Raw genomic sequence first — 72089 nt, 5'->3', positions numbered from 1 at the left:
TCTGAACCGTCGCAGCTACAGCCACAAAATTTTGCACAGTCACACGTCTGGACCCTGAGAGCGTCATAGGCCAGGGTGGATAAAAATCAATGTTTTTTTAAAAAAATCAAAAACACCAAGGTTACTTACGGGTAGCCGGTTTTTCCGGAGCCCATGACGGCACACCTGAGAGAGGGGATCCGCCCAGTCAGGACAGGAACCCTACTGAAAATAAAAGGGCGGTACCTCTCCCTCGCTTCAGTTGGTTTTCAGAGCATGAGAGGCCCCCCTGGTTAGTATACATGGCAATCCAACACCACATTATATTAACTAAACACACCCAAAACAATAGTGCACACCGAAAGGGTGAAAAAAAGGGGGGGAATATACGGGTGCCGTCATGGGCTCCGGAAAAACCGGCTACCCGTAAGTAACCTTGGTGTTTTCCCTTCCCCCATGACGGCACACCTGAGAGAATTTTGTAGAATGAAACCTTAGGGAGGGACCACCGCTTGGAGCACCCTTCTACCAAAGGTTAGGTCAGCAGAGGAGGAAAGGTCTAGCCGGTAGTGTTTGAAAAAAGTTGAGGGTGAGGACCAGGTAGCGGCCTTGCAAATTTGGTCAATTGATACCTCAGCTTTCTCTGCCCAGGAGGTAGCCACGGCTCTGGTGGAGTGAGCCTTGATGCCGTCAGGAACCGGAGTGCCACTTGCAGAATAGGATAAACTAATGGCCTCCCTGATCCATCTAGCAATGGTACTTTTAGCTACCCCGCACCCTCTTTTGCTACCCTGAAAGGCTACGAATAGGGTTTGGTCTTTCCTCCACTGATTAGTCACAGACATGTATTGTAACATAGATCTTCTCACATCTAACATGTGGAACCTTTGTTCCCCTGGATTTTTAGGATTACTACAGAAAGATGGTAAAGTAATCTCCTGACTCCTATGGAACTTTTGAACCACCTTGGGGAGATAAGCCGGGTCTGGTCTTAGAACAATCCTGTCATCAAAAACCTGAGTATAAGGAGGGCATATTGACAGGGCCTGTAAATCACTTACCCTACGTGCCGATGTTAAGGCTACTAGTAAAACTGTTTTAAGGGTAAGTAACTTAGGTGATAACTCCTGCAAAGGCTCGAAGGGCTGTTTAGTCAGGGCTTCTAAGACCAAATTTAGATCCCAAGGAGGGATTTTTGGGATAATAACTGGCCGAGATCTACTACAAGATTTTATGAATCGTGAGACCCATTTATTTGAGGCAAGATTACGATTATATAGGGCCCCCAAGGCAGAAACCTGAACTTTAAGGGTGCTGGTTGCTAACCCAAGATGTAATCCTGCTTGCAGAAACTCTAGGATAGGACCTATTGGAGCCACCTCCCCCAATGGTTCCCCCAGGAAGTCGAGAAATTTTTTCCATGTCCTACCATAGATTCTAGAGGTTATGGGTTTTCTGCTTTTCAACAGGGTGGAGACTAACCCTGGAGAGAATCCTTGGCGACTTAGTAACGCCCTCTCAAATTCCAGGCTGCGAGATGGAAGCCCTTCACCTGAGAGTGGGTCACTGGGCCCTGGGTTAGCAGGTCCGGAACCTCTAGCAGGATCCATGGGTCTGTTACCGACATCTGCCTTAGAAGGGAGAACCAAGGTCTCCTTGGCCAAAAAGGAGCTATGAAGATGATATTCGCCTGATCCTCTCTGATCTTCCGGATCACAGCTGGAATCATCACTATCGGGGGGAATGCGTAGGCCAGAGAAAACTTCCAAGGTATCAGTAGGGCATCTACTGCGAAGGGATGTTCTCTCGGATTCAAGGAGCAGAACCTCCTGACTTTTCTGTTGTGGGAGTTGGCGAACAAGTCTATCTCTGGTGTGCCCCAGGCTTGGACTATTTGTTGAAATATCTGGGGGTTTAATGACCATTCCCCCTGCCTTAAGCCTCTGCGACTCAGGAAGTCCGCTTGAGTGTTTTCTGTGCCTTTGATGTGCAATGCCGACAGAGATGACAGGTGTTGTTCTGCTAGTTGAAAGAGTATGTTTGATGCCTGCATGAGGCCTTCGGACCTTGTTCCCCCCTGATGATTGACATACGCCACCACTGCTCGATTGTCCGTCAGGATTCGAGTATGGCGACCCCGGAGTAAAGGAAGAAAATGTCTTAGGGATTTCTCCACTGCCCACAGCTCTTTTTCGTTTGATCCATAGTTCTTTTCTCGTATGGACCAGGTCCCTTGTACAGAGTGAGACCTCAGGTGAGCCCCCCAACCTGTACCGCTTGCGTCGGTCGTGATAATATCTATGACCGGATTTTGCCACCGGACCCCCATTGTCAGGTGGTTTCTCACAGTCCACCAAACTAGGGAATCCCTTACGCCCAGGGAGAGACATAGATTTCCTTCTAAATGCCCTTTTAGCAGTCTTTGGGCTGAGAGAACTTCCCACTGTAGTTGTCTTAGGTGGAATTGTGCCCATTCTACTGCCGGAATACACGATGTTAACGAGCCTAGAAGGGACATTGCCTTTCTCAGAGTCATTGTCGGCTGGCGTATTGCTGTACCGGTCAGATTTATTATTTTGTCTACCTTGTTTTCTGGAAGAAGGCAGAGCTGACGTTCGGAGTCCAGTATTAACCCCAGGAAGGACTGTAATTTTACTGGCAGCAGTCTGGACTTGGGGATATTTATTATCCAACCCAGCTCCCTTAGAGTTGATGTTACCACTGATACTTGATGAGTGCAGTGGGACTCTGATCTTCCTATTACCAGGAAATCGTCCAGATATGGGACAATGACTACATCCCGGGACCGGAGGTATGACATTACTTCCACCATCACCTTGGTGAACACCCTGGGAGCTGTAGACAGACCGAACGGAAGGGCTGTGTATTGATAATGTTTCATCTGGTTCTGGACATAGAGAGCTACTCTCAAGTATTTCTGATATTCCGGATGCATTGGTATATGATAATACGCATCTTTCAAGTCTATTACTGCCATGAAGCAGTGTTGGAAAAGGAGTTTTATGGTCGTATTTATAGACTCCATCTTGAAAGAGTAGTTCTCTATGGATTGGTTGAGTTTTTTTAAGTTTATAATAGTTCTCCAAGAACCATCCGGTTTTTGGATTAAGAAGAGGGGGGAGTAAAACCCGTCTCCCTCCTCCTGAACCGGAACCTCCAGAAGAACCTTTTTGTGGATAAGTCCCAGGACTTCGGCTTCTAGGGCAGATTGTTCCTGCTGGGACTTTCTTCGGGGAGTTATAATAAAGTTTCGTCTGGGTGGACAGGTGAATTTTATTTTGAGGCCGTCTCTGATTATATTTATGACCCAGGTACTGGGGGAGATGTTTACCCAGGCCGGAAAGAAGAGGGAGAGTCTTCCTCCCACTTCTGGTGTAATGTCATTGGGGGGATTTCTTTGCCGATGTAGAGGGCCCTTTGAACATGTAGCCTGAGCCTCTCTTATCCCTAAAGTCCCAGTTTTTTCTTTCTCCTGGGGGGCGACCTCTATTAAATCTTCTCCTCCGAAAAAAGGGTTTTTTGGACTCTTTAGGGATATTGGGAAAGCCTTTCTTTTTATCTCCTGCATGTTCCAGGATTTCTTCAAGTTTTTTCCCAAAGAGGAGTTGGCCATCACATGGGATGGAGCACAGCTTGTGTTTAGATGGTAAATCCCCCGGACAACCTTTGAGCCAGAGGGCTCTTCTTGCCGCATTAGACAAGCTCGCTGCTCTGGCCGTTAGTCTTGCGGAATCCGCAGAAGAGTCTGCTAGAAAGGCTGCTGCCCCTTGCACCAAGGATATATTGGCAAGGATGTCGGATCTGGGTACCTTGTCCCTTAGCTGATCCGCTATCTGCTGTAGCCAGACCATCAGAGCGCGGGCCGTACAAGTTCCAGCGATTGCTGGCTTCAGGCCCCCCGCTGAGGCTTCCCAGATATGTCTGAGAAAACCATCTGCTTTTTTGTCAAGCGGGTCTTTAAGAACACCCGAGTCTTCTAATGGAAGGGATGATTTTTTTAAGCATTTGGCTACCGCTCCGTCAATTTTGGGGATCTTTTCCCAAGGTTCAGAGTCTTTATTTTCAAAGGGATATCTCCTTTTGGATGAAGAGGGCAAAGAACCCATTTTTTCAGGTCTTTTCCACTCTTTCTCAATTAATGCTTTTATTTTTGCATTAACTGGAAACGTGCGTTTCCTCCTCTCTTCTAAGCCACCAAACATGACATCCTCTAGTGACCTAGGTGTCTTCTCCTCTTTAAGGCCCATTGCAGACCTAACTGCTTTGACTAATTTGTCCACGTCCTCCGTGGGAAGGCACGGACGACCTCCTGAATCACTGTCCGAGGAGGAATCTGAAGAGTGGACCGAGGCTGGGGAAGTAGAGGGAGATCGGGATGTTTTATGACTCCCTTGTCTCTGAGAGGTATCCGACTCTGTAGACGCCCTACGGCTTCCCCCTCTTGGTTCGCTAAGGGCCAATTTTAAGGAGTCTTTTATTTCAGCCTGTATTATGGCTTTAAGGCTAGTGGTGAAATTAGGGGTTTCTTCTTGAATAGTCTTATTTATGCAGTCAGCACAGAGATCCTTCCGATACTGCACTGCGAGCGGGTTTTTACAAAGGGCACACTCTCGGTTCTTTGTTTTACCGGTAGCTTTCCTGGACCCCGATTTTTGAGGCTGGACAGATGCACGTGAAGCGTCCCTCCTGGACGTTGACGAATCTTGCCGGACGGAACGACCACTGTTTTTACCACTTGAGCGGCTGCTCCTGGTATGTTGGTGGCTCGGCAAGGCATCTGGTGAGAGCTCCGGCTGCTGCTGCTGTGAAGAAGACTGCTGCAGCTGCTCTTGTTGTCCTACCTCCATGGCGAAGTTTTTGGACATGAGCGCGTCTTCTGTGGTCCAGCACCCTTTTATGGGGCGACCACTGCACTCCCCGCCTCTCCGGTGCCCAATAGTGATCCCTCCCCCTCTCTGCCATGCCGCCGGAGTCTTCATTCACCGGCCGGCGTTTTCTTCATGGGCGCCGCCATCTTGGATCCGGCGCCTGCCTCCGACGTCACACGGGCACGCCCATTCACAGCGGGCCTGACGTGCGACGTCAGAAGAGCGACCCGGAAGCGGCCGCCGCGCCGGCAGAGAGGGGTGGGCGGCGTGGCAGCCATGGAAGGAACCCGGTCCTCCAACCATGCTGCACAACGCCCGCACGGACGCAGTGACCCGGGGGGACCTGCGGACGGCGCCTCCAGGACCCGAACCTCCGACGCACAGGCGCTGCCTGTTCTTCCACGCCGGGACGGGACCTGGGTAAGTCGAACCGCCGTGTTCAGCACAAGGGTCCCTGTCAGGACAGGAAACCCAACTGAAGCGAGGGAGAGGTACCGCCCTTTTATTTTCAGTAGGGTTCCTGTCCTGACTGGGCGGATCCCCTCTCTCAGGTGTGCCGTCATGGGGGAAGGGAAAAAATCGGATTTTTTTGATTTAAATCGGATTTTTTTGATTTAAATCGGATTTTTTTCAATAAACTGCTTTTTGAGGAAAATATTTTACCATCCAAAGGTTCTTCCATCATGAGATAAAGCTGAGTTGTTTAACTCAGTAGAATAAAGGCTGTATATGTGTAACATTCACAATGCCATGCTCTTCCAGAGGTTTCTGTAGGATGCTGACTATCCAACAAGTTTGGGCATGTCAACTGAATGGAAAAAGAAACTAAACCAAAAGTGAAACCAAGCTAGAAGTGTGGAATTAAAGGGGCAGTATGAACAAAATGTGGAGGCTATTAATAGTTTATACAATTAAGACATGCTGCTTTTAAACACCTACCTATTGCCATATAGTAAAACAAAAAAGATTTTTACTTACTTTGGGGTCCCCCCCTCACCCTGGCGTTAGATCGTTGCCCCTAGTTTCGTCCGTGTAACTATGGGCGCACATGCGCACTGCTCTCACTTCTCATTTTAATCGTGATTTATATTAAAAAAAACCTTTTGATTTAAATCAGTGATTTAAATCATGATTAAAATCATGATTTAAATCGATCCGATTTAAATAGAAAAAAATCTTTTGATTTAAATCGTGATTTAAATCATGATTTAAATCGGCGTGATTTAAATCAATCCACCCTGTCATAGGCTATGTTGTGAGGTGAAATTTTAACCCCGCGCTTTCCAATTCACCAAACAATTTTGCCCCTATCTACATAATGGGGAAAAAAATGAAAGGAAAAGTGTTGGAGGCAAATTAACAGCTGCCAGATGTGAACAAGGGGGACTTAAAGAATGACAGCGATGGCGCCAAAGAGTATATACTGTACAGTTACTAAGGTGGGGCCCCGACATGGGATAATCACCACACCACCACGGGGATATGAACACACACACACACAAAATGCGCCACACACTACTACGTGCTCGAACACATATACCACCCTCAGCGCACATTTCACCACACATACACCAACCTCGCCACATAAAAGTCGAAACACAAAAGTCGCCGCTAAAAACTCGCCACGCGCAAAACTCTCCACATGCAAAACTCGCCACACGTGCAAAACTCACCTCATGGAAAACTCGCCACATGGAAAACTCGCCACATGGAAAACTTGCACACGCGGAAAAATTGCCACATGCACAAAAGTTGCAACACATGCAAAAGTTGCCTCACACAAAACTTGCACATACTCAAAAGGCACCACACATAAAACTCGCCACGCGCAAAACTCGCCATGCGCAAAACTTACTGCACACAACTTGCTACACTAACCTGTCACATGCAACTCGACACACAAAAAGTTGCTACACGCATGTCACCACACAAAACTCATCTCACAAAAGTCGCTACATGCATGTCGCCATACGCAACTCAACACACACAACTTGACACACGAAACTCGCCCTAAAACACTCACAAGTCTGGTATTATCCTTCAAAAATAAAAATCTGATTAATAAGCAGACAAACTACAAGAGCAACAAATGTACCATATAGGAATCCGGCAGCTGTCAGTCACATGACCAGTCTATTATGTGTATGTGTGAGCTAATATATACTGCCAGGGGGTGGGCTTCCTGTAGGCTGGGGATTTATCAGGCTGCCAATTTAGCTTACAAATACTGAGGTAAAAATACTGACCAAATAACGTGTGAACGAGGTCTAATACAGGAGATGACATACAGATATATACTATATACAGGAGAGATGACACACAGGTATATACTATATAGAGGAGGAGATGACATACAGGTATATACTATATACAGGAGGAGATGACACACAGGTATATACTATATACAGGAGGAGATGACACACAGGTATATACTATATACAGGAGGAGATGACACAGGTATATACTATATACAGGAGATGACACAGGTATATACTATATACAGGAGGAGATGACACACAGGTATATACTATATACAGGAGCAGATTACCTACAGGTATATAGTATATACAGGAGGAGATGACATACAGGTATATGCTATGTATAGGAGGAGATGACATACAGGTATATACTATATACAGGAGGAGATGACACACAGATATATACTATATATAGGTGAGATGACACACAGGTATATACTATATACAGGAGATTACATACAGGTATATCTAATATATAAAGCTAAATGTGTGTATGTATGTATGTGTGTATGTCCGGGATTGGCATCTGCACCGTCGCAGCTACAGCCACAAAATTTTGCACAGTCACACGTCTGGACCCCGAGAGCGTCATAGGCTATGTTGTGAGGTGAAATTTTAACCCCGCACGTTCCAATTCACCAAACAATTTTGCCCCCATCTACATAATGGGGAAAAAGTGAAGGGAAAAGTGTTGGAGGAAAATTGACAGCTGCCAAATGTGAACAATGAGGACTTAAAGAATGAGAGCGATGGCGCCAAAGAGTATATACCGTACAGTTGCTAAGGTGGGGCCCCGACATGGGATACTCACCACACACGGGGATATGAACACACACAAAATGCGCCACACACTACCACGTGCTTGAACACATATACGACCCTCAGCACACATTTCACCACACATACACCAACCTCGCCACATAAAAGTCGAAACACAAAAGTCACCACTCAAAACTCGCCACGCGCAAAACTCGCTACATGCAAAACTCGCCATATGCAAAACTAGGCTCACGCAAAACTCGCCACACGTGCAAAACTCACCTCATGGAAAACTCACCTCATGCAAAACTTGCACACAGAAAAATTGCCACATGTACAAAAGTTGCACCACATGCAAAAGTTGCCTCACACAAAACTTGCACATACTCAAAACGCACCACACATAAAACTCGCCACGCGCAAAACTCGCCATGCACAAATCTTGCTGCACACAACTTGCGACACTAACCTGTCACATGCAACTCGACACACAAAATGTTGCTACACGCATATCGCCACACAAAACTCATCTCACAAAAGTCGCTACATGCATGTCGCCACACGCAACTCAACACACACAACTTGACACATGAAACTCGCCCTAAAACACACAGAAGTCTGGTATTGTCCTTCAAAAATAAAAATCTGATTAATAAGCAGACAAACTATAAGAGCAACAAATGTACCATATAGGAATCCGGCAGCTGTCAGTCACATGACCAGTCTATTATGTGTATGTGTGAGCTAATATATACTGCCAGGGGGGAGGGCTTCCTGTTGGCTGGGGATTTATCAGGCTGCCAATAGCAACCAATCACAGCTCAGCTTCTATTTTGCTACAGTTAATTAATCTGAGCTCTGATTGGTTAATATAGGCAACAAAGACATTCTCAGTATAACAAAGCTAATATATGTTAAGAAATGCTTCTATTAGCTTAGTTTTTGCCTTTTCATAATTACATTTCTATCTATTTGTTTTGTGGTTTTTGTGTGCAGAATAAATTTTTGTTAACACATTCTATTTTGCTAACAGCAGTCATTAACCCGGGCGAAGCCGGGTAGTACAGCTAGTTTTTAAATAAAAATGGAAAAGTGTGTTTTTATTTTGATCTCAAATAAAGGACTTTAATCTGGCTGTGTCTTTATTTACCATACAACTATAGACTTAGCAATGTACTAAGTACAGGACAGTACAAAGGTGACATCAACCCCACAAATATGAACCCCTCTTGCCATCGCTACAGGGCAAGTGAGAAGAGGCAGGCAAAACACCAGAACTGGCGCATCTAATAGATGGTTTCAGCCCGCAGCTGTCAGTTTTGCCTGGCTGGTTATCAAAAATACAATGGAACCGACGCAGTTCTTTAAAAATGTAATCACTTATAGCACAGGTAGCGGCTGATAAACACTTCCATGAACAGGCGCCTGCTCTCACTTATTAGCGGCAGCAGGTGTAGGCTGATGGAAGTAGTAGTCCCATCAGCCGAAGCCTGCTCTTGCTGTTATCAGTTGAATACAACTCTCAACGTTCTCCCCTGTTCACGCTGATCGCCGGAAGAGCAGGGGAGAATGATGAGGGCTGTCTTCAGCACCCGGCATCGGGGAACAGCGCTAACAGTACTGCTGCTTCCTAGGCGCCTGTACGTGTCACACTGATGACACACGGATGTACATGAACTTATGCAAACCCTCAAAAACCCCACAGTTAAATTCCAAGTTGTAAAGGAAAAAAAACAAGGGGGGAAATACTTTCGCAAGCCACTGTAACTGTTGTATGCAGTAGCGACCCATACGTGATGATGATGGAGGGGTGTTATGCTGCCAATGCACTAATGTGATAGAGCATTTTGGAGACTAGATCTTCCTTTAAAAGAAGCAGTGCTGACCGGTTGTTTCATCAAGACAAAACATGACCTTGAATCTGTGTCAGTCGCCTGAACACTTCCCTGTGCCGGGCACATCCTGGACTGGGCTTCCAGGAATTCCTATATATGCAGCCCCCTAACATAGCAGGGTATCGTCGCTGTGAATGAGGAGACAACAGATTATAGAGAAATAAGACTTATAATTACTGTACAGCTACGTCGTGCAGTCAAGAGATCTGCTGCTGCGTGTAGGATGCCATGTGATGGTGGCAGCAGAACGGGCAGCCCGTGGCAGCACTGCCCCTGGGTTACACTCCTCTAACAGCCGGGCCAGGGGTCGGTGCGGGACGTGCGGCTCACAAACGCTATTTTCCTCGCCATCTCGGAGTTGTAGATCCGCCGACAGGTCTCATACTTTATCCTCCGCCTCTTGTTACACGGCTTCTCGTAGTAACGTCTGCGCTTCACCTCGTCCACGAGACCCTCTGTGGTCAGGATCCTGGGGGGAGACAGGGTCAGAGCATCCGCAGAGACAGGACATCTGCCACATACTGCCCACTCATAAGTAGTGCTGCGAGGTAAAGAGGTTCTGCAGCAGCTGTGGTATGCGCACCTCTGCAGAACCTCCTAACACACCTGAGATACCTGATAATACAACTCAGCTGCTGAAGAACCTCCTAACACGCACCTGAGCTATTGCAGAACCTAGCACCCACCTCAGCTGCTGCAGAACCTCCTAGCACCCACCTCAGCTGCTGCAGAACCTCCTAGCACCCACATCAGCAGCTGAGGAACCTCCTAGCACCCACCTCAACTGCTGCAGAACCTTCTAGCACCCACCTCAACTGCTGCAGAACCTTCTAGCACCCACCTCAACTACTGCAGAACCTCCTAGCACCCACCTCAGCTGCTGCAGAACCTCCTAGCACCCACCAACAGCTGCAGCAGAACCCCCTAGCACCCACCTCAGCTGCTGCAGAACCCCCTAGCACCCACCTCAGCTGCTGCAGAACCTCCTAGCACCCACCTCAGCTGCTGCAGAACCCTCTAGCACCCACCTCAGCTGCTGCAGAACCTCCTAGCACCCACCTAAGCTTCTGCAGAACCTCCTAGCGCCTACCTCAGCTGCTGCAGAACCCTCTAGCACCCACCTCAGCTGCTGCAGAACCTCCTAGCACCCACCTCAGCTTCTGCAGAACCTCATAACACGCACCTCAGCCGCTGCAGAACCTCATAACACGCAGCTCAGCCGCTGCAGAACCTCATAACACGCACCTCAGCTGCTGCAGAACCTCATAATACACCTCAGCTACTGAAGAACCTCCTAACACGCACCTGAGCTGTTGCAGAACCTCCTAGCACCCACCTCAGCTGCTGCAGAACCCCCTAGCACCCACCTCAGCTGCTGCAGAACCCTCTAGCACCCACCTCAGCTGCTGCAGGACCTCCTAGCACCCACCTCAGCTGCTGCAGGACCTCCTAGCACCCACCTCAGCTGCTGCAGGACCTCCTAGCACCCACCTCAGCTGCTGCAGGACCTCCTAGCACCCACCTCAGCTGCTGCAGGACCTCCTAGCACCCACCTCAGCTGCTGCAGGACCTCCTAGCACCCACCTCAGCTGCTGCAGGACCTCCTAGCACCCACCTCAGCTGCTGCAGGACCTCCTAGCACCCACCTCAGCTGCTGCAGGACCTCCTAGCACCCACCTCAGCTGCTGCAGGACCTCCTAGCACCCACCTCAGCTGCTGCAGGACCTCCTAGCACCCACCTCAGCTGCTGCAGGACCTCCTAGCACCCACCTCAGCTGCTGCAGGACCTCCTAGCACCCACCTCAGCTGCTGCAGGACCCCCTAACACCCACCTCAGCTACTGCAGAACCTCCTAGCACCCACCTCAGCTGCTGCAGAACCTCCTAGCACCCACCTCAGCTGCTGCAGAACCTCATAACACGCACTTCAGCTGCTGCAGAAGCTCCCAGCTCACACCTCAGCCGCTGCAGAACCTTCTAGAACACACCTTAGCTGCTGCAGAACCTCACCACCACTCACCGGTTCAGGTTCTTGTACGCAGCGTCCACGTTCCCGTTCTGCACCATCACCGTGCGGGCGATGAACCGCAGATGATTCGCCATCTCGTCCTGTGGGAGATAAAACGCCGCAGTTATTCGCACCGCTCTGTAACTACAGAACACAGCGCACAAGTCCCAGCACGCCTCGCGCCCCGAGGACTAGCATTCCATACACTAACAGTAAAGTGGTCTTCTGGGACTCGTAGTTCTACACGTGGATAGCTTACTGATTTATCTGCACAAGGTGACAGTCGCCGGCCGACTGTAACAGCAAAGCACGCCGGGAGATGTAGTCACAGTCAGCGCTAGGCATGTCGGGTAATGTAGTTTTCTGACTGAGGCTACGCACTATTACATACACCGGCTCTCGCTTGGCCGCCTCTCATACGACGCATGCGCCGCTCCGCCCCTAGATCCCAATAAACCCCAAACGTAGATTATTTGAATATCCACGTCCATTTTAAGTGAAATACATGGTCACGTGATCCGCCCACTAGGGAAGCGTTTGCTTTAAGGCTACTTTCACACGTCAGGTTTTCAGTGTCAGGCTAAACGTTGGAAAAACTGGATCCGGCGCAGATTTTGAAAAACTGATGCGAAGGATCCGTTTTTTTTTACGGATCCGGCTAGCCTAGCTAGAGTATTGGATAAAAAAAAAAATTTGGAGCATGCTCAGTTTAAAAAACCGGATCAGGCCGCCGGATCCGCCTTTTTCCGGATCCAGCACCTTCCGGCCCCCATAGGCTTTCACGCTTCAGGCTTTTTTGCCGGAGACAAAAAACGTTGCAGTAGACGTTTTTTTCAGACGCTGGAATCGGAATTTAAGCCGGATCCGGAAAAAAACGTAAGGAACGCTGGGCCATGTGACGCGATCCGGCGCTAATACAAGTCAATGGGGGGAAAAACCGGTTCCGGTTTTTATTTTTTCCGGTTCCGTTTTTTCTCTAAAGAGCCGGATTTAGCCTGAAACAAAAAGACGGATGTGTGAAAGTAGCCTTATGCTCTATGTGCCTGTCCTGCCGGGCCCAGTCACGTGTGCTCCGGCCCTCAGCCTCCTTATAAGCTCGCTGGCAGTCAGAGCCCTCACGTTGGAGGAGGCTGCCTGGCACAGCTGAACTCTTCGCCAGAGGAGCCATTGTCGGTTTTGCGCTTTTGTTTTCTTGTGAAAACCATTTTTTTTCCCACTTATAAGGCTGTGTGCCCACGTTGCGTTTTTATGCATCTCTGCCTCTTTTTTTGCCGCAGCGGAAACGCTTAAAATCTGCATTCTCATGCAATCCTATGGGATTCCGCAGTTGCTGTGCCCATGCTGCGGATTTTCCCGCTGCGGAATCGCATAGCTGTAAAATCCACAGCATGTTCATTATTTCCGTAGAATCGCGGCGATGCCGCAGCCATAGGATTGCATTGAAACGCTCACTTTACGCATGTGGCTATGCCCACCATGTGTAAAGTGAGCGCTTCATGTGCGGATGGTACCCGGGTCTGGAGGAGAGCAGACTCTCCTCCAGGCCCTTGGGAACCATATTCCTGTAAAAAAAAAGAATAAAAATAAAAAATATTGATATACATACCTTCCGATGGCCCCAGAGTCCTCCCGCCTCTCAGCGGTGCACGCGGCGGCTTCCGGGGTCACGCGACCGTGACATCACAAAGGTCCTTCGCGCAAAGCATCCCTGGGAGCGGATTGTAGCGGGAACGCCGCTGAGATCAGGGGCCGTCGGAAGGTGAGAATAACCATATATTTAATTTTTTTTATTTTTAACATTCTATCTTTTACTATTGATGCTGCATAGGCAGCATCAATAGTAAAAAGTTGGTCACACTTGTCAAGCTATGCTTGACAAATGTGACCAACCTGTCAATCACTTGGAAAACGCAAGCATTCTGCAAGCTAAAAAGGCTTGTGTTTTGCAGGAAAACGCCTGCGAATTCTGCATGCGTTTTACCCGCGGCAGGGAGTTTCGAAAATGCTGCGGACATTTCCACAGCATTTCTGCAACGTGGGCACATAGCCTAAAGGTTTCGAGCTTTGGCTGTGATGACAAAAAGTCATTTTACCATACAATGGCCTGAGAAATGAGAAAAACTTCTAAGGGCTGTGAAATGAAATCTGCAATCCCACCATTGTTTTTTTTTTTTTCATTTTTAAAGGGTTTCACGTGTAGAGGAGCTGGGAATTCAACACTGGGAATGGCGGATTGGAGAAGGGGGCCAAACAGGACCCCCTGACCTAGGTAACCATAGTCACAGCAACGGAGGAGCACCCTAATCATACTGGGGCTGGGGAAATAAGTCAATATAAAAACAAACACTGGTATTACCGCCATATGGTCAGTGGTAGATATCAGTCCTACAGAATTTATAAGAGATCACAGAAGTTATAGATGGTGACTTACCGCTGACGTTCTTTCTGATGGAATCATTCACTCGTCTTTTCCATCTGGCCCTGACAGACATGACAACTTCTTCCACCCAGCACTCGTCTGCAGAAATTATAACAAAGACACATTTCACTTCTCACATTTCCAGCACAAGGGTCGGACACAGCTTGGGGCCCCTGTGCAGGAAATGTGTCTGGGCCCCCCTCCTTTTAAGGCGACAAAGCTACATATATACACTGCTCAAAAAAATAAAGGGAACACTAAAATCCCACACCCTAGATATCACTGAATAAAATATTCCAGTTGTAAATCTTTATTCATTACATAGTGGAATATGTTGAGAACAATAAAACCTAAAAATGATCAACGTAAATCGCAACTAATATCCCATGGAGGTCTGGAGTTGGAATGATGCTCAAAATCAAAGTGGAAAATGAAATAACAGGCTGATCCAGCTTCAGTGGAAATGCCTCAAGACAAGGAAATGATGCTCAGTAGTATGTGTGGCCTCCACGTGCCTGTATAATCTCCCTACAATGCCTGGGCATGCTCCTGATCAGGTGGCAGATGATCTCCTGAGGGATCTCCTCCCAGACCTGGACTAAAGCATCCGCCAACTCCTGGACAGTCTGTGGTGCAATGTGACGTTGGTGGATGGTGCGAGACATGTTGTCCCAGATGTGTTCAATCGGATTCAGGTCTGGGGAACGGGCAGGCCAGTCCATAGCTTCAATGCCTTCATCTTGCAGGAACTGCTGACACACTTCAACCTCATGAGGTCTGGCATTGTCCTGCATTAGGAGGAACCCAGGGCCAACCGCACCAGCATATGGTCTCACAAGGGGTCTGAGGATCTCATCTCGGTACCTAATGGCAGTCAGGCTACCTCTGGCGAGCACATGGAGGGCTGTGCGGCCCTCCAAAGAAATGCCACCCCACGCCATTACTGACCCACTGCCAAACCGGTCATGCTGAAGGATGTTGCAGGCAGCAGATCGCTCTCCACGGCGTCTCCAGACTCTGTCGAGTCTGTCACATGAGCTCAGTGTAAACCACCTTTCATCTGTGAAGAGCGAGTGGCGGATTTGCCAATCCCGGTGTTCTGTGGCAAATGCCAAGCATCCTGCACGGTGCTGGGCTGTGAACACAACCCCCATCTGTGGATGTTGGGCACTCAGACCATCCTCATGGAGTTGGTTTCTAACCGTTTGTGCAGACACATGCACATTTGTGGCCTGCTGGAGGTCATTTTGCAGGGCTCTGGCAGTGCTCCTCCTGTTCCTCTTTGCACAAAGGCTGAGGTAGCGGTCCTGCTACTGGGTTGTTGCCCTCCTACGGCCCCCTCCATGTCTCCTGTTGTACTGGCCTGTCTCTTGGTAGCGCCTCCAGCCTCTGGACACTATGCTGACAGACACAGCAAACCTTGCCACAGCTCGCATTGATGTGCCATCCTGGATGAGCTGCACTACTTGAGCCACTTGTGTGGGTTGTAGAGTCCGTCTCATGCTACCACGAGTTTGAAAGCACAAATAACATTCAAAAGTGACCAAAACATCAGCCTGAAAGCATTGGTACTGAGATATGGTCCCCACCTGCAGAACCACTGCCTTATTGAGTGGGTCTTGATAGTTGCCAATAATTTCCATCTGTTGTCTATTCCATTTACACAACAACATGTGAAGTTGATTGTCTAACAGTGTTGCTCCCTTTATTTTTTTGAGCAGTGTATATATATATATATATATATATATATATATATATATATATATATACGGTACATACGGTACAGGGCAAAAGTTTGGACACACCTCATTTAAAGATTTTTCTGTATTTTCATGTTCGATGAAAATTGCAAATTCACACTGAAGGCATCAAAACTATGAATTAACACATGTGGAATTATATACTTAACGAAAAAGTGTGAAACAACTGAAAATATGTCTTATATTCTAGATTCTTCAAAGTAGCCACCTTTTGCTTTGATGACTTCTTTGCACACTCTTGGCATTCGCTTGATCCACAATGAACTTCTGGAGTGATTTTGCTGCATTGAAAGTAAAGGGGCCGAATAATATTGCACGCCCCACTTTTCAGTTTTTGAATTTCCACAAAAATTTAAAATAACCAATAAATTTCGTTCAACTTCACAATTGTGTTCCACTTGTTGTTGATTCTTCACCAAAAATTTACATTTGGTATCTTTATGTTTGAAGCATGATATGTGGGAAAAGGTTGAAAAGTTCCAGGGGGCCGAAAACTTTCGCAAGGCACTGTATATATAGCCACACACACACACATACATGTATATATTACATAGTCTCCTTTATTATGTATATTGCCGTCCCTTATTATACAGTGCTCTCTTGTTATGTACAGCACCGTTCCTTACATATTCGATTTTATAGAGCCCTTTTATTTATTACATACCCTCCTGTCTTGTTAGCTGTATGATGCAATGATGGCTGATGGAGCATGGGAAAGCTTCTTTTCTAAAGAAGGAGCTGATGGACTGGTAGTCTGGTCACCGGCTCCTCCATCAGTAGTCATTTTATATCTAACAAGAGAGGGGACTATGTAATAAAAGAGGGCGCTGTGAATAACAAAAATAACAAGAACACACTATGTAAGAGACAGCATTGTACATAACGGCAGAGGAAGCTATATAATAAGGGAGGGCATCATATATAACTAGAGAGGATGGGGACTCCGTTAGACATAATAATAATAATAACATCTTACTCCACCTCCCCCTGTTCCTAAATCCATTATAAATGCCCCATCCTCCCATCCCAATCCCCCACACCCCTAATTGTCCTCCTACCCCCGCATCCTATTATTGCCCTCTCCCCCACTCCATGATTGCCCAGTTCACCACCTCCATCATTGCTTTCACCCCACCAACCCATAATTGCCCATTCCACCACCTCCATCATTGCCTCCTCCCCACCACCCCCACCATTGTCCTTTCCACTGCCACCATCATTGCCTTCTCCCCCCACCCCATCATTACCCATGTCACCACCTCCATCATTTCCTCCTCCCCCACCACCCCATCATTGTCCTTTCCACTGCCATCATCATTGTCTTCTCTCCCACTACCTCATCATTACCCATTCCACATCCTCCATCATTTCCTCCTCCCCACCACCCCATCATTACCCATTCCACCACCTCCATTATTGCCTCCTGCCCACTACCCCATCATTGTCCTTTCCACTGCCATCATCATTGTCTTCTCCCCCATCATTACCCATTCCACGACCTCAATCATTTCCTCTTCCCCCACCATCCCCATCATTGCCCTTTCCACCACCACCATCATTGTCTTTCCCCCCACCACCCCCATCATTGCCCATTACAAGAGAAAGCAAAATACCTGGGGTACAGAATTGTGCGGGGTATTATGAAGCCTCAAATAAACAAGATTGAGGCCATCCGGAAGCAAGCTCTGTGTACCCAGCTGGTGTTAATAACACCAGATGTCGGAAAAGAGTTTGTTGTACAAATTTACGCCTCTGATGTTGGTATGGGGGTGATACTATAAAAAATGAGAGGAGTGAAAGAGCATCCTGTGGTCTACCTCATTAAAAAAAATTGAATAACCATGAGAAAAATTAGGCCAATGTAGAGAAGGAGTGTTTGGCAATTAAAAGAAGCATTGGAGTAATATCTGATAGGAAAACAGCAAAACTGATTATGGACCATACCCCGGTCAAATGGATGAATCAGAACTTGGAGAAAAAAGAAGGGTGGTGGTTCATATCAATGCAACATTTTGGCTTTACAATAGAGCATAGACCTGGACGTCAGCTTGCAAATGCAAATGCCTGGTTCAGAGTTTATTGTTTAGGAACAAAGAGTATTCTAGCCCCAAGTTGAAAAAAATGGTAAGGGGATTTGGACTAGGGAAACAGTGTTTGATGTACATTTCCGCTAGGTTCCTGTCTTATATGTCTTGTACTGTGTAGATGGCAGTTTGCTACGGGTTAACTGTGTATTTCCTCTTATCTACTGGTGTTTGTGATGATGGTGACCAATCACCTGTAATGTCCAAGTACGGTATAAAGGGGCATAGAGTCCACAAGGTGATGACTCTCGGGCTCCTGGACAATCTGCTGTGAGTGAAGCAGCAGTTTGTTTGGGAATGCTGTGCATTAGGCCCAGCTCTGGAGAGGCAGGAGTGTCATGTATAGTTAGCGGCCAGCAAGCATGGGATTTTATTTTTGTACCATTTATGTTTTCCATTGCTGATTTATGGAAATGCCTGAAGCGTTTCTCTGACCCAGGAGATGGTGATCACGTGAGCTAATGCCCTAACCTGTCACAATATATATATACAGTATATTGTATATAGTGTATACAGTTTTCATTTTTTTAATTAAATTTTAATTCAGTTCCTTTTGTAATAAAATATTATAGGAGAAATAAAATGAAAAGGCGGAAACTTTAATTGCTGAAATCACAAGATAATTTTATTCATATGCTTTGGAACTAGATCTATTTAGGAGTAAAGTGGGACAGTAGGTATTATTAGGTATACATAGATAGTGGACTGTTAACTACAGGCCTATTACTTCTCTTTTCCTTGTTTAAAGTTGTAAGAGGTATCCTTGCCTTGTTTATGTCCTTGTCCCTGACTCTGTCCTCCCTGCTGACTTCCAGAAGTTTGTTGACCTCCAGCTTGGCCTTGTTGACTGCTGCTGCTACCCTGGCTCTGTCCACTGGTTTGTTGCCCGCCGCTCTGACTCTGTCCCCCTGCTTGGCTTTGCCCTCCACTGCTGCTACCCTGGCTCTGTCCACTGGTTTGTTGCCCGCCGCTCTGACTCTGCCCCCCTGCTTGGCTTTGCCCTCCACTGCTGCTACCCTGGCTCTGTCCACTGGTTTGTTGCCCGCTGCTCTGACTCTGCCCCCCAGCTTGGCTTTGCCCTCCACTGCTGCTACCCTGGCTCTGCCCACTGGTTTGTTGCCCGCTGCTCTGACTCTGCCCCCCAGCTTGACTTTGCCCTCCACTGCTGCTACCCTGGCTCTGTCCACTGGTTTGTTGCCCGCTGCTCTGACTCTGCCCCCCAGCTTGGCTTTGTCCTCCACTGCTGCTACCCTGGCTCTGTCCACTGGTTTGTTGCCCGCTGCTCTGACTCTGCCCCCCAGCTGGGCCTTGTTGACCACTGCTGCTACCCTGGCTTTGTCCACTGCTTTGGTCCTTTCCTTGGTGGTATCCAGAACCGCTCTGCCCACTACCTTGTTGAGCACTGCCCTGATTCTGTCTCCCAGCCTGTCCTTGCTGACCACTGCTGCTACCATGGCACTGTCCAATGCTTTGATCTTTTCCTTGCTTGTATCCAGAACCACTCTGTCCACTACCTTGTTGTGCACTGCCCTGATTCTGTCCTAGTTGGCATTCCCCCCCCTGTTGGCTACTGCTCTGATCCTGTCCTTGTTGCTGTCCGCTTTGTTGTTGGCGCCCGCTGGTGGTTTGTCCATGATCTTGTCCTTGTTGGCTTCCGCTGACTTGTCCGCTTCCCTGGTTTTGTGGTTTATTGCTTTGGCTCTGTTGACTGCCGGCCTGGCTTTGACTCTGTCCTTGGCTTCCCTGATCTGATGTGCCCTTTAGAAAAGAAATAGACATAAAATATATATAATATATGTTGTAGACTCAAAGTTGTCATCAAGAATATAATAGAAAACTGACATGCAAAACTAATATTACAATGCACACAGCATAAGTTCATCCTAATAGTTTTCCATATACAATACAAGTTTAACAAGTTTCACTTACTGAGCTTTGATGTTGGCCAGAGGGCTAGAAAAAATAATAAGATATTAAGTTCAGAGATGAAACGATTAATCATTGCCTCCAATATCATGTAATCATTCTCATGTTCAAACTCACATCGTAACTCTATATCTTATATGTTGCTATATCTAAGATTTGTATTGGTTCAAAGGCGTCATGGATTACAAATATAGTCTGCTTCTTTCACAACAGTGCCATCCCTGTCTATAGGCTGTGCCTGGTATTGCAGCTGATGCTGAGCTGCATTGCCAGGCATGAATAGAAGCACTGCCTGTAAAAAAAAAAGTCAGAGGCTCGGCACAACTGATTGCCAGGGGTGCTGTGATTGGGCCTAATATTCATAACCTTAGGCCAATAATGGTTAAAGGGTTTGTCTGGCCTTGGGATTCGATTCTTCAGTCACCCTAGATGACTGCAGACTTGTGAATCCTCACTGCATGCTGTCAGGATCGTTCAGTTCCAGTGTAAGGAGCGTGCATGTGACAACAAATATACAGTCACATGTCGACTAGATGTGCACGGTCCTGCTCAGTACAACTGAATTCAGCAAGACCAGACATATCTAGTTGGAATGTGGCCGGAAGTATGCACTTGTGAATTCTGACAGCAAGAAGTGTGCGCTCTGTGGGGAGTCACCAGTGTGCAGTCACATAGAGTGACAGAATAAAGTTATAGTGAGGTCTACCAGGTAAAGCTGGTGGGGACATGTGCCTTAGTTCCTGGATGTAAGCGAGGAGTACCAATAAGCCCTCTACTTTGGCCAGGAATTAAACTGATTGAAGGAAATCATAGCTACGCTGCTGATAATGGACTCATTTTTCTCCATTTCTTATGTATCCTGCGCACATCATTTATATAATGTCTCATCTAAATCATTTTAAACATTTCAATTCATAATAAACATCTGAAGTAATCCAGTTTTTTAGCTGGTTAGTATTCAAAATCTTCTCTTACCTTCTTGGCGGAGTTTGGTGCTGAAAATAAATAAAAACAGGGTGAATAATACTGACTGAGGTCACATTTTTGGAGCAAATTTTTCATCTTATTTTGGCTAGAAGCCATTTGGAAATCTATAGGTCTTATTTACCTCCTTCCATTTCTGTGGTTGGGGTTTTTGGGGCTCCTGGGGAGGATGTGCAAGAATAAATACTGTTGAGAAATGAATAAATAATTAAAAATCAGTGTAAAATGTCATGAATATCCTTCTCATTGAGAGATTTGTATAAATGAATGATTGTTGCTCGTTAAGCTAGACTCATTCAAGGATAAGGATCCAATTAGAGAAGTTACTTTGGTCTAGGTACTTATAGACATTAGACTTAAGTTGTCCGGCATCCTCAACAGTATATGGGGGCCTCCGGACTCTTCCCAGATAGGCGATGTCGGGGGAAGGGGAGGATCCGACCTGTCGATCCTTTTGTTCTCTCTGAGGATATCCTTCCTGCTGATCCTTTTGTTCTCTTTCAGGATAAGCCACTGCTAAAGGAGTCTGGAAGCAGGTCTCTTCTAGAGAACACAACCTCTTAATAGGGTCCTCCCAAAGTACATCTATCCAATCAATAGACTTCTGCTGTTATGAAGGGCTTAATTTATGGGGGATCTTACAGGTGGGCTGCTATAGATGTTGGAACTAGATTTATCTGTAAATATGCATACATTGTGTTGATCTTATATACACAGTCGATTGTTACATCCCACATAATCACTACCTGCCTTACTGTCACCACCTTGTTTTTCTGCAGTAATTGTCTAGTAAACCTCGGATTACATACCTTGACATCTGACAGAGCCAAATCCTCTGCTAATTCTCTTGTTTGTATAAAAGTGAGTGTCTGGCTACACCTTTCATTACTATTCTCTTGGGTAAATAACTAGTTGCTCATTTATGTTTCTCATGTCAGATATTTGATTGAAAGTCAATGTGATAATTAGCATTTAGAAGCCACTTGATACTAAAAATCTATGTTGATTTTTTTAATAGTATCCAGGATTATAATTCCACAAAAACGTGATTCTACAAGTGAGTAAGTTGGGAAAGAAATAAATTGTAACATGATTTAAAGGTAGGTTCAGTTTAGGTAAATTATTTCTTCTTCTAAACCCCATTCTCCAAATTGAAGACTTTTTTAAAAGCAGAAATAAACTGAAAAGACAAGTTGTAGGAAACCTAAATGATTTCTTCACATTTACTCCTTAAAGAGATGTAAATGTTAGCTTACATTGTCCTTATTGATTAAGAAGAATGATTCTCAAAATTAGAATACCGTATGTCTTTTGACTATGAAACACTTTTTAGCAAGCCAAAATCTTACTAAAAAAACTGTACATCTTATAATCTGGAGACAACTTCATGTGATGAAGGAGAATGCTGGCGCAGCCTCCTTACTGATTACAGTGCAGCTACACAGATCTGTCTCCTCCTTCCCAACACAGATTTGTGTATATTTATGTAGCAGAGCTGTGGGTGTGTAGCAGAACTGTGTGTGTACTTATGTAGCAAAGCTGTGTGTGCAGCAATGCGCTGTGTGTGTGTAGCAGAACTGTGTGTGTACTTATGTGTAGCAGAGCTGTTTGCATATACAACAGAGCTGTGTGTATCTATGTGTAGCAGAGCTGTGTGCATACATACTGCAGAGCTCAGTGTGCATGTATGTATGCATACAGAGCTCAGTGTGCATATAGCACACATGCTGCATGGAATTATTAGCAATAGATCTATGACCCCACTATTCAACCCTAGTGCATTAAAATAAGTGATATTGACCCCTCTGTTTCTTTGCACTGACAGGGAAGTTTAATCAGTAGGAAATATGTCTTCCTATTTTCTGCTGTCTAATTCTCATCTTATAATGAGGTGCATTCTGCTCCTATAGTCCGAAAGATACATAGACAAAAGTCCTATATTCTGCCATTTAAAAAGCTTAATATTTATCCTTATAAAAGCTTCTTGGCTTTAGAACTTATGCCTAAAACTCAAAAATCCATATATATATATATATATATATATATATATATATATATAGTACCTATACTTTTCATTCATATATTTTCAGAAATCACTGCATAATATAAAGGTAGATAATTACATTTTTTAAGCTTCTATAGATGAATTGATATGTGATAAGTTAATAAAACGCCATAAAATACTAGAAATCTAATGGAATATATAATACATGCAACAATCTACATAGATAAAGGGCCATATACATTGCAAGTACCATGCATTACAAAGATACAGATGCTAGCACATCAGATTCTACAATGCATGGAGAAAATCTGTTTCCACGAAATTTCCATTAAGGCTGACCTGTCACTGGAAGAAGTCACTTACCTTGAGCAAGTAGCAGTAGGCGATGTGGTTTGATAGTCCTGCTCGCTCTATTTATACTGGAAGAACAGGTGGATCTCAATAGTAAGGAATCCAGCCCAACCGGGGTGCGGTCTTCAAGGCATCATTGACATAAATATCATCTAGTACGATGAGTAAAAAACTCATAAAAAAAATAATAGCTCGGCAATGACAGAAATGAAGTGGTTGAAATAAGCTGCAAGTTAATAACAGTAATTTCAGCTGTGGATTTAATTACTATGATTATTTCAGGTTTGTAAGAGGCTCAGTCTCATTCAGAGCCACGGCTTCTATATACAGATGTATATAGAGGTCCTTACATTTTCTGGAGGTTTCTGAGAGGGGCTCAATGAATAGAATGGGTCATCATTCATCAAGTTCTGGAGAACACCTTTAAGTGGGTTCTATTTTCTGCAGCAGTGTCATACATGTCAAAGTTAACAGTGGATTGGGGCTCAGTAGGGGGCCATTTGGCTTTGAGAGCATGGATTGGTTTTCGGGAGCCATGTTGCTTTTTCAGAGCTGGTGAGATACTCGTAACCTCTTTTCCATTTAGTGAGGTCTTTATTTGGCAAGAAGAGTTGAAGTGTTCATTGGTAACTTTTGGGGCACATAACATTTTTATCCTACATTTTGTGGAGACTGAATAAACTAATAAAAAGGATTCCTGAATTGCTGTTTTTTTTTTAATACTGTTTTCCGTGCAGTAAGACAACTTTGTTCTTCAGGTCAGCGCAATTACAGTGATTCCAAATTTATATATTTTTTTCTTTTTGATGTTCTGCTACTTTTACACTTTAAAACACCTTTTTTTACCTAAAATTTATATTTATGTTTGCACTGCCATATTATCAGAGATATAACTTAATTTTCTGTAGAAAGAGCAGAGAGAGGGTTTGTTATTTGCAGGATAAGTTGAAGTTTTTATTGCTTTATAGTTGAGTAACATAATTTTTTGAGTTGCAGAATGGGCAAAAAAGCAGCAATTCAGCAATTACAGTATTTGCGTTTTTTTATTTGACCGCCATTCACTAAAAAGCGATAAATCAACTTGATTTTTCGAGCCAGTACGATTACACTGATCCCAGATTTATACAGATTTTTATGTTTTGCTATTTTTGCAGACTAAAAGTTATTTTTTCACAAAATATAGAGCTACATTTTTGGTTGTTTTTCTTTTTCTTTTTTTTCTTTTTGTTTTTTCTTTTTGTTCATTTTTGGTCTAATACACTGACATGCTTATCAGACCTGTCAATTTAAGGCTAAGTTTACAAAATCCAATATTCATCAAGAAAAAAAATTGATTATTTTTTTCATCACTATCATTATCTGTGTAATATTCCAAGACCAAATACAGTTTTCTATGTGAAGAATTGGAATGTATCCATAAAAATCGGATGATTGTACACGGTTGATCTGTATAGGATCCGATTAAATTATTTATTTTGTGCATCCATATGCTAGAATGGGTATTTCTCATCCAAAATATGGAAGTGAATAGAGAATACTGCAATGTTTTTTTTTCATATGGACATTTGGTTCTTGTGAAAAAAAAAGACAGTCATCTAAACAGCCGATTGAATAACATTGATCCTAGTCTTTTCCGAGTCATTCAGAAAATATGGTTGTGTGAACATATTGTGAATCTGACATGAGGCCTATTAGGACCTGCCATAAGTGGGGTCTGTCAGTCCACCATAGTTGGCAGACTCGGAGGCATGAAAAAACAAGAAAAAGAGAAAAGATCCTCCAAAACCAAAATATATACAAAAATTCATAAATCTTTATTTAATTACCAATATAGATTAAAAAAAAAACACATTAAATAACATAAAAACAAAGGAGATGACAACACATGCTATGCAGAATATAAAAGACACTGTGCAAAGAAAGATGATAATTTGGAAAACATGATATTAGAGAAATGGGTAAAACACCTTATGCAAAAATAGCTAGTGTAGCAGCAGGAATCTATTAACAGATGACAAATATCCTGTTAAACACCTCAGAAAGCAGCATAATATATAAAGTGCAGAGCAGTATTTTAAAAGTGTCAAGTGCTTGAGATGCGGAAATAATGCAGTGTGATGCTGGAGGGTGTCCCGAACCTGTATTGCGGATCAAAAGAGACGGATGTCAGGAATAAAGCTGTAATAGCATTAATCCAAACCCTATGTCCGCAAGCAGACCAGGGAGTACCTATACAAATAACATATATTAGGGAGGGTTGCCCAAAAGTATATTTACCCAGAGTTGGCTTTGTAAGAGTGGACCCCTTTGTCACGCCGAGGCAGGCGGAAGGAGGTTAGTGAACCCACTTTACCACAGAGGACTCTGTGGAAGCTGAACCCTAGGAACCTGCCCGACAAAGACGTAAGGTGAATGCAAGACTTTATTAGGGATAACAGCCAGGAGAACCCACAGGGAGAACCCCCCAGATGAGACACCAAATTCCTCCGAGGCGAGCGAACCCCTATACAGGGATTGTCCCAAGACAGCCAAGGAGGCTCGAGTGTGATGGTTCCAAGACCAGAGGGATGGAGACACACCGTGGTAGGGAGAGAGAGGTCCAGAAAACCGGAGAAGAGATACCAGGAGGACCGGAGGATACTGCCAGAATCCGAGGAAAGGTGGTGGACGGGCGGGGCACAGTGCTAGGAGAAAAACACAGAGTGTAAATGCACGGAACAACACAAACAGCATGAGCAAGCGCAGGACTGGGACCTGGGAATGGCAGTTTGGAAAACAAGGCACAAAATTGCTCAGGAACCTCCCAAAGGAAGCGAGGATCTTAAATTCTCACAGATCCCTCAGCGATTGGCTGGGAGGACACCTCAGGAAAAAGGGTGCGCTGACCCTTTAAATGAGCTGACAGCTCGCTCCCCTGCAACCAGGAAGCGAAGGAGTAGAGGAGACAAGCTGGGCAGATGCCGCAGCCGGAGGGAGCACCGTGGGAATGTGGACAGGGTGACACAGATTGCGGGGACCCAGGGAATGCCCACGAAACGGCGGGACCCTATCTCCCTGCACCTTGGAGCCATCCTAAGTTTCCTTTCATTGAGCTACTTGTAAACCCAATTCCATTTATTTTTCACCAAGTCCCATTGTTCTTATTTTGTCAACCAACCTTTTATGTGGCACTGTATTGAATTCTAAACGTCCAGACAGGCACCATCCGTGATCCTACCCTTTCCCAGTCTGGTACTTACTTTTAAAAGCTAGCCGGGTATGATATGACTCAGATGACTAGTCAAAGAGACAGGACTCCATGGGGCTTCTCACTGTTCTCATAGACTCAGCTGACTAGTCCGAGGAAGGCCCATGGTGGCTTCTCCCTGAGTGACAGGTCTCTACCTGTATACACATATAAGGAGAGTCCTGTCAGTCAAGGGGAGCAGAGTGGGGAGAAGCCATCGGGGGCCTTCCATATGAGATGAATAGTCTTTGTCCTGAAATAATGTAGCCAGAATATAATTATTATTGCCCATAGTTTGGTCAGTATGAATCAGCTGCCAGGTTTCCTTTAATGCCTTGCCATAACCCTATTGCTCTAGTAATCAAACATTTTCTTTTTAGGAAGCTTTGGATGGACAAAGGCACATGGATGGGGTAGTAAGGTAAGGAACAAAATGGGGGGTGAGGGTGATGGTAGCGCTCACCTGTAATGGTTGTGTGAGGACACAACACCAGTAGAAGCTTGATCTGCCATAGCTATAGCCCCGTGGATGGAGGAGAGCATCGTCCAGATAGCAGTTTGGCAAACCGGAGTTTATCACGATGTGTGGACTGTGCTCATGGAAAGGATGAGATCAAGAAAAATAAGCAAAGTTTTTATTCATATCAATGTGTTTTGGTGCCAGACCGGCGCCATTCTCAAGGTAAAAGACCACATGTGAAGGTTTTGTACCGTGACAAAGGCGCAATTCCAGCACTGAAATGTGTTGTTGTGAATAAAAAACTTTGCTTATGCTCTCCGGATCTCATCCTTTCCATAAAAAAAAGTTTTAAGGGTCTTAAGGTTCTGTGCCACTATGTTATTTACAGTTTTTTCCTGAAGCGTCTTTTCGTACATCTTTTACTCTGTTTTTTTCTATGTATGTATTAATACTGAGCAGTTTCCAAGCAGAAGCCACCAGAAGAATGGCCTGATCACTTCTTTTTATTTGCTTCACGGCTTTGGAAAACAGCAAGTGTTTTTTACTTTGCATATGTTCATTCTTTTTACTATTTTTTTAGTGCTTTTTCAGGCAGTTTTCAAGAGGTTATTGAAAGATTAGAAAGAAAGTATTAAATAATATACAGTATTTTGCGGATTATAAAATGCACAGGATCAAATTTTGGGGTGAAAAATGGGAAAAAATAAAATGGTGCATTTTATAATCCGTTTTAACTGGGGGTTGGCAGCAATGGAGCAGAGTCACAGGAGGCATGGTCACTGCTTCAGGAGGTCAGTGGTGGCAGCAGGAGGGCGGCGATGCTTGGGTGCTCATTTGATGTTGGCTCCGGTGAGCTGAGTCCCCTTTCTTATTCAGTTCCCTGTGATGGGCTTCAGTAAAATGGCCATTGCAGGCGGCACATGCTGAGATTGAGATCTCGGGAAGTGAGATCTCGTTTCCCGAGATCTTAATCTGCACATACACCGCCTCCTGCTGCCATTTTCCCGAAAGCCTACCGCAACTGAATAAGAAAGGGGACTCTGCTCACTGGCGCCATCTATTGAGTGCCCAGGTACCGCAGTATCACCCAATTTCTGCATCTGCCAGCCTCCTGAAGCAGCGACCCTGCCTCCTTTGACCCCATTCCCCTTCTGCCGACCTTCCCGGTAAGCTCACTTCGGATTATAAAATGCACCCCTATTTTCCTCCCAAATTTGGAAGAAAAAAAGTTTATAATCCGAAAAATATGTTTAAAAAAATAAAACAAATTAACAAATAATAATAATAAAAATTAATAATAATAAATAAAAAAAATCGTTATGAAGTGAATAATTGGTTAAGCCAACAAGGGGTATCCAGTTTGCAAGTTTATTAAACATGAGTAATACAATGTTGAGCACGCGTTAGTTGTGACAACCCTTGTAGATTAATATACTGTTAATGTATTCATATGAACAACAAGATGATGTAAAGATTAATGAGAAGGCGAGAGGTATTCCAAATCTTTAGCTCCAAATTTTAATTATTTTTTCCACAACATAAATGGAGTTTATCAGGGAAACTATTGGATAGAAGGCAGCAGTTGCCAAGTTCTGTATGGAAGGTTTTAATTAGAGCAGCGAAGCAGGGTGTGTATGACCCACAAGACAAACTATAGATAATTATGAGTGACATCGGATCATAGAATCGTTTTTAATCATCATGAAGTAATAATTATCCAGCAAATAGACATAAATTACTGCACACCTGATCGAAAGCCAGGAGGGGCGAAGCTTTAATAAGAAACCATTTATCGCTGCTCTGGAAAGCACAAGTGGCAGAACATCAGAACAGATGAAAACTTCTAAGGGGCTTCTTACCAGAGAGGTGATAAAATGGTCTTATGGGCTTAAAGGATGTGGGAACACATTGCTGATGTCCTATGTTACTATAATAATAATGTTGTATCCAAACCACATTTGCACATGGCTTCCATTACAACAGGACAGATAGTACTGCTATGTTGTTCCGATACACATGACATCCACAGAAGATCGGCGGTTAGTTGTCCAAGTTGTTTGGAACAACCTTCTTGCCGAGTTCTTAAAAAACTGTGTAGAAGTGACAAGTATGCTGTTTTGAAGGTAAAGGATGGTCTCACCAAAGGTAGAGGGACTTTTGGATCCCTAAGGCACCAGGGCTTGCATGCAACTGCTTCCTCTGCACCTTCTAAAGATGCTTTTCAATCTAAAAGCCTAATAGCAGGGATGATAAAAAAGATTAGATTGACCCCGGTACAACATCCAGTTGGTTGCTGGACCAGGGCAGTATTCAGTTCTCTGCCCAGTATTCTGGAATTTTCTGCTGACTAGGCCCATGCAATGTCATGATGTTCCCGACGACAACTCTTTAAGTATCATTTGCGTCATACAACGACGTCTTGGCCAGGAAAGTGACACAGATATCCAAGATTTTATTGCCTCTTTTTGTGGTCTTCCCCGCTCTTATAATATTATATCCACTTCCTGTAGATAGCCACGTCAGAGTTTATTAGTAAGTAAAAACATGTAAAAAGCATAAAAAAGTAACAATAACTGTACATGAGTTTTTAGATGTGGAAAATAAGCTCCACATAGACGATGCATCATCAACGCTGCAATTCTAAAATGCCTGTAAAGGGAATCTGTCACTAGGATCACCCCTCCTAAGCTGGCTATATTGTAATGTAGGTCATAGGAAGCTGAATAAAATTATACCTTGATATCTGCGATCCGATGTCTTATCCCAGAGAAAGTCACTTTGTTCTTAATATGTAAATGAGCTGTAAAGATCTATTGGCGGGACATGGATCCCCCGAGAATCTGCTGCCAGAGTTTTTTCAAATGAAGGGGCATTACTAATGTGAGACATGTAGATCGGGACTGGAGAGCAGACTCTCAGTCACTCCTTTCATTTAGCTGTGGAGGCCGATTCTTGTGGAGATCTATGTCCGGTCCATAAATACGAACAGCTCATTTAAATATTAAGAAAAATGTGGATTTCTCGACATAAAATACATTGGATCTCAGATATCAAGATATTTTATTCAACTTCATATGACCTACATGCAAATATACACGGTTTAGGAATGTTGATCCTGTTACCGATCCTTGGAAACAATGCAAAATTTACTGCAGATTTATAAGATCTTATTCACTTTTCTGAGTCTATATTCGATTGTTGTTTTGTCTTGCCAAAATAAAATGCACTGAATTACATATTGTGCACATTGACTGTTAGGGATCACGTTTATGGACATAAATGCGTGATTTATGGGGTTCAGTCGGTAACTAATCAAACTAGAAGACAGGGTTGCTTCCATGCATTCTCAAGTTCTTCTTGGCCTAATTTGGACCCAAACAGAGTATCAATGACCCATCTAGAAGAAACAGAACATCGATAATTAGAATGGGAGGTCCACAGGAAGAATAGTCCCCAAACTTTTATCCGTCATCACGTTTTGGGGGGCTCACTCTACTTCTCATTAATTAATATTTGCAGAGTCTCCGAGTTTCGAGGTACAGTGGGGTGTGTCGAGATATTTAATATAAGGGTTCGAAATAAAACAAGTATCACCTCCATGAGTATAACAAGGCTGTAATTTAACTTTGATGTCCCTATGTCCATTGGTAAATATACACAAGCATGTAAAATTACTGCAAGGGAAGCAGTATGGAGTCATCAAGCCTGTTATTAAATTATTTGGCTCTATGAACGTACTACAATCTACATATTAATATTGTGCATGACACAAAATATGACTGATGTCATGATTTGTGGTTTTAATGAATATGTGTATATAGGGCAGCTGAGAAGAAAAGTAGGAACAAATTAAAAAGCAATATAGTACTAAACTCTTATTATCAGAAATGCTTCCTTTCCAAGTTTAAACAATGGCAAAGTAGACCAGTATGGTTAGCCAGGGTTTCTTAAAGAAGTTGACCACTACTAGGAAAACTTGTTGTCATACCTCACGCTTGGCCCCCATAAAATAATAAAGCCTATACTCACGTCCCGTGTAAACGCTGTCACCGTGGTGTTGGCAGTCGCTCTTCTCAGGGCTTTTGTGCTGGCGTCACTGTCTCCGCCTTTGAACGAATCAAACAAGAAGAAGTCCGGGATCAGCTGCAGCCTGGTCTTCCTCTTCATGATCGATTTGTCTGAAGGCAGGGACAGTGACATCAGCATTGATTGGGCACTGGCGTAATGTGTCACAACACTGCACTGCATGGAGAGCAACTGCCGACAGCGCGGGAATGGCACCAGCACGGGAGGTGAATATAGGCTTTATTATTTCATGGGGGGCAAACATTTTGATCAAGACAGGGTAGTCCTAGTAGTGAACAACCCCTTTAGGAATGGAAAATATTGTCTAGGACTCAGGGCCGGATTTAAGGCTATGTTCACATTTGCGTTGTGCGCCGCAGCGTCGGCGCCGCAGCGCACAACGCAAACAAAAACGCAGCAAAACGCACGCACAACGCTGCGTTTTGCGCCGCATGCGTCCTTTTTATAATTGATTTTGGACGCAGCAAAAATGCAACTTGCTGCGTCCTCTGCGCCCGGACGCGGGCGCCGCAGCGACGCATGCGGCGCAAAACGCAAGTGCGACGCATGTCCATGCGCCCCCATGTTAAATATAGGGGCGCATGACGCATGCGGCGCCGCTGCGGCGCCCGCCGCTAATGTGAACGTAGCCTAAGAGGTGGGTGATGCGGGGCCCATTTTGGAGGGAGGCCCTTTTTTCAAGGTGTTGCAATATGTAATGCAAAAACACAAAATGAAAAGAACGCAAGTTTATTTACAAAAATAATTTACACAGAGTAATTCAGGTAAAATCATTCATTTTTTACAATCCAGGCACTTACCTTGATTTGCTGCTGCGAAATCACTAATAATGTCACTAAAGTCCAATTCACGCAGTATATCTGACTCGATGCTCATGATAGCCAAATTTACAAGTCGTTCCTGCTTCATGGATGTCCTTAATCAGTTTTCAACTAATTTGAGTTTTGAGAAGGAACGCTCACCACTGCAATTGTTACCATCAAAATTAGATATATCCTTAGAGCTATCTCAATATTTGGGAAAGTGTTCTGCACACCCTTTCCCATGATAAGCTTGTGCATGAAAAGTTCAGTGCTGATATCTTTTGGCTCCTCGTCTGTGAATAAATTGGCAAATGTTACAAACTGACACAGTTCATCGGTAAATGTAATGTCTGCTGGGCTGTATATGTTTCAGAGGCTTTTGCTGGGCTGTATATGTATGAGAGGCTTCTGCTGGGCTATATATATATATATATATATATATATATATATATATATATATATATATATATATATATATAAGTGGCTGCTTCTGGGCTGTATATATATATATGAGGGGCTGCTGCTGGGCTGTATATATATATATGAGGGGCTGCTGCTGGGCTGTATATGTGCAGCGCCCCAGAGTCCTGGTCGTTGCAGTAATGTCACTCTTCCACCAGGGGGAGTGATGTTACGTCTGATGGTGCTAAAGGAGTTCACCTTGCCAGGTATCACAGTCACACACTACACTTTACACTCCAGTCCACCAGGGGGAGCAAAAGGTCCTATCTACTAGGGCACTCCTCACACACGGGTAAAACTGGTGGGTTGGATAGGAAGTTAGAGAGAAGCAGACTGGGCTTCGACCAGATAACATCGAGGGAGAAGCAGCCTGGGTTTGACCCAGAGAGGTCCTGTCAGGGGTGGGATCCTGACAGAGGCCTAGCAAGAGATAGAACGTTACGGAGCTGCGCCTGCACCCATTGCGGCGGCATCCTAAGAAAGGACACGAAGCAAAGTATATTGTGGATAGTGAGAACCGAAGTCACAGCACAAGGAGATAATACCGGGAGGAGTCCTGCCCCGAGGTTGGCAGCCTCCTTCCGAGGCGCGTAGCCAGTGGCCGGAACACCAAGGGAGTACTGACTCTACGCATTACTCCAGACAACGGCAGGACAGTCAATTCCAAGTTGGCTGCCCAACCTAAATACCTAAGAAGACACGGAGGCAATTGTGGGAGAGGGGCGTCTCTAGGGTCCCTATAAATTAACTCCAGGCCTACCCCGTCATACGGGTCGTCCTATCCATATCATCTGGGGGACAGAGAGAGAGAACATCAGAAACATCCACAAAGGTTGTGAGGACTTTCCCGTGGTGCTCAGCAGGGAGGTACTACAACACACAGGCACTAGTAGGAAGGCTACTGATTTCTTCCTGGCGAAGGGAACTCTGGATGTGCCTTCGGACCGGCCGGACTCAGCCAGCCCTGTGAGCGGTACTCTGGACTGCGGACGCTGAAGTGTTCAGTAAAAAGGTAAAGAGACTGCAACCTTTGTGTCCTCGTTATTCATCGCGCCTCACAACGATCACTATCCTCATCCACACACTTTGGGAAGCCCTGGGGACATACTTCTCCTGTGGGAAGGTATACCATCTGGCTGCCATTCCATCACCCCAGCGGACCCCCAGCAGCGTCGGTCACCCTGACCGAATACCACAGGTGGCATCACGAACACCAGACAAACTTACACCTTTGATTGGGCGCCCCTCAGCAGGGCCACGGACTGGGTCGGGCCACTGTGACATCCCCAGAACCGAGACCGAGGGACCCGGTGCCGAGTACCCCATTGCCCTGCGCCTGGGGGCGATCCATATGTATGAGAGGCTTCTGCTGGGCTGTATATATATGAGGGGCTGCTGCCGGGCTGTATATATCAGAGGCTGTGGCTGTGCTGGCTGTATATAGAATAGAGGCTGATGGGCTGTATAAAGTGTATACACAGCACTATACTGTAAACAGGTCCACACTATATACATACAGTATACACAGACACACTGTAATGCAGGATATAGTGTGGACCTGTATGTACAGTATGGTAGTGCGTAGGACAGGAGCTGCAAGAAAGATACAGACAGACAGACACAGACACACACAGACAGATAGAAAGAGATTATACTCACCCACCGCAACACTGTGAAGACTGAACCACTTCACCTCTGGATCTTCAGTGACTGAAGAACCAGAGTGAAGTCCTGCCGCGCTCCGCGGTGGAGAATCCTCTTCTCGTGCCAACATCGTGGCTCCGCCTCCTTCCTCAAAGGTAGCTGAACAAACTCTCATCTGATCTAATCCGAGGGAGCGATCATATAGCTGAATAGGTAGAGCCTAGAAGCTTCTGTTGGGATTAAAGAAGGCTGCAGCATGACATGAGCTAAGCATTAGGTACAGGGAGGGTACTAAGGAAGTCTGGCTAGGCTAGCCAGGTCAGTGGACGCTGACGCAGGTCAGGTGCCATGACTATGCCGCTCTGCACCGGCCACTGAGATGTAGGACCGTAGCCAGGTCACTATACTTTCAATAGTTTCTCTTTTGTTAAATGTCCCTTATCATTAGAAATGGTTCACAGCAAAGAGATGTGTATTTTACATGTTTTGAGATATTTATACCTTATTTATATCCCTTAATCCGGGCCTGCTAGGACTAGGAAAAAAGGGTCTTTTGTTTTTTCTAGAAGAATCACTAAATTATTATCATAGGTTGTGTCTGGTATTGTAGCCCTGTTCCATTCACCTAAATAGAGATTAGCTGCAATATCAGGTATAGACAAGTGAGGTGCTATTTCTGAAGAAAAGGTAGACAAATCCAAGACAACTCCTCTTAACTAAACTATAATCAAGTCGCTACCTCACACAGTTGCTTCTTCTTAAAATGACCAACTTCCGTATGTTTCAAGAGTCGCTTCATCAGAGAGTGACCTTCTGGCTTATTTCGCTAGTCGCTTCCCCAGAGACTAGCCTCTGATGTCTATTTTGAGTGTTGCTCCTGTTATACACCTGTCCCGGGTCCGCGCTCTGCTCCCTTCATCCTGGTCCTCTGCTACCTGACTGCGGCCTCCAGGACCTCTGCCACCTGTCTGTGTGACACCCCAGGAGTTCGGTTGTCACAGTGGTATTGCCTTCCTCACAGGGAGGGTGATGCCATGCTTGGAAGTGATGAGGATCCCTTTAACAGGTAACCAGTACACACAACATTGTTCTGACTCCAGGGCAGAAGGGGGAGCTCGAGACCCGGATTCAGGGGAACTTCCCTACATATATTCTGGCTGGAGGAGGAGTTATTCAGTCTGTCAGAGAGGAGTGAGGAGTGGAAAGCTGGGGCCGTGCAGACACGAGGTTCTGCAGCTCCTGGAAAGAGAGGAGAAAGACAGAGCAGTCTGTGAGGGACTGTGAGGGGAGAAGGAGCACAGGAGAAGTAAAGAGCTGGAGGGGAGCTGCAACTGAGCTCCCTCCACGCTGAAGTGCAGTATACCGGAGGCCGGAATTCCGAGTTCATGGGGGGTAACTGTATGTCCCACAGCAGAACCCGGCGGGCAGGAGATTTCAAGTTGCCTGTCCACCATTACATCCGAAGGCACAGCAGCATATAGAGCCCGGAGTTTCTGCAACCAGGGACACCTGTAAAAAGGCTCGAGTTGCCAGCCATACGGATTATTGTCCTACTATTAGGACAGAGAGAAAGTGAGGAGCTTGTGAGAAGCCTTAGACAGCAAGGGACTACAACACAGCGCAGTAAGGAAGGCTTCCAACCCCACTTGGCTAGGGGGATTTCCGAATCGCTTCCAAGCTGGCTGGACCTCACCATCACCTGTGATCCATACCCTGGACTGTGGCTGCCTTATACCAGTAAAAGGTAAAGCGACTGCAACCTTGTGTCCTCCAATTCTCTCCGGCACTACACTGTCTACCATCTTTATTCACTACATCAGGAGCCCTGGGGATCAAGCTTCACCTGTGGGAAGCCATACAATCTCTGCGGTAGTACCATCATCCCTAGTGGACCCCGTTAAGCAGCGTCAGTCATCGCCGACCGAATACCACAGGTGGCGTCACAAACATTCTTTATACACAACAACCCCTTTAGAGACCTTTCTTTTAACTTGGATGTCCAGGACCATGGACTGGGTCACTGCCACCATGACTACCCCCTTTAACAACCACCGGACCCGGCCCAAGTACCCCAGGGTCCTAGCATGCGCTCCATCTGTGGTGTTCAGGACCTCTGCTACTTGATGCGGTTCTCCAGAACCTCTGCTACCCATCTGCAGTCTCCAGGACATCTGCTACCTGTCTGCAGTCTCCATGACCTCTGCTACCTGTCTGCGGTCTTCATGACCTCTGCTACCTGTCTGCGGTCTTCAGGACTTCTGCTCCCTGTCTGCGGGTCTCCAGGACCTCTGCTACCTGACTGCAGTCTTCAGGACCTCTGCTACCTGTCTGCGGTCTCCAGAACCTCTGCTACCTGTCTGCGGTCTCCAGGACCTTTGCTATCTGCTTCCATTGTCTCCTGTCTGCCTGTGACCTGTTATGAATCCCAATGGCAGGGGATCTCAGAGATTAAAGCAAGTCTGCAAACATAAATACCAGCTCATAGGGAAGTGGTAACTAGGCCGACCATATACCTGATCCTAGCGCAAACACTAACAGTAGCCGGGGAACGTGCCTACGTTGATCCTAGACATCTCGCGCCAGCCGGAGAACTAACTAACCCTATAAGGGAAAATAAGACCTCTCTTGCCTCCAGAGAAAAGACCCCAAAGTAATACAAGCCCCCAACAAATAATAACGGTGAGGTAAGAAGAAAAGACAAACGTAAGAATGAACTAGATTTTAGCAAAGAGAGGCCCACTGACTAATAGCAGAATATAGTAAGATGACTTATATGGTCAGCAAAAAAACCCTGCAAAATATCCACGCTGAATATCCAAGAACCCCCAAACCGACTAACGGTGTGGGGGGAGAATATCAGCCCCCTAGAGCTTCCAGCGATATCAGGAATCACATTTTGTACAAGCTGGACAAAAATATAAACAATGCAAATGATCAAAAATAAGAAAGCAGGACTTAGCTTATCTTGCAAGGAACCAGGACCTGAAGACAGGAGCAAACAGAAATGAACTGATTACAACGATGCCAGGCACTGGACTGAGAATCCAGGGAGTTTAAATAGCAACACCCAAGGCCTAACGAAGCAGGTGAGTACCAACCTGGGAAAGGACAATCCAAGTGCCAAAACCACTAGTGACCACAAGAGGGAGCCAAGAAGTATAGTTCACAACAGTACCCCCCCTTTAAGGAGGGGTCACCGAACCCTCACCAAGACCACCAGGGCGATCAGGATGAGCAGCGTGGAAGGCACGAACCAAATCGGCCGCATGAACATCCGAGGCGACCACCCAGGAATTATCCTCCTGACCATAGCCCTTCCATTTGACCAAATACTGAAGCCTCCATCTAGAGAGACGAGAATCCAAGATCTTCTCCACTACGTACTCCAACTCGCCCTCAACCAACACCGGAGCAGGAGGCTCAACAGCAGGAACCACAGGCACAACGTACCGCCGCAACAAAGACCTATGGAACACGTTGTGAATGGCAAACGACACAGGAAGATCCAAACGAAAAGACACCGGGTTAAGAACTTCCAAAATTTTATAAGGACCAATAAAGCGAGGCTTAAACTTAGGGGAGGAAACCTTCAGAGGAACATACCGAGAAGACAACCAAACCAATTCCCCAACACGAAGTCGGGGGCCCACACCGCGGCGGCGGTTGGAAAAACGCTGAGCCTTCTCCTGTGACAACTTCAAGTTGTCCACCACATGATTCCAAATCCGCTGCAACCTATCCACCACAGAATCCACCCCAGGACAGTCAGAAGACTCAACATGACCCGAGGAGAAACGAGGATGAAAACCAGAGTTGCAGAAGAATGGCGAAACCAAGGTAGCGGAACTAGCCCGATTATTAAGGGCAAACTCAGCCAATGGCAAGAAGGTCACCCAATCATCCTGGTCCGCAGAAACAAAACATCTCAAATAAGCCTCCAGTGTCTGATTAGTTCGCTCCGTTTGACCATTAGTCTGAGGATGGAAGGCAGATGAAAACGACAAATCAATGCCCATTTTAGCACAAAAAGATCGCCAGAATCTGGACACAAACTGGGATCCTCTGTCGGACACGATATTCTCCGGAATGCCGTGGAAACGAACCACATTCTGAAAAAACAAAGGAACCAGATCGGAAGAGGAAGGCAACTTAGGCAAGGGTACCAAATGGACCATCTTGGAAAAACGATCACACACCACCCAGATGACAGACATTCCTTGAGACACCGGAAGATCAGAAATGAAATCCATGGAAATGTGTGTCCAAGGCCTCTTCGGGACGGGCAAGGGCAAAAGCAACCCGCTAGCACGAGAACAACAAGGCTTAGCCTGAGCACAAGTCCCACAGGACTGCACAAATGACCGCACATCCCGTGACAAGGAAGGCCACCAAAAGGACCTAGCCACCAAATCTCGGGTACCAAAAATTCCCGGATGCCCTGCCAACACCGAGGAATGAACCTCGGAAATGACTCTGCTGGTCCATTTATCAGGAACAAACAGTCTGTCGGGTGGACAAGAGTCAGGTCTACCAGCCTGAAATCTCTGCAACACACGTCGCAAATCAGGAGATATGGCCGACACGATTACTCCCTCTTTAAGAATACCAGCTGGCTCTGAGACTCCAGGAGAGTCAGGCACAAAGCTCCTAGAGAGAGCATCAGCCTTAACATTCTTCGAACCAGGCAAGAATGAGACCACAAAGTCAAAACGAGAGAAAAACAATGACCAACGAGCCTGTCTAGGATTCAGGCGCTTAGCAGACTCGAGATACATCAGATTTTTGTGATCAGTCAAGACCACCACACGATGCTTAGCACCCTCGAGCCAATGACGCCACTCCTCAAATGCCCACTTCATGGCCAACAACTCCCGATTACCAACATCATAGTTCCGCTCAGCAGGCGAAAACTTCCTAGAGAAAAAGGCACATGGTCTCATCACAGAACAACCAGAGCCTCTCTGCGACAAAACAGCCCCAGCACCGATCTCAGAAGCATCCACTTCAACCTGAAAGGGAAGTGAGACATCAGGCTGGCACAAAACAGGCGCCGAAGTAAACCGGCGCTTCAGCTCCTGGAAGGCCTCCACGGCTGCAGGAGCCCAATTAGCCACATCAGAACCTTTCTTGGTCATATCCGTCAAAGGTTTAACAACGCTAGAAAAATTAGCGATAAAGCGACGGTAGAAATTAGCAAACCCCAAGAACTTCTGAAGACTCTTAACAGACGTGGGCTGAGTCCAATCATGAATAGCTCGGACCTTGACTGGGTCCATCTCCACAGCAGAAGGGGAGAAAATAAAACCCAAAAAGGAAACCTTCTGCACTCCAAAGAGACACTTTGAGCCCTTCACAAACAAAGCATTATCACGCAAAACCTGAAACACCATCCTGAGCTGCTTTACATGAGAATCCCAATCATCCGAAAAAACTAGAATATCATCCAGATACACAATCAAAAATTTATCCAGATACTTCCGGAAGATATCATGCATAAAGGACTGAAACACTGAAGGGGCATTAGAAAGCCCAAAGGGCATCACCAAGTATTCAAAATGACCTTCGGGCGTATTGAATGCAGTTTTCCATTCATCTCCCTGCCTAATGCGCACAAGGTTGTACGCACCACGAAGATCTATCTTGGTGAACCACTTGGCACCCTTAATCCGAGCAAACAAGTCTGACAATAGTGGCAAAGGATGCTGAAACTTAACAGTGATTTTATTCAGAAGCCGATAGTCTATACAAGGTCTCAAAGACCCGTCTTTCTTGGCCACAAAAAAGAATCCCGCACCAAGAGGGGAAGAGGATGGACGAATATGCCCCTTCTCCAAAGACTCCTTGACATAAGAACGCATCGCGGCATGCTCGGGTACAGACCAATTAAATAATCGTCCCTTAGGAAATTTACTGCCAGGAATCAAATCTATAGCGCAGTCACAGTCCCTATGAGGAGGAAGAGCACTGGACCTGGACTCACTGAATACATCCTGATAGTCACACAAATACTCAGGAACTTCTGAAGGAGTAGAAGTAGCAATAGACACCGGCGGAGAATCGCAATGAATTCCCTGACAACCCCAACTTGACACAGACATAGCCTTCCAATCCAAAACAGGATTATGGGTCTGTAACCATGGCAGACCTAAAACGACCAAATCATTCATTTTATGCAGAACAAGAAAACGAATCACCTCCCGATGTTCAGGAGTCATGCACATGGTCACTTGTGTCCAATACTGCGGTTTATTTTCTGCCAGTGGCGTAGCATCAATTCGTCTGAGAGGAATCGGAACTTTTAAAGGCTCCAGGACAAAACCGCAGCGCTTGGCAAACGACAAGTCCATAAGACTCAGGGCAGCACCTGAATCCACAAATGCCATAACAGGGTAGGAAGACAATGAACAAATTAGAGTCACAGACAAAATAAATTTAGGCTGTAAATTACCAATGGTGACAGGACTGACAACCTTGGTTAGGCGTTTAGAGCATGCTGATATAACATGTGTAGAATCACCACAGTAAAAACACAGCCCATTCTGATGTCTATGATTTTGTCGTTCGGTTCTAGTCAGGATTCTATCACATTGCATTGAGACAGGTGTCTTGTTCAGACAACACCGCCAGAGGTTTAGCGGAATTGCGCTCCCGCAAACGCCGATCAATCTGAATAGCCAGCGCCATAGAATCATTCAGACTTGTAGGAATTGTAAAACCCACCATCACATTCTTAATGGCCTCAGAAAGGCCATTTCTGAAATTTGCGGCCAGAGCACATTCATTCCATCGAGTAAGCACGGACCATTTCCGAAATTTTTGGCAGTACACCTCAGCTTCATCCTGGCCCTGAGAGATAGCCAGTAGAGCTTTTTCTGCCTGAATTTCAAGATTAGGCTCCTCATAAAGCAATCCGAGCGCCAGAAAAAACGCATCAACATCCGCCAATGCCGGATCTCCTGGCGCTAACGAGAAAGCCCAATCCTGAGGGTCGCCACGCAAGAAGGAGATAACAATTTTAACTTGCTGAGCTGAATCTCCAGACGAACGAGGTTTCAAAGATAGAAACAATTTACAATTATTCCTAAAATTCCTAAATTTAAATCGATCTCCAGAGAACAGCTCAGGAATAGGTATCTTAGGCTCTGACATAGGACTGCTAACAACAAAATCCTGAATGCCCTGCACACGTGCAGCAAGCTGATCCACACTAGTAATCAAGGTCTGAACATTCATGTCTGCAGCAAAGCTTCAAGCCACTCAGAGATAAAGGGGAGGAAGAAAAAAAAAAAAAACTCAGAACTTCTTTTCTTTTAATCCCACTTCAGCAATGCATTAACTATTTATGGGCCTGGCATACTGTTATGAATCCCAATGGCAGGGGATCTCAGAGATTAAAGCAAGTCTGCAAACATAAATACCAGCTCATAGGGAAGTGGTAACTAGGCCGACCATATACCTGATCCTAGCGCAAACACTAACAGTAGCCGGGGAACGTGCCTACGTTGATCCTAGACGTCTCGCGCCAGCCGGAGAACTAACTAACCCTATAAGGGAAAATAAGACCTCTCTTGCCTCCAGAGAAAAGACCCCAAAGTAATACAAGCCCCCAACAAATAATAACGGTGAGGTAAGAAGAAAAGACAAACGTAAGAATGAACTAGATTTTAGCAAAGAGAGGCCCACTGACTAATAGCAGAATATAGTAAGATGACTTATATGGTCAGCAAAAAAACCCTGCAAAATATCCACGCTGAATATCCAAGAACCCCCAAACCGACTAACGGTGTGGGGGGAGAATATCAGCCCCCTAGAGCTTCCAGCGATATCAGGAATCACATTTTGTACAAGCTGGACAAAAATATAAACAATGCAAATGATCAAAAATAAGAAAGCAGGACTTAGCTTATCTTGCAAGGAACCAGGACCTGAAGACAGGAGCAAACAGAAATGAACTGATTACAACGATGCCAGGCACTGGACTGAGAATCCAGGGAGTTTAAATAGCAACACCCCAGGCCTAACGAAGCAGGTGAGTACCAACCTGGGAAAGGACAATCCAAGTGCCAAAACCACTAGTGACCACAAGAGGGAGCCAAGAAGTATAGTTCACAACAGTGACCTCCAGTACTACTAGTCCTTGGTTCCTGCTGCCTGTTGCACTGAGGCCTGTAGGCCCGGGTGTCCACCCAGACCTTGGCTTAGAGGTTCCACTTCACAAGATGAACCTATAATTGCTTCCTTAGGGAGTGAACCTCTGATGTTTTTCGGGTGTCATTTGCTACGTGAGAGACCCTTTGTTTGTTCCACGCGTTGCTGCCTCAGTGTGACTCTCTGACATCTTGATGTCTGTAAAGCAGTTTTCACTAGAATACATGTTGTTTTTGATTGCATCAAAGTAAACTGCCATACTTTTACAATCCAATGGAGTGAACTTAGGGACTGATTGTCATTTAGGCGGTATATAGCATCAATAAGATCTACCAGTTGGCCTCACAGCAGGTCTAAGAAACGAAGGAGTGACAGTTCACTTTTGAAAACCAAATCTTGCAAAAATAATATTTATTTTCCATATCACACTTACTGAGCCCCTGAGTTGACAGTAGAGTGGAATTTACCTAGAAGTGATCCAAGTGACGGCATTTTGGAAAAAACAACAATCATGAAGCAATTCATTTGGTAGTGCAGTGACCATTTTCATCCCTCGAAGTGATTCATAGAGACTGCAAGGATACACAGCCAGGGGGTCACATAGATCTCACCACTGTTGCCACTTAGTCACAGATGATACTGGAGAGATCACATAGATCTAACCGCTGTCACCAGTTGTCAAGGGAACGCCATTATGCTGCCTCCAATCATCAAGACCATTACACAATAGACTGATGAGTGATTGACCATGACTGCTTCCACTACTGGGCTGGTTATAGGGGAGCTCACAGTGAGCGTGTGGTATAAAAACCTCCAATTACAACGCATGGAATATATCTATATACCCCCGATGCGGTCACTGCCAACCTCGCAATAACAAAAGAACCACTAGCTGCCACCACCAATCATTTATACAGGTTGATTGGACACCGGTTACAGGTAGCGTATGGCTTCAGGGGTGCAGTTTACAGAGCAAGAGGATCAGAGCTATTAAATTTAAATATTTAATATAGATCTAGAGTTCTAGTCCTTATCTGCTCTGAAGAGAGAATTTGCATATTTCCCAGAGGAGCATTGCTGCTTAAAAGTCTCCTCACCTTAGCATGTCAGTCTTGACATGTCACTCTCCGCAAGTTTTGAAATGTCACTCTCCTTGGATGCCGGTCAGACACCTCTCAACCAACCAAACCAGATCTCACACTTTGCACTGACGAGGGGCAGTAGCCCAAAACACACTGTCTACAAATTGGGATTTTGGTTTTGACTTTTATCCTAAGTCATGTGACAAGGCTTGTTACAGAGAGTCAATTTTAGGATTGCTACTTCCTATCGGTGGCACTAGGGTTCTAGTCCTCTTCCTCTCTGAAGAGACAATTTGTATATTTCATCTAGAAAGATAGGCGGTGTTTATAAAAAAAATACAAGAAGATACAAAATGGGAACAAATCAATACAGTATATACAATTATATCGAATAAATACATGTGAGGGTGGATTGTGGGATTTGCTGGCTCTGTTACAATTTTATGAGATCCCCAACTTACAGGATATCTTCGCCACTGAAGGTTCCAGGTGGTAGATATTGACGTCATATTTCTTATCATGACATTTCCATTATACAAAGATCAAGCATGGCCTCGTTCGCATCATCTATAGGACCATTATTAAATTAGAGGGGTTCTGTTGGTCCCTTGGTGATGTTAGTGAATGTGCTCTATTTGTCCCTTTGCTACAACGTCAAAAATCTATATCCCATAAATATTGGATTGAAACAAAACCCCAATATTTATGTTAGGGTTGGCGGAACGCACCGAATATATTTATTAGGTGAGATAGGTGCGTTCGAACCCGGGATCCACCGTGCAGGAAAGAACCTGCTGCTAAGTAAGGCGGTGAAGTAAATTAGAAAAACCAACTCTGTTACTTCACAGAGCCCGTAGTAAAGAGAACACTGTGCCCTGTTTAGCTCACAGGGGACACAGCTACTTAGTAGAGCCGACAGTGGTCATGCAGTCCAAACCAAACACGCAGCTCCTCTCCGGTGGAGCCGGAATTCTATCGGCTATTAGGCAGCCCTGAATTCACACATAAACTCCTCGCCGGAGGTGCCAGCATTCTAGGGGCTTATTTCAGCCGGGTCCCTGACTGCATACACACAAAACTCCTCGCCGGAGGTGCCAGCATTTTAGGGGCTTATTTCAGCCGGGTCCCTGACCACACACACACAACCACACTGGTGCTGAGCTCGTACATATTTGATACTAGCGCATGGCCGTGCGGTCATGAGAACCTTTTATAGCTGCAGCAACTTCAGGACCTTCCCAGAAGGACCAATGGAAGTCTGCCACAGAACTTGATCAGGTACAAGACCTTCCTGGAGGACCAATGGAAGTTGCTGCAGTACCTGAGCATGTGACCCTTAATCTCCATTGAGAGATCTTACACTGGGCATGCTCAGTGTGTGCAAAGCAGGACTTAGTCCCAGAAAAGCCTGCTCGCCGCAGACCAGTGCAGGGTACAATAGCAGAGCCTGGAGAGGCAGCAGTAACCCTTTGCACAGTTTCAGATCCAGTGAGAGGCTGGGACCGAAGTCTCCGCCGAGCAGGCTCCACTACGGCCGATACAGAATGGGAGACCGCAGCAGACACGGCTCGAGATTCCCCCTGTGCAGCGGCGGGAACTCGACTCCTAACATTACCCCCCCCCCTAGGGCCCCCCCCCGCTTGAGCCTTGCTACGCTCAAAAGCTGCAATGAGCAGCGGAGCCCGAATGTGCTCCACAGGTTCCCAGGTTCTGTCCTCTGGGCCGTGACCCTTCCAGTTCACCAGATAATATTTCTTGCCACGTACCACCTTGCACCCCACGATAGCATTCACCTCAAACTCATCCGTGGATGAACCCGACGTCCCGGCAGAGGACTCGGAAAACCGGGACGGGCTTTAAGAGAGAGACGTGGAAAGTGTCGGTGATACCAAGGCGCAGAGGAATGGCCAAACGGTAGACCACAGGGTTGACCTGTTCCAGAACCTTGAAGGGGCCAATGTAGCGAGGCGCAAACTTAGTGGACTCAACTCGCAGCCTGATGTTACGGGCGGAGAGCCACACTAAGTCTCCAGGAGCAAAAGTCGGAGCGGGGCGCTGGTGTGTATCAGCAGAAACCCTCATTCTCTCCTTGGAGGCCCGAATGGCATCCTGTGTGTGGTCCCAAATGTTACGTGCCTCCACCGCCCAGTCTGCCACCCTAGAATCGGTGGATGACACGGGCATGGGCACAGGGACACGCGGATGCTGGCTGTAATTAAGGAGAAAAGGAGTCTGCCCAGTGGAATCGGCTACGGCGTTGTTCAGGGCAAATTCCGCCCAAGGTAGCAAAGATGCCCAGTCATCCTGCCTAACAGAGACAAAATGTCGCAAGTATGTCACTAGAGTCTGGTTGGTCCTCTCAACCATCCCATTCGTCTCGGGATGATATGCAGAGGAGAGATTCAACTCTATGCTGAGTAAACGGCAGAGCTCTCTCCAAAACTGAGACGCGAACTGTGGACCCAGGTTGCTGACAATTTTATCAGGCATTCCATGTAAACGGAAAATATACTTTATAAATAACTCCGCCAAGGCCCATGCAGAAGGTAACCGTGGAAGCGGAACCAAGTGCATCATCTTAGAGAAATGATTGGTGACAACCCAGATAACGGTGCAGCTACGAGACTTGGGTAAGCCCACCACGAAGTCCATCCCGTCCATCTCCCAGGGCTTGTCTGCCACTGGCAGGGGGTAAAGCAACCCAGCAGGCCGTTGCCGAGGAGACCGATTCTGGGCGCAGGAAACGCACGCCCAAATATAGTCCCTGATGTCACGGGCCATATGCGGCCACCAGTACGTCCTCGCCAAAATGTCCTTTTGGTCCCAAAATGCCCACCCACTCTGGACGAGTGAGCCCAAGAGAGAACCTCCGGTCGCAAATTCGCTGGCACGAAAGTCTTGCCCGGGGGCACGGACTCTAGCGAAACCGGAGCCACAGTTCTCAGGCTCTCAGAAGGGACAATAAGCCGAGGCTCCTCCTCCTCCTCAGATGACACTATGGAGTGGGAGAGAGCGTTGACACAAATGTTCTTCTCCCCGGAGAGAAAATGGAGAGTAAAATGAAACCGGGAGAAGAACAGGGACCATCTAGCCTGGCGAGAATTCAGCCGCTGGGCCGTCTGTAGATATACCAAGTTCTTGTGGTCAGTGAATACCTGGAAGGGAAAGCGAGCTCCCTCCAAGAGATGTCTCCACTCTGAGAAAGCCAACTTCATGGCTAGCAACTCCCTGTCCCCGATGGAATAATTCCTCTCCGCCGGTGTGAAGGTCTTGGAGAAGAAGAATCAAGGATGCTTCCGACCTTGAGCATCCTTTTGGAAAAGGACTGCTGCAGCACCAACGGATGAGGCATCCACCTCCATGATAAATGGCTTAAATGGCTTATCTACATCGGGGCGATGTAGAATGGGAGCGCTAGCGAAGTGTGACTTAATCGAGAAAAAAGGCCTTGGAGACATCCTCCGACCACAACTTGGGATTTGCTCCCATCTTGATGAGGGCAACCAAGGGAGCTACCAAAGTTGAGAAGTGTGGAATGAACTGGCGATAGTAATTAATGAACCCCATAAAGCGCTGCACCGCTTTAAGTGAATGGGGTTCTTGCCAGTCCATCACAGCCTGTAGCTTGGCAGGATCCATAGCCAAACCCTGGGCAGAGATGATATAACCAAGGAAAGGCAAGGACTCCTGCTCAAACACACACTTTTCCAACTTGGCGTAGAGGGAGTTAGCCCGTAAGAGGTCGAAGACTTTGCGAACAGCTCTCCGATGGGAGTCAATATCTGGAGAGTAGATGAGAATTTCATCCAGATAGACTACGACCGAGGTGGTGAGCATATCCCGGAAGATGTCGTTCACAAAGTCTTGGAAAACGGCTGGGGCATTACAGAGCCCGAAGGGCATCACCAGATATTCATAGTGCCCATCCCTGGTGTTAAAAGCCGTCTTCCATTCGTCCCCCTCACGGATGCGAATCAGGTTGTAAGCACCCCGCAGATCTAATTTAGTAAATACCCTTGCTCCCCGTAGCCTATCAAAGAGCTCAGATATTGGGGTAGTGGGTACTTGTTCTTAACGGTGATGGCATTAAGACCCCTGTAGTCTATGCATGGACGTAATTCTCCACTCTTCTTCTGCACGAAGAACCACCCTGCCCCTGCAGGTGACACTGACTTCCTAATGAATCCTCTTGCCATATTCTCTTGGATGTACTGAGACATTGCCTCCATCTCCGGGAGAGATAATGGATAGACTCGACCCCGAGGAGGCTCAGCACCAGGCAAGAGGTCAATAGGACAGTCATAGGGGCGGTGAGGCGGAAGGGTCTCCGCAGCCCTTTTGGAGAACATGTCCGCATAGGGCCAATAGTGCTTGGGGAGAGAGGAAAGATCTGCAGGTACCTCTGTTGTAGCAACCTGAACGCACTCCCTCTGACATCTACCCTCACAGGATTTACTCCATCCCAAAATTCTCCCTGAGGACCACTCTATATGAGGAGAATGATAGCGTAGCCATGGTATCCCCAACAGGACCTCATCAATTCCCTCAGGAATGACTAATAGAGAGAATCTCCTGATGTGATGGAGACACAGAAAGAGTGAATGGAATGGTTTGGTGTGTAATCTGTGAGGGTAGTGTGGACCCATTTAACACTCGAACGGTTACTGGTTTGGCGAGCATCACCAGGGGTATTGTGTGTCGCTGGGCGAAAGCGGATGACATAAAATTACCCTCCGCCCCAGAGTCCACGCATAGCTCTACCATAAGAGTGGATGGGCCTATGGTAATTGTCCCCTTGAAGGACAACTTAGAGGCAAACGTCACCGTGTCTAGTGTACCTCCTCCAACTGCCACTAGACGCTGACGTTTCCCCGACCGCTGAGGACACTTGGAGGCAAGATGTCCTGACTGCTGGCAAACATGATAGACCTTAAGTGCACGAGCGGCCCTCCAGCAGCTGGATGTACCCCTGCAATCGCTGTTTATCCGCCATTACTTAGCCAGATCCTGGCGCTAGTATACTGTTAGGGTTGGCGGAACGCACCGAATATATTTATTAGGTGAGATAGGTGCGTTCGCAACCCGGGATCCACCGTGCAGGAAAGAACCTGCTGCTAAGTAAGGCGGTAAAGTAAATTAGAATAAACAAACTCTGTTACTTCACAGAACCCGTAGTAAAGAGAACGCTGTGCCCTGTTTAGCTCATAGGGGCACAGCTACTGAGTAGAACCGACAGTGGTCATGCAGTCCAAACCAAACACGCAGCTCCTTTCCGGTGGAGCCGGAATTCTAATGGCTATTAGCCAGCCCTGAATTCACTCATAAGAAACTACTCGCCGGAGGTGCCAGTATTCTAGGGGCTTATTTCAGCCGGGTCCCTGACTGCATACACACAAAACTTCTTGCCGGAGGTGCCAGCATTTTAGGGGCTTATTTCAGCCGGGTCCCTGACCACACACACAACCACACTGGCGCTGAGCTCGTACATATTTGATACTAGCGCATAGCCGTGCGGTCATGAGAGCCTTTTATAGCTGCAGCAACTTCAGGACCTTCCCAGAAGGACCAATGGAAGGCTGCCACAGAACTTGATCAGGTACAAGACCTTCCTGGATGACCAATGGAAGTTGCTGCAGTACCTGAGCATGTGACCCTTGATCTCCATTGAGAGATCTTACCCTGGGCATGCTCAGTGTGTGCAAAGCAGGACTTAGTCCCAGAAAAGCCTGCTCGCCGCAGACCAGTGCAGGGTACAATAGCAGAGCCTGGAGAGGCAGCAGTAACCCTTTGCACAGTATCAGATCCAGTGAGCCGCTGGGACCGACATCTCCGCTGAGCAGGCTCCACTGCAGCTGATACAGAATGGGAGACCGCAGCAGACACGGCTCGCGATTCCCCCTGTGCAGCGGCGGGAACTCGACTCCTAACAATTTATATCTGGACAATGGAGATACAAGGTCTAGAACAGTCTAATAAAAATCCTTTGAACTCAGGATGCTTCTTCTTCGGAACAAAGGAAACCCCTGCTCTTCTCCAGATCTTAAGTTCACTGTCTTTTCCCTAGCAGATCTCCTGTCTTAATCACCTGTCCACAACAGGAGAACTCTGCTTCACAGGTTGTTTTTATTAGTTTCTCCATAGCTATGATTAATCCCACTTCAAAAGGAAAGTCTGTGTCAGCTTTTCTCCAGTTATGCAGTAGGTAGTTTTTCCCGTATGTTCAATGTGAGGGGGGCATGTTCTTTCCCTGGAGACTTCTTATGGACCTTAATTTCCCTGTATGACAGAGAACTTTACCATTGCCTGGATGGTGGCATGTCTTTTACACTTTTTTGATGAAAAAAAACATTTACTAAGTTTTATTTATATGTACTATTACTATTTACTTACAGCAGTGTATAAGCTTATTTTTCCTTTAATTTTTATCTGTTAAATAGCCACAGTGTGAACATTCTCTTATATGTTGCATGTATACCAACTTATACTCCTGCTCATTTTTTGGGTTTTGCTGTAGTTTTTGTGCTTTGTATAAACACGAGTGTGGCTCGCCCTTTTGTAAGCTAGGCATTTCATCTATAGAGCTTACCATGGCCTGGTGTCTGACCAGTTGGACCCCGATCCTGCTCTGCCCCATCTACATTGAGGTCGTGTTACGGACGCTAGGTGAGTTTTTAATATTAGAGGATAGGACCGTCCCAATTGGAGTAGACCTTGTCGTGGTGGGATGGATTTTACTTTTTTATGATCAGGAGAGCAGGCTGTCCATCATTACATGTCTCACACTGGTAATGCCTCATTTCATTTAATATAATCTCTGGAGGCGGAGTATCATGGAGATCTATTTCCCATTCATAGATCTTAACAGCTCATTTACATATAAGAAAAGCGTGGATTTCTCTATCATAAAACATCGGATCACAGATATCAAGGTATCATCTTATTCAGCTTCCTGTGACCTACATGCCCATATAGACGGCTAAGGACAGTTAATCCTACTGACAGATTCCCTTTAAAAATATAACCTAATCGTAACAACGTGAGGCCAAAAGGAAAAAAAAAATGTCCAACCTCTTTAAGTAAACAATATTTTTGCTATTAAACTAAGGCACAGTTTTGTATATGAGCCACTCACAACAGCAATTTTTTGCATCTTTATATAAATTGTGTGCTGCTAGTAACTGAATTTTATGTGAATTATTCCAATAAACATTTCAGTCACAACCTTGAGTCATATCGTCTGATTTCTGAAAAACATCATATTAGTAATATTACATGTCAGAGATGGCAGGTTTATAGGACAGTTTAGTATTATAAGATTACAAAATCCTTACTAATTGTCTAATTGACTATTTATGATACTCATGAAAGATCACACTGGAAAATGGTGGTAAATAAACTTCAGACATCACTCACTTGACTTCTTATTGGAACGTGTTGATCTTCCCTTAATACTTTATCCTATGGTTAATACCCAGTGTATTGCTGTAGGAAGATGGACCAGAATAGTGGTCCCTCTTGCATGTCCGGGCCGGAACTGTCGGGACTGTCACCATTGTTGCCAGGGGAAGCACTTTCTGACCAGAGTAGACTTTTGCACCTGACTGTTGGGGGCGGGTGTGATATGAAAGAGACTGTGCAGCGGTGAGACTGCAGCCTCCACTCTGGGACTTTGTACATCCTTAGCCATGCAGAAGACCTTTTCCCATTCAGCACCTCGTTCCAGGATCACAAGACCACGTGAAAGGAGACCAGGATACTTTGTCACGGTACAGAGACAGTGCTTCACTTTTCTCCAGGACCGGCTCAGAGACTTCTCGCCCCTACCTACGGTGCCATCGTGGGATTTTCCAGCCACCATCGTCCAGGAACCAGAGACTGATACATTCCTGGTTATTTGACCCATTGTAGTTACTTTATTGCCGTATACACATTGTGGGCCTGTATATTTACACCCCCTTACTCCCTGAGTGGAGTATTTACTATTGAGATAAATATATATATATATATATATATATATATATATATATATATATATATATATATATATATATATATATATATATATAAAACCCATTAACTCTTGCTCTGCCTCCTGCTCATCACTGTCTCCCGCGTTCCTGCTAGTACCTTACACTTGGCGCAGTCAGCAGGATGCAGTCCAACAGCACGGAGGCAGCAGACCAAGCAGTTGGGGGAGGCCCTAGGTGCAGTATCTTGCTGGGGGCTATGTTGAACAATTTATCAAAGTTTACGGGGAATAACACCATGCTGTGGAGCTGGACTGAGCGTTTAAGGGGTATGATGAGAATGCACCCCATGACCCCTGCATTGGAAGCTGAAGTGGCTATCATGGCATTAGATGGAGAAGCCAGAGACTCAGTTATGTTATGGATCCCCAGGGAGCGAGACACTTTTAATAAAGTGCTGCACATTTTGGAAGAGACCCATGGAGATCCCACAGACGTAGAGGAACTGAGGACACGTCTTTTTCGTCGCATGCAGAGGGAGGGGGAGACCGTGAATCAGTACAGGAAAGCACTGCAGGAATTACATACTGCAATTGTCAGGAAAGATGGCGTTGGCATAGGCCCTACAGACATAATGCTGCGAGACCTTTTAGTGACGGGTTTGCGGGACACGATGACGAAGCAGACCCTGCGAGAGCGTGTGCGGGTAAACCCTCTGGTGATTTTTGCTGAAATAGGAAGTGAAGCACGCATGCATGAACAGGAGCAGGGGGTGACAATCCCGATGGGGAAGGTCCGGAGCGGGGAGGTGTCAGTAAATGCAATCACTGAACCCCAATGGGTGGAAGAATTGAGGAGAGAACTTCTGACTATTAAAGGAGAATTGGCTGATGTTAAAAAGAAGTCAGAGACTGCCACCAATGCTTCATTGTACAGGGGAGGCCCGTAGGCCCGCTGTGACACTAGAATGCTTCATTGACAGAGGCCTCTCACTTGCTTTAACTGTGGTGAGAATGGACATATAGCATGGGAGTGTACACATCGGGGAAGAGTTCCACCGCATCGTCCATTAAACTAACGGGCTCTGAGCCGGGGGGGTTGCCACCCGGAGCCAGAACAGATGCAGAGGAATAGTGGAAGTCCCACAAGTCTAGCATCAGCGTGTCCTCTAGTTTGGGCCGAATTTGATGGTCGTGCAGTGCAATGCCTGGTGGACACGAGTTCACAAGTAACAACGATGCTAGAAACTTAGTTCCGGCAACATTTTCCTGAAGCAAGGCGGCCCGAGTTGGGCCCAGTGATAAAGTTGATAGCTGCCAACCAACTGCCCATTCCGGTGGTAGGGGTGGCGTGGATGCAAATCTCCATTTGTGGAGAAGATCTGGGATGAAAGGGTGTGGTGCTAACCCAGGGAGAAGTGAGTAGCGGACATACAGTCACTCTAGGGATGAACATTTTAAAGGAATTTGGGAGTCTCCTCATCAATGAACCCTCTAACGAGACTGAAGCAGTGGAGTCCACATACACCTCAAAGAAGAGTATTCCAACAGTTAGTGCGTGCAGCTCAAGTTCAAGAATCTTGTCGTGAGGGAGAAGTGTTAGGAAAATTGATCATTCCTGCTTCTTCCAAACTCGTTCTACCACCCGGACAAACAGTACTCTGTCTGCCCGTCTGAGCTCGCATCCTATTGGAAGGAGTTGAGAATCAAATTGAGCCTTCTTTCTCTGAGCAACTTCCCTCAGGATTCTTGGTGGCACGTACGTTAACCATTGTGCGCGATGGAACTGTTCCTGCACACTGCATCAATTTAGAGGATCAGGACATCACAGCTCTCCCCAAATATGAAGTAGCCTGGATTGTGAGTATGCCTGAAGAGATAGTAACATCTTAGAATGTACAGCTGGAGGTACAGCAAGGAGACCCCTTGACTGTGACGGAGAACTCCTCTTCGTCACCAGAGCTCCAACACATTCAGGATAAACAAGTCGTCCTGGAACAAATGCGGGCCAAATTGGCCGGACTCACTCAGGCACAGGTGCAACAGGTGGAAGCAATATAGGGACGTGTACGCTCGTCATGAAGACAATTTTGGCTGCACCACGGATATCACACACGAGATACCTACTGGAAATACCGCGCCATTAGAGAACGCTATCGGCAAATCCCACCACAGCTATACCAAGAGGTAAAGAGTATGTTGGGACAGATGTTGCAGAAAGGTGTCACCAGAGAGAGTCAGAATCCATGGGCTGCTCCGATAGTGCTGGTGCGGAAGAAGGATGTGACTCCGTATTTTTTTATGGATTATCGGAAACTCAATGCTTGTACTGTGAGAGACTCATACCCATTACCCAGGATTGAGGAATCCCTGTCCGCACTAGGAAAAGCCAAATTTTTTTCTACGTTGGACCTCGCCAGTGGCTATTGGCAAGTGCCCATGTCGGAACAGTATCGAGCAAAGACCGCTTTTATTCTACCCATGGGCCTGTTTGAATTCAACCGAATGCCGTTCGGCTTGGCCAATGCTCCCGGAACTTTTCAACATCTCATGGAAAGGTGTCTGGGTGACTTGAATTTTCAAGCCACGCTTATCTATCTAGACGACATTATAGTCTATGCTGCTTCATTTTAGGAACATCGACGACTGGAACCGGTTTTGAGTCGCATTCAGAAGCATGGATTAAAGGTGAATCCTCAAAAATGTCATTTGTTCCTCACTCAGATTGAGTATTTGGGCCATGTTGTTTCTGTTGATGGGGTGAAGCCATCCAGAGAAAAGAACGCGGTGATACAGGATTGGCCCACTCCAGAGACGGTGAAAGATGTTCGAGCATTCCTGGGACTAACTGAGTATTACCGCCGTAACATTCGTTACACCAGGAGCACCAGGAGGAAGCTTTTCAAGTTTTGAAGAAGGCATTGATGGAAGCTCCTGTGTTGGCCTATGCAGACTTTTCTCAATTATTTATTTTGCACACTGACAGGAGTTTGCATGGACTTGGAGCTGTGTTGTCACAGATACAGGACTGTAGAGAGAGGGTGATTGCTCACGCAAGTCGGTCCCTTCACAATTCCGAACATAATCCGGACAATTACAGTCCCTTTAAGTTGGAGCTGCTGGCGTTGGTGTGGGCTATGACGGAGAGGTTCGCGGAATATTTGTCCGGTTCTGAAGTGCTGGTATGCACCGATAGCAGCCCATTGGCTCATCTGGAAAATGTGAAGCTGGGAGCTATGGAACAATGATGGGTGGCCAGAATGGCAAAGTTTCAATATAAAATTGCTTACAAAAGAGGAGCAGAGAACACTCAGAGAACACTCATGCGGATGCCCTATCTAGAGTGAAACATGCAAAATCTGAGCGAAATAGAGATGAAGAACTAGAAAGTGACGGTGGTGACATCGCAGGACCAGGTACAAATCCTGACTTAGGGGTGTCTTGGGCTGATCCCGGGATGAGTAGGTCCGGTTACAACAAGATAGTGAGCTTGCTCTGCTTAGACAGTGTGTTACCTTAAAGAGCCTTCCCAGTTTGGTGGAGAGAAGTACCATGTCCCAGGAGACTCTGCGGATTCTTCGACAGTGGGAACGCCTTCAGATGAAGAATGGATTGCTGTATCGGAAAGTGCAACTTCAGGCAGAGCTGAGTGCCACCTGGCACGTTATAGTTCCAGAAGCATTGTTGTCTAAGATAGCCACCGATGCACATGAAAAAGGAGCGCACTTTGGTCAGGAGAAGATTTCCAGTGGTTACAACGGTTCATTTTTCATCCTCGGCTAAAAACGGTTGTGGAAGAGACTTGAAGAGCATGTCAGGCATGTGAATTGGCTAAACTGCTGGAGCAGAGAGCTCCCATACAGTCCATAGTGACATCCGCTCCCCTGGAGCTGTTAATGATAGACTATCTGACCATTGGGCCGGTCCATCAGGGGTATGAACATTGTTTAGTGATAGTGGATCACTTCACGAAATTTGCTATTGTGACTCCAACCAGGGATCAAACTGCGGAGTCAGCTGCACATGCAATCTGTAAAAATTTCATTCAACTTTACGGATGCCCCACACAGATCTATTCTGACCAGGGAGCCTGTTTCTTGGCTAAAGTGATGGAAGAATTACATCGTATGTAGCGGATTTACAAATCTCGCACCACACTGTATCACCCTCAGGGAAACGGCGCCTATGAGTGGTTCAATCGAACGTTAATTCAAATGTTGAGAACCCTGGAAGAAGATCGGAAGGCCCGGTGGCCGGAGTATGTATCAGATTTGGTGTGGATATACAATAATCGAGTGCACTGAACCACAGGTTATACCCCCTATTCTCTCCTATTCAGTCGGGCTGGAAAGGGAATTACCAAGTTAGAATTGAATCCAGAAGAAGACTACCTACGGACAGGGGTGTCTTCTCGGGTTCGAGAACATCATCATGGCCTGCAGACTTTGCATCAGTTGGTACAGACCAGGCTTCAGGAGTCAGAGCATGCTGAGAGGACTCCACCACGGGCAACAGATCTTCAGGTCGGAGACCGTGTCTTGGTGCGAGAAAGACGTCCTCGAGACAAGCTAGAAAATCGGTGGGAAAAGGACCCATACCGGGTAAAGCGATGAGTCAGCTCCGATGGGCCTGTGTATGAGATTCAGCCTGAAGGAGAACAGAGCTCTCCCACTCGCATAGTTTATCGGAACATGCTTCAGCCTTGTCTATAAAAAGACCCAGTATGCGCAGAAGAGACATCAGAGATTCCTGAGCCAGTTGTCTCGATAATAGAGGAAGAAGAGGATGAAGAGAGGGAGGAATCAAGACCTGGGGTCCCCGAAGAATCTGATCTCGAGAATATAGATGCACCATTGCTCACTTCTGTACAACCTGATTCTACCACTCAAGGGGACTCCACTACTCCTTCCAAATTACCACGCTCCGAGCGAACAACAGCGGGCAAACCCCCCTCAATTCAATCAGGAACATTTCATTTGGCAGAAAAATGTACTAAAGAGAGGAAGATGGCCATGGGCTTGACAAGAACCCTCGCCTGCGGAATGGCGAGCAAAAGGAGTGGGGGAATGTAGGAAGATGGACCAGAACAGTGGTCCCTCTTGCGTGTCTTGGCCGGAACTGTCGGGACTGTCACCATTGTTGCCGGGGGGAAGCACTTTCTGACTGGAGTAGACCTTTGCACCTGACTGTTGGGGGTGGGTGTGATATAAAAGAGACTGGGTGTGCGGGAACAGGGCTTTTGGCGGGTACCGAGCCTGTGCTACAGGAGAAGTTTGACTCCCTCTCTGCTGACCGACGCCAACTGACAAGGCCCGCTTTGCAGCGTTCCATCCATACAGACTGTGCATCTCCTGAGACCAACTCCTCGTTAATCTCCGACCCCTACAACACTAACCGGTGCATCTGACATCTGCTGACCCTCTTGGTAACGCTGATCAGGCGTTGCACGCGGTTCGCAGCTGTGAGACTGCGGCCTCCATTTCGGGACTTTGTACATCCTTAGCTGTGCAGCAGCCAGTGTGAAAATTGCAAGATTACTAACTTTGTTTTTTTAATAAAGATCATGATAAGGAAGAAAAAAATTTACCAAAATAATTTTAACCCCTTCACCTCCAAGCCTGTTTTCACCTTCCTGACCTGGCCAAATTTTAGAATTCTGACCATTTTCACTTTATGTGGTAATAACTCTGGAACGCTTTAATGTATCCCAGTTGTTCTGAGATTGTTTTTTTAATGACATATTGTACTTCATGTTACTGGTAAATTTGGGCCAATTTTTTTTGTTTATTTGTAAAAACATCGAAATTTTGGCAAAAATTTTGAAAAATGTTTGCAATTTTCAAACTAAATATTTTATGCCTTTAATAGAGAGATATGTCACATAAAATAGTTAACAAATACATTTACAACATGTCTACTTTACATCTACATCATTTTTCAAACGTCTTTACTTTTGTTAGGAAGTTATAAGGGTTAAAAGTTTATCAGTAAATTTCTCATTTTCCCAACAAAATTTTAAAAAACTATTTTTTAGGGACCACCTCACATTTGAAGTGACTTTGAGGGGCCTATATGACAGAAAACACCCCAAAATGACACTATTCTAAAAACTGCACCCCTCAAGGTGTTCAAAACCACATTCAATAAGATTATTAAACCTTCAGGTGCTTCACAGGAATTAAAGCAAAGTGGAAGAAAATATGAAAATGTAACTTTTTCCCAGAAAAATGTTGCATTAGCCCCAAATTTGGTATTTTTAGAAGGGTAACAGGAGGAAAAGAAACCACCCGAGAAATAGGCGCAGGAGTGCATGACTTTGGGATGGGCAGATCTTTTAACTCCTGCAGTTTTGTGTGCATAGCGATGTAGATTTTAAACAAGAGTTTGTGCCTGGTAGTGATGTGTCGCTCGCGAACGATCTGACACAAAGAGTCGGCTCTGTTGTGAATTCTGCTCGTGGGCTCCCTCCGGTGGTTGTTGGTGGTAGTGCAGTTGTCTTGAGGTTGTAATCCGGGCAGGTGTTTCTGCTGATTGCAGCTCTATTAGGTATTTAGGTGTGCAGGATCCATGAGTCTGTGCCAGTTGTCCATTGTACTTGGAGGGATTGCATCTCTCTCTGGCTCCTCATGCCCTGCTGCAAATTCAGCTAAGATAAGTGTCTGGTTTTTTGTCTCTGTGCACACATGAAGTGTGCTTTGCAATTCAGTGCAATTTATTGTGTTTTTGTCCAGCTTAGACTTTGTTTGGATTTTTCAGTCATGCTGGATTCTCAGGAGATGCAGATATACTTTATATGTCTTTAGTTAGATGTGGAATATTTGTATTATCTGCTGTGGATGTTTTTAGGATTTTAATACTGACCGCTTAGAATTCTGTCCTATCCTTTTCTATTTAGCTAGAAGTGCCTCTTTTGCTAAATCCTGTTTTTCTGCCTGCGTGTGTCTTTCCTCTTATACTCACAGTCAATATTTGTGGGGGGCTGCCTATCCTTTGGGGTTCTGCTCTGAGGCAAGATAGAATTCCCATTTCCATCTATAGGGGGTATTTAGTCCTCCGGCTGTGTCGAGATGTCTAGGACGTGTTAGGTACATCCCACGGCTACTTCTAGTTGCGGTGTTAGATTAGGGTTTGTGGTCAGTATAGGTACCACCTACTCCTGAGAAAGTCTCTCATGCGGCTCCAAGGTCACCAGATCATAACACGGCTCCATGCTGTGAACGATGGGAGCCGGCACACCAGTGAGAGCCACTAAAATCCCTGAATGGCTCTCACTGGGTGTAAAATCCCAGACTCTGGCAGGTGTAACCCCGTCCACCTCCACCCACTCATCAGTTTAATTGGTTCCTAGCAAGTGGGCGGGGTTTCTGCGGTAGGTGGGTGTGGTTCTGGGCTCCTGAACACCCATTCAATGGGGATCCATTTAGGATCCAAAAAGAGCCGTTTTGTTTGCCGAAAGAGCTGGCTCTTTTTGGTGAGCGGAACCATGAGAGCTGGATCACCAAAAAGAGCCAGACTGCCCATCACTAGTGCCTGGTGTGCCACTGTGAGGAGGGTGGGGCTCATTTAGGTGAGGTAACTCTCTCTTTTGTGAGGATGGTGGGGGCTGGTCTCTCTCTGTGAGGGGGGTGGGGGTTTTATAGAGGAGATAAATTGTCTTTCTACCTCTTTCTTTCACAAAATGAAATGGAGAAGACATCAGACAGGAAAATATAATACTGGGGGTTTATCACTTCACATTATAGCTGGCTCCTACATCTTGTATAGGATTAATATTACCTCAGAAATTCATGTAGCCACTCATGGGGTCATCACTTCATATTACAGATGATAGGAGCACATTCACTTCAGACATCGTGTAGTTTCAGCTCCTACATCATGTATGGAATCAATATTACCTCAGAATTCATGTATCTGCGATGTTCTCTCATGTCTGCAATGTAAGGAAGTGTAGTACTGGCGGTCATCACCTCCCATTACAGATGATTTTAGGAGCACAATCATCTCAGACATCATGTACTAGTGTAGTATCAGCTCCTACATCATATATGGGATTAGTAGCATATAACACAGCCCACATAGCATATAGCACAGCCACGTAGTATATAACACAGCCACGTAGCATATAACACAACCACATAGCATATAGCACAGCCACGTAGCATATAACAGCCCAAGTAGTATATAGCACAGCCACGTAGTATATAACATAGCCACGTAGCATATAGCACAGACACGTACTATATAACACAGCCCACATAGCATATAACAGCCCACAAAGTATATAGCACAGCCACGTAGCATATAGCACAGCCAGGTAGAATATAGCACAGCCACATAGCATATAACAGCCCACGTAGTATATAGCACAGCCACGTAGCATATAACACAGCTCACGTAGCATATAGCACAGCCACGTAGCATATAGCACAGCCATGTAGTATCTAACACAGCCCACATAGCACATATCACAGCCCACGTAGTATATAGTACAGTCCACGTAGTATATAACACAGCCCACGTAGTATATAACACAGACAACGTAGTATATAGCACAGCCACGTAGTATATAGCACAGCCACATAGTATATAGCACAGGCACAGCCTACATAGTATATAGCACAGTCCACATAGTATATAGCACAGTCCACATAGTATATAGCACAATCCACGTAGTATATAGTACAGTCCACGTAGTATATAGCACAGTCCATGTAGTATATAGCACAATCCACGTAGTATATAGCACAGTCCACGTAGTATATAGCACAGCGACATAGAATATAGCACAGCCACGTAGTATATAGCACAGGCACAGCCCTTGTAGTGTATAGCACAGCGACTTAGTATATAGCAGCCACGTATATAGCACAGCCACAGAGTATATAACACAGCCCTTGTAGTATATAGCACAGCCCACATAGTATATAGTAGTGTGGGCACCATATCCCTGTTAAAAAAATAATTAAAATAAAAAATTGTTATATACTCATCTTCCAGCAGCCCAGGAGTTAGCGATGCTCTCGCCAGGTCCATTCCCAGTGATGTTTTGCAGCAATAACCCGTGATGACGTAGCGGTCTTGCGTGATCCTACGTCATCTGGGGTCATTTCACAAAGCATTACTGGGAACGGAGCTGCGGAGAGCATCGGGAGGATGGGGCAGGCTTCGGGGCCGCCGGAAGGTGAGAATAGCACAATTTTTTATTTCTTTTTATTATTTTTAACATTATATCTTTTTACGATTGATGCTGCATAGGCAGCATCAATAGTAAAGCCTGTCGCCGATTGGTCGCGGCCGGCCTGGTCGCGACCAATCAGCGAAGTGGGATTTACGTTACAGTCTGTTTGCTTGTCTGTAACGGAAATCCCGCGTCGCTGATTGGTCGTGCCAGCCGGCCGCGACCAATCGGCGATATTGGCGCGGGATTTAAACACCACTTCGCTGATTGGTCATGCCCAGCCGGTTCAAATCCCGCGCCTGTCGCTGATTGGTCGCGGGCGGCTGGCGCGACCAATCATCGACGCGGGATTACGTTACAGACAAACAGACGGAAATGGACCTTAGCCTATTATATATATAGATAAGACCCTGTTAGGTTAACCCCCTCATGACCTTGGGATTTTCGGTTTTTCCGTGTTCGTTTTTCACTCCCCTCCTTCCCAGAGCCATAACTTTTTTATTTTTTGTCAATATGGCCATGTGAGGGCTTATTTTTTGTGGGACGAGTTGTACTTTTGAATGACATCATTGGTTTTGCCATGACGTGTACTAGAAAATGGGAAAAAAATTCCAAGTGCGGTGAAAATGCAAAAAAAGTGCAATCCTATGCGTGTTTTTTGTTTGGCTTTTTTGCAAGTTTCATTAAATGCTAAAACTGACCTGCCATTATGATTCTCCAGGTCAGTACGAGTTCATAGACACCAAACATGTCTAGATGTCTAAATTATTTTTTATCTAAGTGGTGAAAAAATATTCCAAACTTTGCTAAAAAAAATTGCACCATTTTCCGAGACCCGGTTTCGTGATCTGGGGTCAGGTGAGGGTTTATTTTTGCTTGCCGAGCTGACATTTTTAGTGATATCATTTTGGGGCAGATACGTTCTTTTGATCGCCCGTTATTGCATTTTAATGCAATGTCGCAGCGACCAAAAAAACGTAATTTTGGCGTTTTTAATTTTTTTCTCTCTACGTCGTTTAGCGATCAGGTTAATTTTTTTTATTTATTGATAAATCGAGCGATTCTGAACTCGGCGATACCAAATATGTGTATATTTGATTTTATTTTTATTGTTTTATTTTGAATGGGGCGAAAGGGGGGGTGATTTAAACTTTTATATTTTTTTTATTTATTTCATATTTTTTTAAACATTTTTTTTTACTTTTGCCATGCTTCAATAGCCTCCATGGGAGGCTAGAAGCTGGCACAACTGGATCGGCTCAGCTACATAGGAGCGATCATCAGATCGCTCCTATGCAGCTGAATTACAGGCTTGCTATGAGCGCCGACCACAGGCTGGCGCTCACAGCAAACCGGCATCAGTAACCATTGAGGTCTCAAGGACCTCTATGGTTACTATTCTGACGCATCGCTGACCCCCGATCATGTGACGGGGGTCGGCGATGCGCGCATTTCCGACCGCGTGGCCAGAAGCGGTAGTTAAATGCCACTGTCAGCGTTTGACAGCGGCATTTAACTAGTTAATAGCAGCGGGTGGATTGCGATTCCACTCGGCGCTATTGCGCACACATGTCAGCTGTTCAAAACAGCTCATATGTCGCGGCTTTGATGTGGGCTCACCGCTGGAGCCCACATCAAAGTAGGGGATCTGACCTCGGACGGGATATTAAGGGGTTAAAGTCCCTGGGGTCATGGCAATCATATTTTGCATGCTTAAAAAATAAATAAATAAATAAATTGCAATTGGCTCCTCTGAGCTAGGAACAGCGACTGGAGGGGAGGGAAAAAGAAAAAAAAAAACATGCCATTCAATACAATCTGTCGCTTCAAGGACCCTCTCTTTGTTCATGTGACTTGAGAATGTTGAGGCAACAATTTTGACTATTTATATTGACCAACTCTTGTTTGTTTTAGGGTATGTGCACACGTTGCGGATTTGGCGGATCTGCAGTGGACTGGCCGCTGAGGATTCGCAGCTGTTTTTCATGCATTGTACAGTACCATGTAAACCTATGGAAAACCAAATCCGCAGTGCCCATGGTGCGGAAAATACCGCACAGAAATGCAGCATTGCATTTTCCGCAGCATGTCAATTCTTTCTGCGGATTCCGCAGCGGTTTACACCTGTTCCTCAATAGGAATACGCAGGTGTAAAACTGCAGGTGGAATCACCAAAAAAAAAAAGCAGGAAATCCACGGTAAATCCGCGGGTAATCCTCAGGTAAAACGCAGTTTGTTTTACCTGCGGATTTTTAAAAAAACAGTGCTGAAAAATCCGCACACAAATCCGCAAGGTGGGCACATACCCTCAAGGTTGTCTTCTGGACAAAGCAGTGCGTTAAACTGAAGAACAGTATACCTAATCTGTGTGCCCTTGAGTCAGTGGGGAGTGACTAAGGGTGAAGTAATCAAGCAAGATGTTTTCCCTGATGATTTTGACCCAGTTAGAGCGGTTAACAGAGAATGTAATCAAGTGCATTAAAACAATCAACAATGGCGTGGCAGGGTTATTCATAATGCATACATACATTGTTTCTGCTATAGGTTTATTTAAATTACTATGTCCAAATATTATGAAAGTTATTTAAAGGTCGGTTTTAATGTTGATGTTATATTGTGTATAGCTTTTAATTACTCCTTATTTATAGTATTTATAGTATCTTTCTCTTTATATATAAACTCATCACTTTTCCGGTAGTAGTAGTAAGTGGGTTTAAGAAATTATTCCTGCACAGTACAGTTACTGTATATACTGTAGTGGTGGTTTCTAGAACCAAAAAACTGTGAATTGGTGAGTTATTAGAGCTGGCTACGATACATGCAGTATAATAGGGTTTGAAGCATGACAGATGTCATTATACAGGTATTCAGACTGTGGCTACCACCTTTGTTATGGTTTACTTTTCACATTCCCCATGATGGGATCCTCATTGCAGGATGTCTAGTGACTGTTATTTTGCTTTAGTTACAGTATTATCGATCATAATTTGGTAGAGTTGCATTGATAAAATTATTCTGTTGGAGCTCTGGAATTGTGTTACTTGTAGGCACAGTCTTTCCATAGCATGTAGAAATGGTTGATGGCGGTCGAGTCCATTTAAGGTGTTAAATGGCCCCTTGGTGGCGGTTTAGGAGTCAGGTGAAAGTTACGGACAAGTTAAGGTGGACTCATTTTAACTAATAGAGGAGGTAAAAACCTCATGGTGGTGAACAGGCTCGGCTTTGGTGGCCAGCCTCAAGGACGTTGTACTGGTAACGTCAATCAGGGGCGGGCACAGTGGTTAAGCAAGGAGTGAGGATAATTAGGTCATTGGTGCCCTGAAAGTTTACTGGCTATGCTTGACATAAGACATTTAAGGGAAGAGAACCTGGCTGCACAGGTACCACTGACCCCAGTGTTAAGCAAGTGAGGTACTAGCAAAGTGCACTTAGCCTATACAGAGTTAATGCATAACCCCTATAGGGCATATGAGAAAAAATTCCTCTACTAGCCTTTGTAAGTAAATCCGTGATGTCACTAGCCATGCTCCTAATCGTCAGGGAATAAAGTGCCGCTAATAGTGCCAAAGCTAGTGCTTACCCATGTAAAAAAGAGCAGTGGACAGGGCACAAATGCTGCACACCAAGCAGAAGCCCCGATGCGCGTTTCACGTAGTATTGCTTCCTCGGGGGGCTGTGTGGTCCACCAAGCCTGGCACAGATATATATAGGGGAAGCCTTAGCCAGTATTCATGGCGCCGTGCTCATGTGAGCACATGGGGGCAGGACCACGGCCACAACCGCGTCACTTCCGGCAATCCAGGCAACAGTGCGGGTCAAGAAAAATGTTTCCTGTGATGTCACTCACCTGCACTGAGCCGCAAGGATGCCTTCCGGGGCACGAGCGGACCAGGGACATACCGCGCATGCGCGCAGCACGGCAGCCATCTTAATTGTGGGAAAAGATATGAGCACCCAGATCTGGACAATTTGGTAAGTAAACACTGTAGATATGACAAAAAACAACATAAAACAGTGGCATCAGATGAAACATCAACAAATGGAGAACAGACATCAATATTAGATCAAGTAATTCAAGGAAAGTCAAGGCGGTATTCATTCTCCATATTTCATATTGTCCATCTTCCAAGCCAATGATAACAGAAGTCATCCAGTCCAATGGGTTACAAATATATAAAAATAAAACATAAAGAAAAAAGAAAAGAAAAACCCTAGAAGATTCATCAATGTGTCACTAATAAGACATAAAAGAAAAGAAAACAGCATTAAAATGGGAGAAAATGGACATAAAAACTCGATTAACAGCACCATCATAGGAGAGGAACAAAAGACAGCTTTTCATTCAAGCCATGAGAGGACATCGTGCCCAAAGTAACGATCCAGCGGCACTCCAGCTGTGCCAAGGTTCTTTTCAGATCCCCTCCACGTATACCACAGTGTACCCTGTCAATGCCACAAATTTTTAAGGCCAATGGATCGCAACCATGGCACAGCTTGAAGTGTCTAGGAATCGTTTTGAGCTCGACATCCGAATTTTTTGCAGCCATAATATCCCTCACATGCTACCGCGCTCTAACCCTCAGTTCCCACGAGGTGAGTCCAACGTAGATCAATTTGCAGGGGCAGATGGCATAATACACCACATGATTGGTGTTACAAGAAATATGACAGGTAATCCGGAAATTCCTACTTAATGCACCAGTATTACAATGCATTTTACCTATCAGTGCTGCACTGACAGAAGCTTCTTAGCCCATGCTCCTGGCATGGTCTAAACAGGCTTGCCACAGCTAGCAGACCCAGAGGTCGTCCTGACGACCTCGGGTTGCAATGATGACGATCGGGCCCTTGTGATGATGTTGCGGGGTCGCCAATCAGATGGGAGAAGGAGTCCATGTTGGGTTTTGTAGGTGGCCCGGCATGTCTGTAAGACATCATCTACCTAGGTTTTATAAGACTTGTTTGGATACACCCTTCTGTCTGAGCGTTAATTTGTGTCCAACAGATGTATGTTAGTACTCTGACTGTATCCAAGTCCTTGGTTCCTGTTATTTCCTCAGGCTTCTGTGAACTCTACACAATACCTACTGGTTATCTCAACTTGCTGTGGGCTTCTTGAACCGTTAGAGTCTGTTCACATTACCTGCATCTGCTGCGGCTGTTTAACCCACTGACTGCTGAGAACATCCTTAACTGTTGATAGTCTGGTCACACTATGTGCACCTGTGTACCTGCTTCAGACCTTGCTGTCTCCTTCATCTACCCTCCTGGTTTTGTGACTGTGACTGCAGACTTCTGAATCCTGACAGTGTGTGGTGAGCTCAGGGCCGGCCCGAGAGATTACGGCTCCCTAGGCGAAACTATTTTGTTGCACCCCTACTACTTTTAACATGCCTCCCAACTTTTGAAGATGGGAAAGAGGGACAAAGTTTGCGGCCATACATGATGCTCCATACTGTATAATGGCCACACATGATGCTCCATGCTGTATAATGGCCACACATGATGCTCCATACTGTATAATGACCACACATGATGCTCCATACTGTATAATGGCCACACATGATGCTCCATACTGTATAATGGCCACACATGATGCTCCATACTGTATAAAGACCACACACGATGCTCCATACTGTATATTGGCCGCACATGATACTTCGTACCGTATAATGGCCACACATAGCTACTCCTACACACGCGGCTGCGCTCCGTACACACGCGCTCTGCTCCATACACTTTGTACACACGCGGCTCCGCTCCGTACACCTCGTACACATTTAGCTCCGCTCCATACACCTCATACACACACGACTCCGCTCCATACACCTCATACACTTGGCTCCGCTCCGTACACCTCATACACACACGGCTCCGCTCCATACACCTCATACACATTCAGCTCCGCTCCATACACCTTTTGCCTTTTGAAAAGATTTTTTATAATTTTTTCTATTTTTTCTCTGGCACCCCTTAGGGTCGGCGCCCTAGGCGGCCGCCTAGTTCGCCTATACGTTCGGGCCGGCCCTGGGTGAGCTCACTGTCAGGATTTTCCAGAGTTAGTTATAGTTAGGAACATTAGGATAGATAAGGCAGTGGCAGGCCTTATTTGTGTTCAGTAATAGGAATAGTATAGGATACAGTTAAATGTTTGGGACCAGACCAGCATTATGGTCAAGTAAAAAGAGGAATCACTTCTTGGTTTTAGTTAGAGAGAGTGAGAGAAAATGTGAGGTTCGTGACAAGTGGAAATTCAATGTGCTGTGGACTGGAGGCACATGGTGGAGTATAAATCGTTCTGGCAGCATGAGGTCGTACCAAATTTCCCGCACACCTTCCTGCAACGTTCGGGAAAACTAGGCACTGAGGAGTGAGCCTTAATCGCTTCCATACAGAGAAATCCGGATGAGGGAGAGGGAGATGTAACAGACCTCGGGAGTGCTGTGGGGCCGGGCGGGAAATCCCTATTGCTGACAGGTGGATGAAGTGTAGGAATAATCTGAGCTAAACGTAAGAAACTACAAAAGTTAAACTGGTAACAGGAGACACAGACTGTTCAGCCCTGCCCCAGGGTATGCTGGGAAGTAAGTGTGTGGCTGGAGAGTCTGCAGCAGAGAGATGCAGGTCAGGACACAGGATGGAGGTGCTGAACCTGTCTAGCTGTAATGCCAGCTAGGGCAGAGCAACTATTGTCAGAGGTGAAAAGACAAGTATGGACCAACCTGTCATGCTATAGAAGAGTGATGGCAATGACCAAGGGCCAGACTCACCCTTTCCCCCACCTCACTGCATCAGAAGATATTGTGTACTGCGCTGTGCATGAACATTGTTGAAGAGCAGTGATTCTGTATGCTGGAAAGAAGCTTGAATAAAACTGTATGATCAACTTCTGCTGTAACAACGTAATATAGCTGCATGCCTGGAGACTGTTTCCTCACATTGACTGTGAAAGATTCTGATTAATGGTTGCCCTGAGTAAAATCCCTTCAAGATTTCAAAGAACTCAGGTTCCTTTGTATTGCTTCTTTATACTGAATGGCGTGCATGCAACATACACTTCCCACTGTCATGGCCAACCATAAGGTACACAGCAGACATTAACCTATATACAGAAACAAATGTCTTTACTTAGATATCATTTATATTTAAAATAATTTGTAAAAATATCCAATGTGCCAAATGCCAATGTAAAATGGTGATGTTATAATATTATAGGATAATAAGCATTTGTCAAACAAAAATTCAATTACACTCCTCCTCGGGTTAGTAGGAGTCAAGTGATGGACCTTGTATGAACTGATTATAATCTCCATGACTCTGTGTAAATGACTAAGGCTACGTTCACATTTGCATTGTGCGCCACTGCGTCGGCGACGCAACGCACAACGCAAACAAAAACGCAACAAAACGCACACTAAAACGCTGCGTTTTGCGACGCATGCGTCCTTTTTCGCCGAAAGTTGGACGCAAAAAAAATGCAACTTGCTGCGTTCTCTGCGCCCAACGCTTGAGGCCAAAAAAACGCAGCACAACGCATGTCCATGCGCACCCATGTTAAATATAGTGGCGCATGACGCATGCGGCGACGCTGCGGCGCCCGACGCTGCGGCGCCGAACGCTAATGTGAACGTAGACTAAAGGTACCTTCACATTAAGCGACGCTGCAGCGATAGCGACAACGATGCAGATCGCTGCAGCGTCGCTGTTTGATCGCTGGAGAGCTGTCACACAGACCGCTCTCCAGCGACCAACGATGCCGAGGTCCCCAGGTAACCAGGGTAAACATCGGGTTACTAAGCGCAGGGCCGCGCTTAGTAACCCGATGTTTACCCTGGTTACCAGCGTAAAATGTAAAAAAAACAAACACTACATACTCACCTTCGCGTCCCCCGGCGTCCGCTTCCTGCACTGACTGAGCGCCGGCCCTAACAGCAGAGTGGTGATGTCACCGCTGTGCTGTACTTTCACTTTCACTTTACGGCGCTCAGTCAGTGTGGGAAGCGGACGCCGGGGGACGCGAATGTAAGTATGTAGTGTTTGTTTTCTTTACATTTTACGCTGGTAACCAGGGTAAACATCGGGTTACTAAGCGCGGCCCTGCGCTTAGTAACCCGATGTTTACCCTGGTTACCAGTGTAAAACATCGCTGGTATCGTTGCTTTTGGTGTCAAACATGACGATACACGCCGGTCTGACGACCAAATAAAGTTCTGAACTTTGTTCAACGACCAGCGATATCACAGCAGGATCCTGATCGCTGCTGCGTGTCAAACTAAACGATATCGCTAGCGAGGACGCTGCAACGTCACGGATCGCTAGCGATATCGTTTAGTGTGAAGGTACCTTAAGAACAATGGCTGCTAATCAGCAGAGGATGAGGCTTCAAAGCTAAAGATTTATTGCTGCTTAATTTAGAACAAGCAATCAAAGATATGGATGATACATAGTACATTGTGAACCAATCAATCAATCATGTGTAAGACAAAAAATCGTAATTTATTTCATGGAAATGGTGGCTTGGATTATGAAAAGTTAATGGCATCTTCAGCAGTTTGAAAAATTTAGTAAGTATAATGAACGCTAAAGTAACAATATGTTGGCTAAATTAATTTACTCACATACGGCATGCTGCACATTGGTGAAGTAAAGTTTAACAACTTTCAACCCCCCTCAAACAATTAATATGATTGTATAGCCCATTAAAAGATAAGCCAATCAACCCCTTTATGACCCCAATGCCCAGCTCCAGCAGAGAGAAATATCATTTTGAAGATGTCTGGAAGTGCATTGGAGTGTGATGATGCACTTCCAGCTGCAAAGTTTTCTTTGTTGATGGTGAGGAAAAAGGATACTATAACACTATCTATAGAGCTCCTGTGTATAATGTCTTCAGTGATCACTATTACCTGTACACTTCCACTATACACTATATAATTTCTGAAATAAAATAATTTTTTATTGGGTACAATTTTTAAAATTAAGGATAAAAAGACAGGGAAAAAAAAGGGAAATTAACCTCCAAAAAATATGTCAGGGAATGGTACAGACAGGTGGAAGGAAATGACAACATCTGCAAACAGAGGTGATTTGAAAAGGTACAGTGCCTTGCGAAAGTATTCGGCCCCCTGGAACTTTTCAACCTTTTCCCACATATCATGCTTCAAACATAAAGATACCAAATGCACATTTTTGGTGAAGAATCAACAACAAGTGGAACACAAATGTGAAGCTGAACGAAATTTATTGGTTATTTTGGTTATTCTGTGCAAGCGATCATATTAAAATGGAAGGAGTATCATACCACTGCAAATCTACCAAGACCCAGCCGTCCTTCTAAACTTTCATATCAAACAAGGAGAAGACTGATCAGAGATGCAGCCAAGAGACCCATGATCACTCTGGATGAACTGCAGAGATCTACAGCTGAGGTGGGACAGTCTGTCCATAGGACAACAATCATTCGTACACTGCACAAATCTGGCCTTTATGGAAGAGTGGCAAGAAGAAAGTCATTTCTCATAGATATCCATAAAAAGTGTTGTTTAAAGTTTGCAACAAGCCACCTGGGAGACACACCAAACATGTGGAAGAAGGTGCTCTGGTCAGATGAAACCAAAATTGAACTTTTTGGCAACAATGCCAAACGATATGTTTGGCGTAAAGGCAACACAGCTCATCACCCTGAACACACCGTCCCCACTGTCAAACATGGTGGTGGCAGCATCATGGTTTGGGCCTGCTTTTCTTCAGCAGGGACAGGGAAGATGGTTAAAATTGATGGGAAGATGGATGGAGCCAAATATAGGAACCATTCTTGAAGAAAACCTGTTGGAGTCTGCAAAAGACCTGAGACTGGGATGGAGATTTGTCTTCCAACAAGACAATGATCCCAAACATAAAGCAAAATCTACAATGGAATGGTTCACAAATAAACGTATCCAGGTGTTAGAATGGCCAAGTCAAAGTCCAGACCTCAATCCAATCGAGAATCTGTGGAAAGAGCTGAAAACTGCTGTTCACCAACGATCTCCATCAAACCTCACTGAGCTCGAGCTGTTTACCAAGGAAGAATGGACAAGAATTTCAGTCTCTCAATGTACAAAACTGAGACATACCCCAAGCGACTTGCAGCTGTAATCGCAGCAAAAGGTGGCGCAACAAAGTATTAAGTTAAAGGGGCTGAATAATATTGCACGCCCCACTTTTCAGTTTTTGAATTTCCACAAAAATTAAAAATAACCAATAAACTTTGTTCAACTTCACAATTGTGTTCCACTAGTTGTTGATTCTTCACCAAAAATTTACATTTGGTGTCTTTATGTTTGAAGCATGATATGTTGGAAAAGGTTGAAAAGTTCAAGGGGGACGAATACTTTCGCAAGGCACTGTAATAGCCTGCTTGGTAGACTATATTGTCATATTACCATCCTTTCTGCGGCTCTTTTTCAAAAACCGTACATGGGTGCAGCAAAATAACAACAGGGATAGTGAAATGTAATGTTTTACAATTGGAAGCCTAAGCTTATGCTTAGCAATAAGGATAACTGAAGTGTGCTATTGACATCCCTGCTGCAGCTAATTCCAAAAGACTCACATGAGAACAGTGAGGTGACCACTTGAATAAGGAAATAATTATGGCAATTGCTGTGAAAATGAAGCTGTCAATGAAAGTTACCTGAAGTTTGATGCTGAGGTGACATGCAGTATGGAATGAAGGAATGTATCCAACCCTGCGCCCGACGAGCGCCGTTTCCCTGATTAGCTTCTTCACAAAAGGGGCGGCATGGTAACTAGACAGTAAGGTAGGTTTTTATATCCTGAATGTAGGTGTCCGGTAATTGGGGGCGGGTATTGTGGGCCAGATGTGTGTCTGGTGTTGTCATGGCGCATGGCGTCAGGTAGGAACTCCCAAGGCTAAGGGGACTTCCGGTCCGGTGCTCCGTGACACGCAGTGGAATGCACCACGGGTAACGTGAGTAGCACGAACCGGAAGTCAGATGGAGATGCCGTTTCGGCGCAAGTGCAGCGCCCCAGAGTCCTGGTCGTTGCAGTACTGTGGCTCCGCCACTATGGGGAGCTATGGTGCGTCTGATGGCACTGAAGGAGTTCATCTGATCAGGTATCACAGACACCAATACATTTCACAGCTGGGCCTCCGGGGGGAGCTAAGGGTGCTATTCATTAGGCCACTCCCCACCATAGTGGGTAAACTGGGGGTCAGGCAGGAAGTTAGATCAGAAAGCTGACTGGGTTGGAACCAGGCAACACCTTGTGGCAGAGGGTGTTGTGGGGGAAGATACAGTAGGGTCTCTGTCAGGGGTGGGATCCTGACAGAGGCTTGGCAACAAGAAAGAACGTAACGGGACCGTGCCTGCTCCGGGTAGCGGCAGTCCCCAAGAAAGGATTAGAAGCGAGATAGATTGTGCTGAGTGAGAAACGAGATCACGCAAAGGAGAAATACCAGTAGGAGTCGTGCTGTAAGACCGAAGCAACATCCTACTGAGGCGCACTACCGGTGGCCGGAACACCGAGGGAGTAGAATAATATTCAGCTTCAAGCAATACTCCAAACCGCGGCAGGACAGTCAGTCTAAGGCGGGCTGTCTAACACATATCACCTATGCAGTCTTGGGGGGCAACTTGTGGAGAGGGGCGACTCTAGGGTCCCGGAAGAGCTCCGAGCCTACCCGTCAAACGGGTGCCGTCCCAACCAGAACAT

General features: G+C 45.7%; 2 protein-coding genes across 4 annotated transcripts; both read right to left on the bottom strand.

Annotated features, from left to right (window-relative positions):
• Positions 1–9930: 9930 nt before the first annotated feature.
• On the bottom strand, positions 9931–12253 carry MRPS21 (mitochondrial ribosomal protein S21). 3 transcript variants are annotated; one of them, XM_077260660.1, is made up of 3 exons: positions 12047–12253; positions 11800–11888; positions 9931–10249 (listed from the first exon to the last, which is right to left on the bottom strand). In XM_077260660.1, the coding sequence occupies exons 2-3, from the start codon at positions 11880–11882 to the stop codon at positions 10069–10071; spliced, it is 264 nt and encodes an 87-aa protein (XP_077116775.1). In that variant the 5' UTR covers positions 11883–11888; positions 12047–12253; the 3' UTR covers positions 9931–10068. The 3 variants fall into 3 exon arrangements, with proteins under 3 accessions (XP_077116775.1, XP_077116778.1, XP_077116777.1); XM_077260663.1 differs by having other exon boundaries at positions 11800–11892; positions 12158–12195; XM_077260662.1 differs by having other exon boundaries at positions 11999–12101.
• Positions 12254–18655: 6402 nt separating this feature from the next.
• LOC143798075 (uncharacterized) lies at positions 18656–23965 on the bottom strand. The gene is made up of 6 exons (XM_077281103.1): positions 23775–23965; positions 23329–23384; positions 21085–21146; positions 20952–20971; positions 19980–20003; positions 18656–19808 (listed from the first exon to the last, which is right to left on the bottom strand). Exons 1-6 carry the CDS (start codon positions 23963–23965, stop codon positions 19592–19594), a joined length of 570 nt encoding a protein of 189 aa, XP_077137218.1. The 3' UTR covers positions 18656–19591.
• Positions 23966–72089: the final 48124 nt, after the last annotated feature.

Source organism: Ranitomeya variabilis, chromosome 1 (genome assembly GCF_051348905.1).
Source record: "Ranitomeya variabilis isolate aRanVar5 chromosome 1, aRanVar5.hap1, whole genome shotgun sequence".
NCBI lineage: Eukaryota > Metazoa > Chordata > Amphibia > Anura > Dendrobatidae > Ranitomeya > Ranitomeya variabilis.
Note: the sequence above shows the minus strand (reverse complement) of the source record. Positions and strands in the feature narration are given on the sequence as shown.

Excerpts from the sequence above, each read along its gene's own strand:
- LOC143798075 (XM_077281103.1), bottom strand. The coding sequence starts at position 23,965 with ATGTTATGTGCCCCAAAAGTTACCAATGAACACTTCAACTCTTCTTGC. Across the intron at positions 23,385-23,774 it reads TCCACTGTTAACTTTGACAT|TATAAATAGAGCGAGCAGGA; the intron begins GTATGACACTGC and ends CTGTTCTTCCAG. Across the intron at positions 19,809-19,979 it reads CTGGCCAACATCAAAGCTCA|GGCACATCAGATCAGGGAAG; the intron begins GTAAGTGAAACT and ends TCTTTTCTAAAG.
- MRPS21 (XM_077260660.1), bottom strand. The coding sequence starts at position 11,882 with ATGGCGAATCATCTGCGGTTCATCGCCCGCACGGTGATGGTGCAGAAC. Across the intron at positions 10,250-11,799 it reads GCGTACAAGAACCTGAACCG|GATCCTGACCACAGAGGGTC; the intron begins GTGAGTGGTGGT and ends GTCTCCCCCCAG.